Genomic DNA, 72,089 nt, shown 5'->3' on the forward strand with positions numbered 1-72,089 from the left:
CTTTGTCCAGATTGATGGAGGCCACTGAATCTCATGATCAAGCCACATTCTCAGCCCATCTCCTCATTTGAAAATCAGCCCCCTCATTAATCATTCACAAGTTGTTCACCAATTCACCCATCAGGTGCATCTCCTTTTCTAAAAGTATATTAAGTCATTCAGTGTCTCCATCAGGTATCTGGTTACCAAGAGAAACCACTGACCATCAATTATTGATTAGCAGCTAGACTAATAGATTATTAATTACTCAGAAACACTATCCAGCTTTTCATTATGTCACAAAAGATTCCTGGGAGTCAAAGCAATATTTTATTGGGTCTGGGAAAGGGTAAGTAGAATGTGGGCAAGTTGCATGAAGGGTACAAAGCAAAATATTGGGCCCTTAAAACAAAAGTCAGCCACTTGAAGCATTTAACTGAAAAGGTGAATGAATGCCCCTCCCAAAGAGACAGAAAGAATGGCAGCTGCTGCCAGAGAATAGAAGCCAGTCCCAGCATGTGTGTGCTCTGTGAGGGGAGAAGTTAGTGAGGCTGATTCTTAGGAGGTTGGCTCTGCCAGTTCACAGATCTTCATGAAGATACAATCCTTATTGTTCCTGACATTTGCCTTCGAGTCCTCCAGGAGTTGACGCACCTCATCATCGGAATAGTTTGTGACGCGGAATGTCGGGTATGTCTTGTGTCTCTGTTTAATGACCTCTGAGAGAGAGAGAGAGAGAGAGAGAGAGAGAGAGAGAGAGAGAGAGAGAGAGAGAGAGAGGGAGGGAGGGAAGGAAGAGAGAGAGAAAGAGAGAGAGAGAGAGAGAGAGAGAGAGAGAGAGAGAGAGAGAGAGAGAGAGAGAGAGAAACCATGATGTTACCAAGCAGCCCTTTCTGGATTGTGCCCTCCTCATTAGAAGAGAGTTAGCTCTGGAACCCTGTCATCAAAGCAACTCTAAGAACAGGCACCCACAGAATCTCATAGCAGGAAAGACCTCAAAGGGACTTTCCTTTCACATACTTGTACAGAATTCTATCCTCTGACATCCTTGACAAGTCATCATCTAACCTTGAATAAAAAGTCACCAGTGATGAAGAAAAAGTATGCCTTAACATCTCCTTCCCTTCACATACTTCATGACAGTGATGAAGCCTCCCAAAGCCTTCTTACTTACAAATGCTTCACTCCTTCAACCATCCCTCACAGGAAGTGGCTTCCATGTACCTCTCCATCCTGCTTGCCTTCTCACATGGAACTAGGGATATCTTAGGAACCATTACAACTTTTCCAGGCCTTTCTCTCCCTCTCTTTCTCTCCTCCCTTTACTGCTTAGCTCCCTCAAAAGTTACTAATAATCTTTTAATTGCTTAATATAATTTCCTTTTCCCAATTATATTCCTTCTTTATCTCTCTGTAGCCTTTTGCTACCATCAATCATCCTCTTCTCCTGATATTCTCTTCTCTTAAAGTGTTTGTGATACTACTCTCTCCTAGATCTCTTCCTCCTTATCCAACTGCTCATTCTCAGTTTCCTTTGCTGAATCTTCAGACAGGTCATGGCTGCTAATTGTCGGTGTCCTACAGGGCTCTGTCCTGAGCTCACTTATCTTCTCCTTCTGTACTATTTTATTTGGTGATTTCCCATGGATTTAATTGTCTTCTCTCCTAGGTTGTGAGACTGGGTGATTGGGAGAAAGGTGGTTACAATGGACAGTGACCAGAAAGTTAGGAAGAAGAGTTTAGGGGAAAGGATTCAGTTTTGGACATGTTGAGTTACAGATGCCTAATAGACAATTGGGAAGACTGGAAATCCAGAGAGATGTTAGGGCCAAATAAGTAGGTATGGCAAGTCACTTAAACTCTCAGGGTCTTAGTTTCCTCATTTGTAAGATAAGAACTACCTGGCTTCTGAGGTCCCTCCCACTTCTAAGTCTTTGAACTATGAAAAGTGGGATGTTTGGAAACTTGAAATTGTGCTGTTATAAATTTGTCCCATGGAGGTTTGGTTCAATATGATGCAAGTCTGTGGTGTGCCATATAGGAGGGAGAAGGGAGTGGGGCTGGGCAGCTAATAAGAGAAACAGGTAAAAGTTTTGGAGAGACGTAGCAGGAGTTTACTGCATATAGAGGGGAGACAGTCCACAGATGGTAACCGACTGCGTTAACACTACAAAGCCATGGGGCATTCGCTAATATTGTAATTAGTTACCAACTTCAGAATATTTAGACAGAGCCTGTGGAATAGCTCACAATGTTTATAAGTGGTAGAACTCACTATGGAGGGAACAGCCTATTGGGACTGTAGCTATTCTGACTTTTAACTGGTGACACTGTTGGATACTGGATTAGCCACTGAAAGCTTATCAGGTTCACTAAATTAGAAAACAGAACTGATGCTGGCAGTTATTTCGGATTAATCAATAAGCCACCAAGCAAGGGGAGAAGGCTTGCAGGCTGCTGCTGAGGGCATTGAGGGGCACATCAGACTATTAACTCCAACCTGCATAGTTGAGTGGGATCCACAGGCAAACCTGAGAAAACAGCGTGAGACAGAACTTTCCTGACTCAGTGCCCATTTTCTTCCCTCCCCTGAAATGAAGAGCCTCCATCTAGTTGACCACAGGCCTTATTATCGTACCCTCTTGATAAATGCTAGTTGACTTGATTTGACTCATATCTCTCGGATAGTGTGAAATCACAGCATATGATCTAGTTCTTCCCAACCTTACCTAGGATCAAACAGGACTCAAAGAAACTAGGCCAGGCACTGCTGTGCTGCTTCTTAGATACGGACCTAATAAGATGCACTAGCATCTTAAGAGTGCCCCTTACCCCATCTCACACTAAATTCTTCTGGCCCTTAAAGGGGATGGCCAATAGATCTAAGATGGGCATTGATGCAAGTCTGGCTGGCAATGGCAGAAAAGTTTGGAGAGCCTGGCTAGATCAAGAAAAAGGTGGAAGAGCCATGAATGATTCTAAACCATGCCTGCTTCTAAGAATCCAAAGTGTGGGGAGGGGGCACCACCACAAATCTTTGCTCTGCTCAACCTTGTGTTGACAACATGCGGTTGCCATCCTGTGCCTTGATTCTCTATTTCTGTTACCTCTACCTCTGTTTCTCTAAGCACAGAAAGTATGTATATTCCCTATGCTAATCCTGAGAACATACCTAGGACTTGCCACATGTGTGGAAGGTGATGAATACCACCTGGGCCAAACTGAGGTCAACCCAAGTCCCTTCACCAAGCTACTCTGCCTAGAGGATATATATAAGTCACAAATCCCTCCACCACCACCATTCAGATCACAGGTACTTAAGCCCTTAGAACACTGGCTGTTACACTATCCCATTTCAGGCAGGACTAAAGTAGAGGGGACTACAAAAAGTAGGGATCACACCTTAGGGCTACCTGGAGGCTGGTAACAGCTTTCTTTTTCTAGGTGAGCAACCTTCACCAAAGCTCTGCTTGCAACCCTACAGTGAGCATTCCAGGTGACAGAAAGGTCTTTGAACCCAGTACCACAATGCTCTTTAGCCCCACCTCCACCAACACAATGCAAGGTACCTCAGTAGCCATGCAGCCCAAACCCATACCTTCGCTGCCACAATTCACTTTATTGAAAAGTGGGAAGTGCATGACCACTGGCGCCTTCTCCCCTTCAAAGATGTAGAAATCAGAGGGAGCCTTGGCTTCTTGGTCGAGCTTAGCATCATCCACCAGAGGGAAGGGGATATTGCAGGCTTTGCAGTACTTCTCTGTGTCCTTGATCGTCTGTGGAGAGGTGGTACAGACACATTGTAACTACACCTGAGGTCTCCAGAGGCTGAAGGGTCTCTAGAGACTTTCAAGCCTCCTCCCAAAATTACACTTTCGAGAGAGGGAAAGTGAGGCTAAGCTGAGAGAGAAAAGGATGGATGAAGGTCCTACCATGAGTTGGGGATTAGGAACCAGGTCTCATATCCCAAGGGCTCTTTCTTCCTTGATTACTTCTGACTACGGTCTTTGGAAGTTGAAAATGCCCTTCTCATTACCTTAAATGGATCCCCTGCACTGAAGTCAAAGGACAGGATGATATCAGTGTTCCGCACTGGGGGCAGAACCAGAGGATAGGCAGAGTTGATAGTGAAGCCAGCATCCATCAAATACACATTTTTCTTTTCTGTGAGAAGCTTGTCTTCAATGTCTCCTCAGAAAAAAAAAAAAAAAAGAGAAGAGACTCTCTCATAAAATCACAGAATCTCAGAGCTGGAGCTGGCCCAACTCATTCCTGAATCAGGATCACAAGAGCCATTGAATAGAAAGTAACAAAACCTCAGAGATGTGAGTCTACTCATTTTTATGGTTAGCTGTGGCCTCACCCACCATCAACTAGAGACACATTCTCTTCCATTCACTAATCAAAAATCATTCTATGGATGCTCCCTCAAAATCCCCTTCACACTCCCCACCTCTTCTTTCTCTCTCTACTCTCTTACTTCGTTTCTGGTCCCCCACGCCAAAAGAGCTCCATGGATGACCACTGGTGGGGTGAAAAAAGGAGATGGATAGAGAAAGATATGCCGTCTTCATATATCTGAAGGTTGGATATGTTAGAGGCTGATTTAATTATCTGCCTGGTCCCAGAAGGCAGAACTAGGAGCAACGGAAAAGAGGAAATATTATGCCAGCAAATTTCACCCAGATATGAGGAAAACCTTCCCAACATATCACTCCATCTCTTGACTCTAGGCATTTTTATGGTTGTCTCCCATGCTTGTAACACTCTTCCTCCTCACCTCTACCTGCTGGCTTCCTTCATTTCCTTCAAGTCTCAGCTAAGTCTCACTTTCTGAAAGAAGCCTTTCCTGGTCCCCCTTAATATTAGTGATATCCCTCTCTGGATTTCCCTCAATTTCTCCTCTATCTTGTTTGTACATACTTGTTTGCATGTTGTCTTCACAATTAAACTGCAGACTCCCAGAAGGCAAGGAATGGAGCTTTTTGCTTTCTTTGTATCTCCAGTGCTTAGCACAGTGCCCAGCACAAGGCAAGTGCTTACTAAATACATGCTGATATGACACAGCATAACAAAGATACTTGTCCCAACATAGAATGGGCTGTCTTGGGATCTTATCCCTATCACTGAAGGTTTTAGAGCAGAAAGGGGACAACCACTTCTCAGAGATGCTATATGGCTGCCCAGATCTAGATTGGCTAAGAATGATCACTCCAGTCCCTTCCTGCTCAAATACTGTTATCCTAAAAATCCCTTACCATACTTATACAGAAAGTTATGCGTTGTTCCCCACTTCCATCTTAAAAGACAGTTGATGGTCTTCCATAAAAATTTTAGGAAAGATGGCACACTGCCTAGAGGAAGAGAAATTAGAATCAGAATCAAAGAAGTCCAGTGTTGGGAAAAGCAAGGATCAAAAAGCCAGATAAGTTGTATAGAAAAAGCAGAGAAAGTAGAGCCCTTAAATCTGAGTTTGAGACCTGGCTGTGGTGCTTACTGGATATGTGACCTTGCCCGAGCTCTATGGACCTCAGTTTTTTTCACTAGATCAACTCTAAGATCCTTTATAACTCTCAATTTTGTGATCCTGGGATATTTCAGGCTAAAGATTGGAACTTGGGCCAACCTTTGCCCCTCTCTAAGCCTTAGTTTCACTACCATGAAAAAAAAAAGGTGTTTGGAAGAGGCATTCTCAGATGGCCCTTGAGCTATGATATCCTGTAGAATTTTGGCTGATTGCATCCCACTCCCTACTGCCCTCACCTGCCTCCAAGGAACACATTGGATATGTAACATTAGAGAGATGACCGGTATTCCCCTCCTCCCCAGAAGATACAACTGCAGCTGTAGGAAATTTTCAAAGTTCACTCACTCTGTTTCAACAAATCTTCATTCAAGGATTTTGCCAGCAAGCTCTGAATGAGCTGTTCCTGCTGATCTCGAGAGGTCTGGCCCCAGCTCTCAATCATCTGGTTGATCAGTGTCATAGCCTCAGAAAAATATTTGTTCCCTGTGGCCAGAAAGAGGTCGCATCATTCTCTACCTACTTTGAGGGTTCCATATGTACTGACTGAGTAGCTCCGTGTTGTAGCCCTTTGACCAGGAATCCAGCTAGTCCAGAAGAAGGTAGGACAAGAAGTGTGGAAAGCGATGAACACATCCTTCTGGACTTCAGAAGCATCCTGATGTACCCTGACTGGCTATGTCGGCACCTTGGCCAGCTCACTCTAGGCCTCACACAGGATCTTCACCCAGGAAATTTTGTCAAATGTTTTTGGAGGGTATAGCACCTGAGGCTGTTTGGGAAGTCTTCAAGAGTTTTGAGAACAAAACTGAAAAATTATTCTCTATCTCTGCTTCTGTGCCCATACTGTCAGCCTCTTTTATCTGTCCTTAGCCCTGTTGCAATCCTTCTTCCTACTACCCTCTTCCTTAAAACATCTCACTGGCATAGGTATTGTTACAGAGCATTACACTTGAGTGCAGTTATACCCATGTTTCCTATCTCAGCCAGATGCCAAATCTCTTTCCTTAAACTTGGGACCCTCTGAAGGAAGGTCTGCATTATCAAGCCACGACTGTCTCAGTGGCCCAGATATGGCTCTTCCCTCAGACTAAGGGATCTCCCAAGGGCAGGACTGTGTCTAAACCTCACATCAGAGACTCTTAGAGGTGAAAATCATCTTCTCTTTTAAACTAGGAGCTGACCAAAAGTTGATGTCTTGTTTTATTCATCACATCAAAGGCTTCCTGAAGGTAGAGTTAATAAAGGATGAGACCTAAGTAAAGGACACTACACACACACACACACACACACACACACACACACACACACACACACATTTCAAGATTAAGCCCTCATTGTGTAGTAGCAAGAAGCCTAGATTTCAAGTCAGAAGAACATGGTTCACCTCCCAGCTCTGCCCCTAACCCTTTGTGGGATCAAACAAATCCCTCAGGTGCCTTTTCTGAAAAATAAGGCTAAAGGTCATTATAGCTTTGACATGCTATGACATTCTGCTCAAGGGAGGGGCTCTTTCCATGGTATTGAATCCCTTACAGGAACTACCACCATCCCTTCTTACCTGTCATTATAACCTGCAGATTTTTCAGGGTGGGCAGACAGTCTCCCTCTGTTAGGAAAGTGTAAACCAAGTTGAATAGGTGATTCACAGTGATTTTCAAGGTAACTCCTGATAAGAAAAGTCACAATATAAATAATGCCCCTTTATTCTGAATTCCCCAGGCCCCAGGGGCCAAGCAGAGGTGGCTGAGAAGTGGAGAACCCTCTCTTCAGGTAGGAGGCTGAGAAAGGTAAGAAATTATCTGTTCACAGGTAGATGTCTAATGGTCCAAGCTAGAAGGTACTAGGAATTAATAATCTTAGCACTTAAGCCATCTTCAGAAGCTATATCAACACCAAGATCCTTAGAGAGGAGGAATCCAGAACCTCCTTTGTTCACCTAAATTGATCATCTTATAAGCAAACTCTTCTTTAGAATCACCCTAAATCTCCCTTGCTGGATAGCAGCAAATTTAGTAGAAAGAACGCCATGAACTGAAATTGAATTCTACATCTGGCAATTCCTACTTGTGTAACAGTAGTCTGTTGGGGAGAGTGATGTGTAGGCCTTAAAGCACTGTGAATATAGGAGTGATAATTATTATTGTTATTACTGTTTTTAAAATCATAAAGATGGCTGAATGAATTGCTATGTCACAGCTCAATTCTTTTCATTTCCTCAAGTAGAAAGAAATACAATAGAAGAGAAGGATGGTTATGATGTCTGTCTTCAAGTATTTGAAATCAACCATTCAAGCAAGCAAGCACATAGGAAGAGCCTACTGTGTTCTAGTTACTGGCTTTATAAATGAAAAAAATAAAGGAATCCTTACTGTCAAGATGTTTATACTTTCCCAGAGGTGACCACCCATACATATATAATGATATACAAAATAAATATATGGATAAGGACTAAATTTGCAATTTTATTGGTACAGGTAGTTTCCAGGAGAGGAAAATTCCCTTTTACAATGCAGGATCTCATGTCCTCAGCAATTTAAAGCCCAAGAGAGTTGCCTAGAATACCATGCCCAGGGTCGTGGTCAGTATGGTTTTCAGACAGTGCAGATGCAAAGGTGAAGGGGTTGTCCTGTCTAGTGACAACAAAGCGTGTTTGCCTTGGCATTTACTGCCTGTACAGCAAGGGGAAGTGACTGGGTTATCCTAAAACTATTTTACAAATTGATGCATTGAATCTCAAAGGGATGAAATGAGGAACACAGTTAAGAAGAATGGTTCCCACTGATAATAAAATGTCATGCTGTCAGGAATGATTCAAGAGCCATTGAAGCCTGTCCACATAATCCACCTCAAAAAATTTCAGACAAGATGGGCATCTAAACAACAGGGTCACTATGAGTCTCGAGACAATTGGGTAAGACTCATATATTCTAGTGAATCTCTAGTTCTCCAGCATGGTAGTGCTCCAGCACTACTCTAGTTCACTGACTTCATGGCAACTACTCTAAGTGGTGTATGTATAAAGTGTGATCCCTTCACTATGAGACCTTTTTGGTTGCTTGAGGGAGAAGAAAAAGAGGATTCATGTGAAAGATAATGACAAAAAGAACTTGAAACTCAACCCTCCCAAAAATGATTGAGGAGAGATGCAGATGTTCTACAGAGGTGAAAGAAAACTGTTTCTCATGTAAATTTATCCACAGGTCCCGATGGAAGACACATCAACTGAGATAGGGAAGACTGCAGGGCATTGTGTTCTATCCACTCATTTACAGATGATTATGTAAACAATTTGAAGATTTAAGTAGAAATTAGCAATCCAATCCAATACCTGTTAAGAATGCATGAAATAGTTATATAAGGACTATTAGTGTCATTCTTGTCAGAACAGTGGAATTTTTTAATTTACATCATAAGATAGAAACATGTCACTATTTATAAGGAAGCCCTGATTTGAAGCATTATAAATGATATGAAGAAAACCAAAAGATATAGAAAATAAGATAGGAGAGGCTGAGCACAGGAAGAGTCAGAAGCTGAGAAGAGAAGGCATAGAGAGAAGCACCTGACAAAACACAGAATATAGAAGCTGATGGGGATGAAGCAAGGCTGACAGGTAGACTTTACAAGTGAAGTCAGTAGCTGTTTGATTAGAGAAGAGCTTTGTAGGTACCTGAAGGTTGTTGGAGAATGTCAGGAGCCTCCCTCTATGGAAAGAGTTGTTAGGCTTATTGTCAGCTAGTGCGACTTGTGAGACAGGAACCTTTCAGGAGTGCCTGAAAGTTTGTTACTCTTTTACTGCCTTTTGTAGTTTGAGAAGGGAGAACTTCTCATAGCTCATAGAGAACAGATCTGATTACGTTGGATGATTCCAGACTCAATGGAACTGCTTTTCACCACAAGAGCATAATATTATATTTTGCTGAAAGAGCTCAACACTTTATGATTGCCTTGCCACTGGCAGCTATGAAAAGAACTTGACACTGCTTCAGTAGTCCAAGCATAGCAATCAAGTGCCTTTGCTCAACAGGAGAGCAACTAGCTGAAAACTGATTTTGCCCACCAAGTGATGCATAGTGCATACCAAAGAGACCAACAATTCTGAAGACTATTCCAGAGGCATTTGTTGCCCCAGGCATATGGGCTTCTCTATTTGACTTACTGCTTGACTCCAGTAAGTGTGTGTCCAATCCAGACACCTTTTCTCTCCTTTAGGGACACTGTTCATTAGTGGGAGTGTGACCCAGGTTCATGGGAGGACTGTAACTTTTCCATTATGACTGTTCTTGGCTACTACTGAGTAAATGTTATGGTTACTTTTGCTTTTGCCTTATTATTTAGTAAATGCTTCATATTTAAGAGTCAATTATCCCATTTTCTCTCTGGTTCCCTGTAAACCTAAGGGAGTTGACTAGGTTTCCCTAAGATCATTTCACAAGTTGACCTACTGAATTTCAAAGGGATGAAACAATGAATATAGTTAGGGAGCATGGCTCCCACTGAATACAAGGGTAGAGCAGGCAGGTATAATTCAAGAGCCACTGACTCCAGTCCACATAATTCAGCTCATGAAAGCTTCAAGCAAGATAAGTATATTTATGTGGCCACAATCACCCAATATGACCTTCTTAAAACTGATCCTTGGGTCAGCTAGCTAGCACAGTGGATAGAGCACCAACCCTGCAGTCAGGAGGACCTGAGTTGAAATCTGACCTCAGATACTTACTAGCTGTCTGACTCTGGGCAAATAACTTAACCCTGACTGCCTCAAAAAAACCTGCCCCTTGACACCCAGGGCCAAGCCCATCCCAAGGCATGAGAAGATCCAAGTTCAGGCCCTTACCTTCAGGATCAGCAAGGAGCATTTCTTCCTGGATGCTTGAACCATGGATAAATTTCCCAAAGAAATCTACAAGGAGGATGTATATTCTTTCACTGGGGGTTAAGAGAAATGCCCATCTTGGCCCCAAACCCCACCTTGTTCCCCTTCCGTCCTTCTCTGAACCCTGATGAAAACCTGTTTCTCACACTTACCCCAGATGGTTTTGAGAATACTATGCATGTCAGCCAGAGCACTGCCCCATAGTGCTGTAGAGAAGAAGAGGAGGAGAAGATCACAGAAAGTAACTGAAGGCTGGGTTCTCATTTGTCACTTTGTATCTCTGAGTACCAAAAGAACACTGCTCTATCTGTTTGCCATGCTCCTGCCCCTTCAGATTATCAGAGACTACAGATACCCAAGTCACCACTAGGGACATGGAAACTAAGAATATTGCACAGCTGAGTACCAAATTATATAAAGAGCTAACAAGGTTTCATCTTGGGGTTCACATCAGCAAGTAATCTCAGACAGTTCTGCAGAGACTTTTCAAGCTGCCCCCATTCTCTCATGGAATCCCAAAGGTGAGGAACCTCTGGGAACCAAGATTCTAATTGGATGCCAAAGGTGTGAGAGTAACATGTGAAGGGCGGACAACTCCATGGCTCCTGTTGCTATGCCTCTTGTTGGAGGCTAGATTCAGTGCTTACCTCGCAGGTAGGAGAAATCCCTTTCAGGTTGTTGTTGTATGAGCTTCCCTCCCTCAAACTTGCTCCCATACTGAGTGGTAGAGACATAAGCACCAGGGGTTGAGTAGCCAGGTGTGGAGTAGCCAGCCCAGTCAGGAGTGAATTCAAACCAGGCATCTGGGAAGATTACAAAAATGTGGCTTTGATGAGTATTTGCACCAGGGTAGGAATCACAACAGGAAAAGAAAAATTCATACCATTGTCTGGGGTTTTCACAAGGATGGACTCACACCACCCTGGGGCTTTATATCCAACTATATTCACACTAAAACATGTTCCCATTTCATGTTCCCTATCATGTGCTTTTCCCAGAGAGATCTACTCACTATATAAGTCTCTTCCTAGTGACTCCCTGGCACCAACTAGTTGGAAATAATCAGGATAGGAGACTGGACCAAACCCAGTGGGAGAAAACCAGATTGGTCAGTCAGGATTGCCCCGTTATTCATTTAAAAAGGTACTGGAGAAACAATTTGCAAACACCAAAAAGTAATGTTTTAAAAGAGGCTGAGGATCTCCACAAGCATGGAGAACAGGAAAGTTATTATAATGAACTGCAATGAGTATGGGATGTTTATATTTCTGCCACAGTCATGTGACTGCTTTCTATGTGCAAAATACGGGCTGCTCTCCTTCCCAGGAGAGAAGAATAATAGCACAACATACCTTGAGAGTTAGAAGGAACCTCAGTAGCCAAATAATCCAATATCCACTCACACTAACCCTAATTCCCTCACGTACCTGACAACTGGCCATCCAGGGTCTGCTGGGATAGCTCTAAGGAGAAGGAAGGCACCACCTCAGCAGAGAGGCCACCAAGGAAGGTGCCTCCTCTGCAGGGAGGCCACCAAGGAAGGCACCATGGCAGGAGGGAGGCAACTCTGCTTTAAAATACTTCAAATGATGGGGGGGTTTTCATGACATCAAGGCTAAATCAGTCTCCTTGTAAATTCCTCCCATGGCCATCTGAGATGAAGTACAACAAATCTAACCCCTCCTCCACAAGACAACCATCCGTATATCTGAAGGCAGCTGTCATGTACCCCTAAGTCTTTTCTTCAGACTAAACATTCCCAGGTCTTTCAACTAATCCTCAGATGTCGTGAATTTTACACCCTTCACCAACCTGGTTGCCCTCCTCTGGGTACTCACCATCTTATCAATGTCCCTCTTAAATCATGGTACACAGAACAAAACATGATGCAGTGGTAAAGAGGTTCAAATAATTCATCTCTATGTTCCACATTATGATGGGAAATGAAGTTATTCTTTACAAAATGGAAGTGGGGCTTCAATGTGAAAATAAAAAAGTTTAAGAAAAATGTGAAGAAGCAGAGGGAAAACTTGACCTATGTAAGTAAGTTGGAGAATGGAAGAATGTCACAAAGATGAGGAAGGGAAAGGCTGCCATTGTACATTTGAAACCTCAACAACAAAGTTGCAAAGAGGGTGGAGCTAAATGTACGTTTGGTGAAGAAGAAGCTGTATATTCTCTGAGAAATGTTAAGGTAGAGCCACAATATCTATCAGGTGAAATCACTCAGTAATGATTAGGGGGAAATACCAAGGAGCAGAAGCTGTTCAGTGTCTCTCAGCTGAGACCTACTCAATCAGCTGTGTGTTGACCTCATAAAAATAGAGAGGTCAGTTGTCTTCTTCGAGTATGTATCTGATGCATAACAGACAACTGAACCAGATTCGTCAAAATGGATTACCACCACCAACTTCCAGCAATCCAAGCACAAATACTATGGCCAGATGAAATCTAAAAAAGTATAGCCAAATGTTGCAAAGCCTTGTGGGGGATAAAAACTAAAGACCACAGGGGCAAATGGGGAGTTTTTCTTCTTCCTGTCTATTGACTAGAGGTACAAATGAGAAAAACTGAGCAGAGAAATGAACAACTGACAAATTTAATATTTGAGAATGAAATTTGGATTTCTGGACCATGAATTAATAGAGGAATGACTGGCTACTGGCTGGGGATAAAATATACCTTAAAAATGCTGAGAAGGATGTATTTTCCAGTGTCTTGTAAATATAATCAAAAAGGCTCTCCACAGAAAATGATGGGGGAGGGAGAAAACTGGCTATCTATCTATTTACCTATCTACATATACATATATATGTGTATATAATAGATCCTCCAAGCTAGATACCCAAAAGAGTAGCTATAATGAAGAACAGCAATTGAGATACCCTGGGCGTACTCCAACATGCACACCTGATTTGTGGAAAGCAAATCTCTGAGAGTTCTGAGGAAAGATGTGTAGGACCCACAGACTAAAATGCTAAAGAGGAGGTCAGCCCTGGAACCATGGGGATTTCTCAGGGATGTAATTCTGAAGAGAAAAGGAAACAATTTTGATGAGGAGGAATAACACAAACCATCTGAAGAGACCACCATGGATGCACAAGGAACTCACTTATGTACCTAGTTTTGTAAAATATATTTGCAGCAGATAGAAGCAGAGACGTGCAGCAGAAGATGAATATAAAGTCATGGAACAGTCTGTAAGAACTGTATCAGCTGTCAAACCTCAGAATGAACAGAGGCTGGCAAGGGAGCCCAAAGATGAAAAAAGGAAGTTGGGAGCTATGTTGGGGAAAGAGGAAAATCAAAAAATGGTAGGGCTACTGGCTATGGGTGTATGGCACAATGAGAGTTGACAACAGAGAGAAAGCAGGGATGCTCATTTATTTTCCTTCTATTTTCTCTCTCAAAGCAAGATATTTTTGCACTATAAAAGACAAAATGAAAATGTCTAACAGAGTGTTGCTACTCAACATATGTAAAGAGGTAGTAAGTTAACACCTTGCTGAACTTACTGAATTCAAGTCTCCTGGCCCAGATGAGAAACACTGTTGCATTGGATGGCTGAGGTCCTCTCAGTGATCTTATAAAGACTGTAGAGAATACGGGCCACAGGACTAGAGAACTGTAAATGTTCCCTGAAGTTTAGAAAAGGGGAGGGATGCAAGGAATAAGCTGTAAACTATTTATAGGCCAGAGAGTTCAACTTTGATTCTGGGGAAATGCTACAATGTATAAATAAAGAGATGAAGGAGAAGGAGGAAGAGGAGAAGGATAATAATAATAATAATGTTAGCAATAGCTAACAGATCTAAAGAGGGAAGAAGTGATGACAAGGGCATACAACTGTACCAAGAACAGGTCATGCCAAACTAACCTCAATCCCTTTGAACAGGTCATTAAACTAGCAGATCCTGGGAATGTTTTAAATAAGTTTGCCTAGACTTTAGCAAATCACTTGACAAAAATATTCTTGGGGAAAAGATGGAGATATGTGCCCTAGATGATAACATAGTTTAGAAATTCAGTGTTGTTTGTATGGACAGATTCAAAGAGTAATTTATGAAAATAGGTTTATTTTGACATTTCTATTAATTATTTGAAAAAACGCATAGATGACCTTCTCATCAAATTTAGCTATATCATAAACATGGGACGGATGGCCAGTCAGCATAATAGACAACCAAGTCAGGATCCCAGAAACTTTTAGCAGGCTACCTACTAAATTATTGTGCTAAATTTAAGACGAAATTCAATAGAGATGCCAAGCCCTATACTTGAGATTCAAAAGGCAACTTCTCAAATACAAGATGAGTAGGAGCCACACATTGTCAAACAGCAGTTTGTCTAACAAAGATGTGCATGTTTTCGATGGCTAATGTAGCTGGATTGTAGAGTATGTGGAGAAGAGCTAAGTATGGGAAGACTGACAAAGTAGAAAGGTGGCCAGGCGGTGAAAGGCTTTGCATGTCAAGCACGGGAATGTATCCACTGGTCAGGAATGGTGAAGTGGGGATTCTTGTTCTGTTATGAGTTTGACTAGATGGTCACTGAGATCCCCTCCAACTCTGAAATTCTGTGAAGACTCTGCAAACTTTTCCACAAAAGATCTCGGCTCCATGGGCTACGTAGACCTTCCTAGGACAGTGACCCTGGCCATACGCTGCCTGACGTCACTGCCCAAAACAGGTTTTTTGGACAGATATCTTGCCACCCCATCCTAAGTCTCCTCCAGGGGAGATACCAGGACCATGCTCACTCAGATTCTCCTCCTTTCCACTGGAGTTGAGGTCCTTGCTGATGCTGGCGAATATGGGATATGGCACAGTCCCCATCTCAGACTGTTCTCTTGCATGGGACAGACGGCCACCTAGAAGCTGATTGGGTTAAGAGGAAGAGATTTCAGTACAGAGAAATGGAAAAGGATTCAGGGAGTTGCGTCCCCCATGGAGCTAGGAGGTGCCAAGAGGTTACCAATTCACAGGGTTTCCAGCTGAAAAGGATCTCAAAACATGATTGCTACTCCAACCATGTCATTTTTAAGTAAGAAAACTGAGGTCCAGAGAAAGTCATTTGCCCAAGGATCCACAGAGAATCAGCAGCAGGGACAGAATTTGAACCCAAGTCTCCTGACTCTAAAACTAGGGCACTTTTGACACCTTCGGGATGGAAGGGATCCTCCCTGCCTCACCACCAATAAGTTAACATGAGGTTACCCACAGTGCCCTAACGATTAGCACAGTAAGTGGCACATTGTAATACTAGTTGATTGACCAGCAAACAGGAGGCCTGGGCTGGGGTAGTAACCGGCAGGAGTATGGAATGCAAACACCTTCACCCTGAGTTGAAACCTTTCCCTGATCCCAGCTTCCCTGGGTTCCATTGGAGAGCTTACTTCCTTTGTAAGGTAGTAGACAGCAGAATAGGACCAGAAGTCAGTGAGGGAATAGTCATCCCTCTCTGCAGCCACACAGAGCTGATCCAGGGCAACAGAGAATATCCAGGAGTCCTCCTGCAGCCGCCTCCTGAGCTCATTTTCCATCTTCCCCAGGTCTTTCCACCCATCGCTCTGGGTGAAGAGGGAGGACATGCACCTGAGGATGAGTAAAGCATCTGTGAGCCTGGCTGGTGAAAGATCTGGCCACCTACAAAGCCATTAGGCCACTAGGAGACACCCTAGTGCACATAGCACCAGCCCTGGAGTCAAGAAGCAAGTGACTCCACCTCTGCCTGCCTCAGTTTCTTCAACTATAAAATGGGGATAATAGTACCTCCCTCTCAGGGTTGCTGTGAGGATCCAATAATATAGCATTTGTAAAACTGCTTCACCCAGTGCCTGGCACACAATAGTTCCTCAAGAAATGCTTGCTTCCTTCCTCCCTTCTATTATGGCTTTCAAGTTCTTAGCAGTTCACAAAGACCTCGATGGCCCTTCACTCTGAAAACCTATTGACAATTAGCCCAATGCCTTAATTACAGAACTAGTCAGTTTCCAAAGTGCTCTATACTACAGCTCTGCTTTGTAATCCACAAAGCCCATTCTTCCTCTCAAACTCTATAATTTCACCAAGTTCTTTGTCATTCATTGTGTCCTCACAGAAGCCCCTTCAATATCAGCTGGGTGGTAGGCTCAACATTATGCATGGAGCAAGTGTGGTCAGGAGACAGCAGGGAATTTGTGGAGTGGGATTTTGTGGAGCATAGAGCCTGGGTGTGAACCCAATTTCTTTCCTCCAGGTGGTGTCGTGGATTCCCTCCCCAGAGACAGCACACACACTGAGAGGTTCTTACCAGGTGGAGCCAGAGACTCCTGCAAGATATGTGACCATGTCCAGAAGCCCCACATGGCTCAGTTCACTAAGGACACCTTGGCAGGCTATGGCAGCCCTCAGGCCCCCACCAGAGACCAGCACAGAAACCACAGGGCCCTAGGCACAGTAGAGAGAGGGGTGAAAGTGGCTTATCAGGGCTCATACCTGGGAAGGGAGGTGAGAAAAGGAAGTATTACATCAGGGGAGTTAACAGAAGGTGTTGGGTAATGAATAGTTGGGTAAGGTTTAGAGGAAGTTACATTCCAAGAGGTAGGAGGAGGTGGGGATTCACACCCTGAGGAAAAAGGGGAGAAAGGATGATTGAATTCCCATTGAAAGGAGGAGAAAAGGTAAATGATTAACTCCTGGGAGCAGGAGGGCCTATAAAGGTACCAGAAGGGTCCACACCCTGGAAAGGCAGTGTTTCAGAGGTCAATAAAGCAGGAAATGGGAGGGGAAAGGCTGGAATTGAGTCCAGTAAAGAGTCAGGCAAATCCCAGGTACCCAGTTCAGGGACACTTCTGCAGAGCACCCAGATGGTCCCAGGTTCTGCCTAGACCATGGCCACCATGGCCTCCATGGCACCATACCTTTTTGACATCAAGGCCCAACCTCTTCAAGGCTTTCAAGACATGCTCCCCCCGATTTTTCACAGCTGTCTTCTCTTCTTCTGAGATTCCAAAATGGACACTGATATCAGAACTGCCCAGAATATTAAGAGGCTTGTTATGGCCAGCTCCTTGGGCTCAACCCCTTGTCCCTGAGTTGACTGGCCAATCTTCAGTTCTGCCCTGGAAGTTCTTCCCACCATCAGGCTAAACCCCTCATCTTCTCTATTTCTAACCCTGGCTGTCAATCTGCCGCCAATGGACCCACCTGACACTAAACCTTCTCTGCTTTTTATGAAACCACCCCCATATCAAGTTGGGTATCACATCTGCCTGGGGCCCCTCCTCACCTTTCATCACATTTCCCAGGGTGACTCTTTGAAATGCAGGCAACTTGCTGCAAAAGACAAAGGCTAGTAGAGGCCCTTTATAGAGACCGATTAGTAAGACTGCCTCCCCCTCCACATCCCCATCATTCTCACCAATAGCCACACAGGACCCCCTTCTCCTTACAGGCCTACCCCCTGACAGTTCCCTTTAACATTTAAGGCTCTATTTGGCATCTCCAACCACTTCATCTCCATCCTTACTCCTCTACCCCAAGGTGCCCATTTCAATTCCACATGTGAAGTTACCTGAAAGGTACCAATTAGACTGAGAAATCAGGACAGTACCTGGGGTATAGCCATGCCTGCCATCTTCACAGCCTCCACTGATCACAGAAAGATCTGAGCCAGATAAAAACAGAAGAGTGAGAGGAAAACAGAAGCTGCCTGCAAGGGTCTGTCTCTTTCTCTGTGTCTGTGTTTGTGCATTTCTCTATCTCTGCTTCTCTCTTACCACCTCCTTCTATGTCTCAAACTTTTAAAAATAGAAATTATTTGCCAAAAATAAAGCAGTTTCCTCTGTTTCCATAGCCTAGGACACCCAGAATTAAAAAGAAGATAAATTTAGGGTCATTTTCTCTATTAATCTGGCCTCTCAAAGTTTGAAAGGGTTTATTTCCCCACATATTACACAAATACAGATATTGAAAATATGAAAGAGGCAAACACTTCCATTCTGAACATCTGTTTCCTTCTCAGTCACATTCTGAAGGTTGTTTTTTTATATGGAAATTTCACCCATGAACACTGAACCAGGCAATGTGTGAAAGAAATGTATATGCATATGTGTGTGTATATATATATATATATACACACACACACACACATATATAAACAGAATATATATATACATATATATATATATGTATATATATATATATATATATGTATGTATATATATTCCTTCCTTCATAAGGTAGTAGATTACAGAATAGGACCAGAAGTCAGTGAGAGAATAGTCATCCCTCTCTGCAGCCACACAGAGCCCATCCAGGGCAAGACGTATGCATCAAACAAGAGGGTTGGATACGATAGCCTCTAAGCCACCTTCTTAATTCTCAGTCTATCATCCTAGCATCCTGAGGTTCTGCAAAGGTAAACCAATTCACTTTATAATCTGGAAACTTCTTTGGAAAATCAGAAAATCAGGCATGATTGACAGGTTTGTTCCTTTTTTGATCTTATGACAACTTGTACAGGAGAGATTTTCTCAGAAATCCTTCAAGGCCTTAGAGTCATGTCTTTTCTTAAGAAGGACACACTTTAAATCAGTCACAGAATGGGTCAGACTCTTTTCCCATCTATCCTTCTCCCTTCTTTGTCCCAGCAAGTGATTAATGTGCTCAAAAATCATAAGATGTACATCTGGAAGGAAGGGTAAAAGATAATATTTTCTTCCCCACCACCACCCTAGAAGCCTCCAAAGTTGACAGAGTATCCCCAACAAAAGTCAGATGTGAGACATTTCATATACAAAAGTGAGAAGTTGGGCAGGCATCTTTAGGGGTCCCATTTATTCCACCCTGATCTGGATGCAAACTTGTAGGATCCTATCACCCCCACCTCATGTCTCTAGTCCTGCTGAGACCTTGGTAACCTATGTAAAAAATCACTTAATAAATCTCAATTTGACACGAGTCTTATTTGTGGGTTTTCTCTTTTTCCCTTCCCTAGTGAGCATGCTGGTCTGCAGTATAACCATTCTTTGCATGGGCCTACTCTGCTAAAGGCAGCTAGGTGACACAGCAGATAGAGTGCTGTTATTGGAGTTAGGAAGACTCATCTTATTTGGTTCAAATCTGTCCTCAGACACTTATTGGTTTTTTGACCCTGGGTAAGTCACTTAACCTTGTTTGCTTCAGTTCCTCACCTGTAAAATGAGCTGGAGAAGGAAATGGCCCAGTCCTCCAATAACTTTGCCAAGAAAACTCCAAATTGGGTCACAGAGAGTTGGACATGACTGAAAAATGACTGAACTACAACAATTCTGCCAAATGTAAGAATTGGAAGGCATAAGATAAGTGGATTCAGTGACCTCATTTTAAAGCTCCTAGAAATCAGAGAGGATTCATTCATACTTTTTTTTGGAGAATTATCTGGATCCAAAAGTTTAATTTCTGTAAATCATGAACTTTAAGAAGACAGTTGGAAGGCAAGTATGAACATCACAGAAAAAACATTGCATTGACATTCTCACAGATAAGAAAAAAAACGGATGATAACAAAAGACAAAAATAATATCTATTAAGATGGGGGGGAGGGGAAGCGATGGATTAATCATGCAATCCCCCTGATCCCTTATTACCTTAACCAGGTAAGAATATTGAATCAAAGTCTTTATGCTAGGTGCAAAAAGTCTGCACCAGAAATATATCACAGATTAGTTGAAGAGACATTTGTTGACTCCTTGTGGGCTTATATATAACCAGCAAGGTAGTTTGGTATTAGGCATTTAAGTCCAGCCAAGCCTTGACAGTGGAATTCATTGCTTGATCTATGATTGATTTAGTAGATTCCCTATACTTACAAACCCAGTTAGAATAAAGGACAAAGATAAGAAGACACTGCCTTCCCAAGAGATCCAATAAAATGAAGTTGTTGACTCTGAAAAAAACAAGAAATAGGCAAAAGTCAAGATGTGGCTGTGATGATCACTTTTTCTTAGGGAAGTGATGTGGAAGAATTGTCAGAAAAAAAGAGACCAAAGGGTCCAGACACGACCTCAGTAAGCTGAGATGTGTATAATTTGTGAAATGTCTATAAGTTACAAGTGCCTTTTGGCACAGCTCCCCTGCTCACCACTCATGTTACTCTAATGGGAGAATGAGATACCGGTGAGATAATAAGAGAAAATCACTCAGTACAATGCCTGGCATACCATAGGTGCTATATACATGCTTATCCCTGCCCCTATTCCTGTCCCTTCCCCTAATGGATCAAATGCTAGTCAAACTTTTTAAAAGAAATTATAAAACTTCCACTGTCCTCAAATTGTATTAAAGAATGCTTGAAATAAGTTGGGTATCAGTTATCATTTAGAAATAATACTTGGTATGTGGTTATCTCCAATATTGAAATGAGTTCTGTTCCCTAAAGCTGACTTCTGAGCCATTTTCCTTCCCATAGATCCAATTTCCTCCATTGAAATAACACCAGAAGTGTGGGTAAAGCTCCCATATCTGATTACCCAGCACCACCACCAAACAAAAATTAAATTAAAGCATCTTTAATTCAAAACTTTGCTACAAGGAACTTAATGCAAAAAGGAAGATTTTGGTTCACTTTAAAGAAAACTTCTTAACAAATAGTTACCTTAAAGTGAAATAGGGTGCTCTGGAAGGTATAAGCTTTCCAAGTCTTGGTCAAGAGTGAGTTTAACTAAGTGCCTCTGAAGTCCCTCATCCTAGCACAGATCTCAGAGTCTGTGATTCTGAGATGGTTTTTTTAATGAATGAAAGGAACTAACCAGCAGGAAGAATCTACTCCAAACTGTTGAAAACCCAAAAAAGTAACCAAAGATTCACTTTTTCGTTACATCTACAGTACTTAGCACATAATAAATGTTTAGTAAATGTTTATTAATTGATTTGAAAAGTTGGGTGTTGATGGGGTAGGCTTCAGTGAATCAATCAATCAAATCACACCTCACAAACTTAAAATAAGAGATAATATGCTTTAATCAGGTGAGAACATATCTCCATTAAATCAAATCATAGGCCTCAAACTAAATGTTAAAAAAAATCCTTAATTAATGTAGATTAGAACCTGGTGAGCCACTGAATGAACTGAATGATCTTGTACAAGAAGTAGGTTCAGATTATAAATGAAACTGAATAAGCACTTTACAATCCTGTAAACTGCTTGATCACATCCTGAGGGTGATGTATAATTAGTAAGCCAGTCTAGAACCCAGGTGATTCAAGGCTCTAGTAATTTAGAGTAGAAGCTTTCCAGCTCAAGGTCAAATGAGATAGCTTTTGTAAAGTGCCAGCCCAGTGCCTGGTACATAGTAGGAGTTAATAAATGCTTATTTTCTTCTGTTCCCCAGGCCTCAGCAGAAATTACTGAGAAGAATGGAAGAGGAAAGAGCACCTTGGTCTCCTGATGCCCACCTTGACCAGAGAAGGCCCTTCAGAGGTACAGAAAAATTGAACTTTTTCATTGATGTCCTAGCAGTGTCTCCAAAATACTGGCAACTGGTTGTGATGTCTGTATTTGGGAGTCAAGGACCTATTGGATAGTGAAGACTGACTAGACATGATAAGAAAAGGTAGGTTCAAGATTCTGCAAGGAGCCCAACAGAAAAACTGCATTGAATTACAGGGAACAACTTGAAGACCCCAGCAATAGAACTTCCTAGATCAGGAGTTGTGAATTTACTCATTTGCCACAGTCATTCCCTAAGCTTGAGCCCACTTTCCCCCTGGACTCTGTAGGTATTAGCAGAAAAGTGTGTCAGAGACTTCTAGAAGGAAATTTTTGCATCAACTATTCTTACCAAACCACTTAAGTAAAAAGCCCTTTCTAAAAGCTAATTAGATCTAACTAACTCATTGATTTTCACTGATCATCAACAGAGGAAGCATAGTGATAGACCCCTGAACAATAGTACTAGAAAAGATACCTCTCGGGACTAGTCCAAGAGCTTTGAGGGTAGAAGTAGCAGCTGAGCCCTGGGGACCCACCTTGTTTGTTCCAATAGGTGTTGGGAGAGAAAGGCCCTAAGGAACACACTATAGATTGCTTAATTTGGCTAACACTAAAAAGGGGGTAGAGAGGTTGTCCACAATGCAAAGCAGCTGGAAATGCAGGCTCAAAAAAAATCACTGGATTATGGAGACCCACAGATCCTCGTGCCATACCTAGAGGATGGATTATATCACAGCACACTTAGGATTTAGCACACCCAGAGAATTTACAGGCAGCTGGTGGTACCATAGAGAGAGCACTGGGCCCAAAGGCAGGCAGGCCTGAGATCAAATTTGACCTGAGATACTTATTAACTGTGGCCCTGGTCAAGACATTGAACCTCTGTCTGCCTCAGTTTTCTCAATTGGAAAATTGGGATGATTATAGCACCTACATCCCATCGTTGTTAGGTGGTTCAAATGAGATTACACTGAGGGATTAGCACAGAGCCTGGCACACATCCTAGGCACTTAATAAATGTTTATTCCCTTATTCCCCACTTTACATCAAGAAGCAGTTACAGAAAATTTGTGTTGGTCTAAAACGTGGGCAAAATACAATAAAGAAAAAATCCACAGGATTCCCACAGAGTCAAAATTGAGGATACTACAATAAGGAGAAAATATTACAAACTGCCTCAATAAGTGAAGAAACTATTTACCAAAAAAAACCAAGAATCACAGGTAATAGTTGAAGAAAGAAAAGAGAGGATCACAGAAATTAGGAATACAATATTGTAGAAAGAAGCAAGCTGGGCTGTTGGTATCTCCTCAGGGAGATTCAAGATGCTTTCTGAAGTCAGAAGATAGATATTTGAAAAGCAAATGAGCTGCAAAAAGTTTACAGAACATGTGCCCCATCCCTCCCTCCTGCCCTCAATCAAAAATTCCCAATGATTCCCCATGGAAGGCAACCTTTTCAGTCTGGCATTAAAAATTCACGATCTGGCTCCCATCCCAGTGGCACTTCATAATACTACCGTAATTTACTCTCTCTTCTAGTCAAAATGGCCTCCAAACTGTTGCTCATAAGCAACATCTCATATCCTCCCTCCATATCTCTGTCCAAGTGGACCCCACATAAGACATACATTTCTTCTTACCTTTGCTGCATAGGAACCCAGCTTCCTTCAAATTTAATTTCAGGTGTCACCTCCTACTTACCCTCTCACTGTAGAATAAGGCCAGGCAGCACACATAAGGCTCAGGGACCTCCAAGAGGCTTAAAACCAGAACTCGTATTAGAGCCACAGTAGAGGAAAGGGCCAACTCCCGGAGGGTAATTATCCAGGAAGGAAGGCAATGCAGTGCCTACGCAGCCTGTGCAATAGGGCCCTCCAAGAGTCATGAAACCAAGGCAATCTCCGATATCCAGTCAAGACCTGTCAGGGCCATATCCTGAAACAGTGCCAATTCCTGGGTGGTGATTGCTCAAGGAGAATGAAGCAGATTCAGGACCAGGAAAGCAGCTTAAAGAGAGATAATTTAATAATCATCAATCTATTGAAAAATTATAACAAAACAAAAAAGCTGACTCCAATATTCCAAGAAATCATAAAAAAAATCATCCCAGATCTATAAGAATCAGAAGGCAATGTGAAAATAGGGCAAACCCACCAGTCATCTCTGGAATCACTAAATTGAAAATACCCAGGAATGGCATAGTCAAAATCCAAAGCTTACAGGTTAAATGAAAAAAAAAAAAACACTGCAAGCAACCAGAAAGAAAGAGTTCAAGTACAAAGGAATCACAGTCAGATTCACATAAGATTTCATTACAATTACTAAAAAGAAGGGGAAGTACTGGCATACAATATTCTAAAAGGCAAAAAGAAAATTAACTTAAAACCAAAAGTAACATGGCCTTTAAAAAACTGAATATAATGCCATAGGAAGGACAAGTAACTCTAGTGGTCAGCCTGTAGACAAAATTAGCTCAAAGCAAAAAACATTTGCTGAGATAGCACTATAGGAAAAATAGCTACAAAAGATTCTCTTATAAACCGGAGGCACACTTTCTTTCTTTCTTTTTTTTTACTTTTATTAATTTAATTTGATTTATCAACCAATCACTTCCATATGCTTTTGAGTTGAAAATTTTTCTCCCCCTTCCTCCCACCCACCCTCCCCAAGACCGCACAAAATCTGAAATAGGCTTTACATTTACATTCCTATTAAACATATTTGCACATTAGTGAAGTTGTAAGTAAAAATTAAAACCAATACGAGGAACCATCAGAAAGAGGAAACAAAACTCAACAGAAGGTAAAAATAAGTGAGAGCGATTCGACTTCCATAGTTCTTTCTTTGGATGTGGACAGCATTTTCCATCCCGAGGCCTCTGGAGATGTCTTAGATCCTTGTAAGGCTGAGAAGGGTTCAGCATAACAATATTAGTCATCGCATAATGTGCCTGTTATTGTCTACAAAGTCCTCTTGGTTCTGCTCACTTCACTCAGCATCAGACCATGTAAGTCTTTCCAGGTTTTTCTGAAGTCAGCCTGTTCATCATTTCTTATAACACAATAGTATTCCATTACATTCATATACCACAACTCGCTCAGCCATTCCCCAATGGATGGGCATCCTCTCCATTTCCAATTCTTTGCCACCACAAAAAGAGCTGCTATGAATAGTTTTGTACATGTGGGTCCTTTTCCCATTTGTTTGATCTCTTTGGGATATAGCCCTAGAAGTGCTATTGCTGGATCAAGGGTATGCACATTTTTGTAACCCTTTGGGCATAGTTCCAAATTGTTCCCGGAGGCACACTTTCCCAGAAATATATGCAAAATCAATGGGAAGAGTGGACTGAAACATAAAATAAACTGGTGGTGAGGAGTACAGGTAGTTAACACTCATGACTAAAGGAACTAGAGCCCCCAGCATTACAAGTCCCTGATATCCTTTTTTTTTTTCCTTGTGCTGTCATCATACTGCTGTCCTAGATGTGGTATCTCTACTAGCAGAGCTAGCCAAAGCCCTCCACTGGTATTATACCTTAAATGCCTGGGCCTGCTCCCTATTAGATGCAGTGTCTCCTAATGGAAGATTTGCTTCACTGCAAGATGCAATAGCCAATTATGGGAAGATGAGAGAGAAATACTCTCCCATCCCCTGAAGGGATGAAGAACAGTTCCTTCTCAAAGGCAGATTTCTTCTTCTACAACTGGCTCTCTTCTCTGCTCTCAGAGATGATACTCCTCAGAGGTAGCTCCTGTCTCAGCTGACTCCATATACAAAGTGTCTTGCTTTTTAAAGACCTCCCTAGGTGTGGCAAATTCTGTGGCCATCCAATGGCTCACTGCCCTCTAATTGTATCAAGCTTGACTGGAGAAATTACTCATATCATGGAAAAGGGTAACAAAGCAGACCTACTTCTTTGTACTTTACTTTAAGATCATAACACCTTGTTTACTCTCTAGCTTCTTACCTTTTGTCATTTCATCCATTTTGATGGAGAGAAACAAAAGGTTATGGGACTCCTGATCAACTCCTTGGCCACTGCACTACTGTCCTAGGAGAACTGTCAAAGCATGGTGCCAACTAAATCACTCAAGGTTTCAGGTGTATCTTTCAATAAACTAGAGAAAATCTAAGGAGAAAAGAGGAGGGAGAAGGGCAAGACTGAAAGGAAATCCTTGTCTTTGATAAAAGGAAACTGCAATGTGGAGTAGCAAAATCGCTATTAATATTAGGCAGAGAAACTTTTATTTGAATGGTTATGTTACATTTAGATTGATAGAAATGATTTTAAAAATAGTAAGAAAGTACATACTCCCTTCTGAGAAGATGACCAAAGGAAAAAACAATCCTAACAATTATATCACTCAATGCAAATGGGCTAAATTCCCCTAATAAAATGGAAGAAAATGATAAATAGATTTGAAAACGGAATACAAGATAAACCTACTTAATAGAAGCCCATTTAACTCGGAAAGCTCTAAATAGAATCAATAGAAAAGAGTGGGGGTCCAAGACTTCTGGAAAACAATTTGGAACTATAAAAAAAAAGTCAATAAAATATGTCTCTGATCCAGAGCTTCCACTGCTAGGATATACCTCAAGCAAGTTGGAAAATATGCCAAAATATTCATAGCAGCATCCTTTTTTGTTTTTTGTTAGCAAAGAACTGGAAACAAAGTAGATATCCATTGATTGGGGAGCAGATAAGCAAGTTGATGTGCATGAACAAAGGGAACATTTCTGCTTAATAAGACATAAATATTAAGCATTCAGAGAAGCATAGGAAGATATTTTGAACTGACACAAAGGGAAGTATTTAGAATACAGAAAGTAATACGCAAGATGACTGCAATGTAAATGGAAGGAATGATGGCCAAAAAAAAAACCTTGAATTCTATGTAGTTATCATTACCAAGCTTGTTTCAGAAAAAAAGAGGAGAAAATGTACCTCCTCCCTTTAATTGGAGGGGTTCATAACTATGGGTATGGAAGTTTTCACATACTGTTAAACTAAGTTGATGTATTGGTTGGTTTTTATCAAACTTCGGTTTTTCTTCTCTTTTGAAGAAATTGTTACAAGGCATGGTTTAATGATTAGGGCTAGGATAAGATACATTTGGAAACTAAGTTGATCCAGAGACAAAGGGGGAAGGGGGGGTAAATAAAAAGTTAAATAAAAAGTAGACATCCACAATTAAAAATTAGATATTTTAACTGTGGCAAATGCAACAGTGAAATGGAATAAGATTGCATCATTAAAATGACAAAGTGAGGAGCTCAGAAAAACATCAGAAGACTTCTATGAACTAATTCAGAGTGGAGTAGGACCAAGAGGACAATGTCCACGATCATTACAATAATGCAAATGAAAAGAATACCAAAATAATGACCAAACTGGCTACTTAAAATGATTGCCCTTGGCCCTGGAAAGGAATGGAAAAAAAATAATTCTCACCTTTCATTTGAGAGGAGAGAGACAGTGGCTGCTGATTTTTACACACATTGCCAGTTCCAGTCCCTGCACAATTGATTTTGCTTAATACATTTTCTTTGTTACAAGGGAGGGCTCATTTTTGGGAAGTGGAAAGGCGGAACATTTCTGGAAATAACTGATGTAAAAGGATCATTTTTTTAAATGGAAGACTGATCAAAAATGTAAAAGGCTACAGGCAAATTCTAGAATTTTAGAGTCAGAAAAGGCCTGAGCCACCACCTACTATATCACATAACTGAACTAGAATCTTGTTTTCAACACAACTAACACACGGTCATTCTTTCATCATTTTCTCAATCTTGGCCTCTTTGCAGCCCTTGACACTGTTGATCACCCTCTCCTCCTTGATATTTTCTTTACTCTAGGTTTTTGGGACACTACTCTCTCCTAGTTCTCCTCCTTCTGTCACACTGCTCCTTCTTGGTCTCCTTTGCTGGATCCTTTTGCCAGATCATGACCTTTAACTACGTGTCCCTCAGGGTTCTGTCCTGGGCCCTCTTCTCTTCTCCCTTTATTGCAATGGTGAGCTCATCAGCCCCAGTGGATTTAATTACCATAGCACATATTCCCAAATCTACCTTTTCTGCCCCAGTCTCTCTGACCTCCAATCTCACATCTCCAAATACCTTTAAGGTATCTTAAACTGAGTAGGTGTCTTAAACTCAACATGTCCAAAGTGGAACTCATTATCTTCCCCTCTAAACTATCCACTCCCCTACTTTCTCCGTTGCTGCCAAGGTCAACACCTCCCTCCCAGTCCCCCAGGCTTGCAATGTAGGAGTCATCCTCAACTGTTCACTATCTCCCACCTTCCATATCCAATCTGCTGCCAAGGCCTATCATTTTCACCTTTGCGACATCTCTCAAATATGCCTCCCTTGTCTCCTCTGACACTGCCACCACTTTGGTGTAGGCCCTCAACACCTCACACATGGACTACTGCAATAGTCTGCTGCTGGGTCTGCCTGCCTCCAGTCTGTCCTCTCTCCAAGTTATCCTCCATTCAGCCACTACAGTGATTTTCCTAATACATGGGTCCAGTCATATTACCCCCATACTCAATAAACTCTACTGGCTCCTCATTGCTTCAATCAAATACAAAATCCTCTGTTTGATATTCAAATACCTTCCACTTTTCCAGTCTTCCTATACCTTACACCCTTCCCCATACCCTTGGATCCAGTGATACTTACCTGGCTGTTCCAAGAACAAAACATTCCATTTCTTTGCTCTGGATGTTTTCTTTAGCTGTCCCCCATTCTGAGAAAGTGTTATTTCATCTTTTTTGCCTTTTGGCCGCCCTGGCTTCTCTCGAATCCCAAATAAAATCCCATCTTTTACAGGGAGCCTTTTGAAGCCCCTCTTAATGCCAATGCTTTTCCTGTGTTAATTAATTTCTATTTACCCACTGTATAACTTGTTTGACATAGTGATTGGCTTGTTTTCTCCCCCATTAAGCTGTGCTGTGAGCTCCTATAGGGCAGTAACTATCTTTTGCCTCTTTTTGTATACTCAGCACTTAGCATACATAGAACATAGTAGGTACCTAATAAATGTTTATGGATTGACTGATTGGTCATTAAATCTTTAAATAAAGACCCCAAGTGAGAAGACATACATTATTTTCTGAGAAAATGGGGTCCACTTTGGGGCAGCTCTAATTGCCAGAAAGTTTTTCCTTATTTCAAACCTGAATTTAGCTCTTCACATCTTCCACTCACTGTTCCATTGTTCACAAGAAAAACAGATCTAACCACTCTTCCATGACAATCCTTCAAATACTCTAAGACAGATATCCTAGCCCTCTTTAGTCTTCTTTTTTTCCAGGCAAAATATGTTCAGATCTTTCACATGATCCTCATATGCCATGGACTTGAGACGCTTCCCCATCCTGGCTTCCCTCCTCAGGACACTCTCTAGCTAACTAATATCCTTTTTATACATGGTGCCACCAGATGTGATCTGACAACAGGACTATCACCTCCCTAGTCAGTTGAGCAATCAACATGCATTTATGAGGCACTTACTGTATGCTAACTACTGTACTAGGCTCTAAGGATATAAAGATAAATATAAGACAGTGCCTGTCCTTAAAGGGTTTTATCATATCAGGAAAATAGTATGTGCATACGTAAGTATGTTCCAAATAAACACTAGTGGAACTCATCTTTGATTCGGCCCAAAGGGAGCAGTGACTTAAGAGACCTGGGGTAGTGACATAGACCTACTGGCTTTGCAATTAACTCAACATTCCAGATTCTAAGGACCAGCCACTGACATTGAACTGGAATGGGTGTGTGAGGAAATGAGAAGGCATTGGACTAAAGAAGACCCATGCTGTTCGACCTCAGCAAGTTGCTACTTCCCTCCCTCCAAAACGACCTTGAATTTAATTGCCTATTTGCATTTGCTCCATGTTGAGGCTGCATATATTTTGACATGTGCTTCTTGTCTCCCCCATTAGAATGGAAGCTCCATGTCAGCAGGGATTGCTTCATTCTTTGCCCCTGCATCTCCACAAGTACCACAATCTAGTTACTAGACTGTGTACTAGACTCTAGTACATAGTAGATGCTGAATAAGTCCTTACTAATTGGAGAACTTTCAAATGTTATTGGCATGGCCAATCCCATCTGCCAGTTCCTGTAGCTCTCTGAAGTCAGAGTTCTTCTGAGCCAGGTGAGCTGAGCTCCTCTGTGGCTGCTAAGCCCTCCTTATCTCCTTACTTACACTGAGTTGCAGATCTCTGTGAACCATTTTTGTTCTAGCCTCACCAGTGCAAAGGTCACACTTCTTGGCAGAGAGCACAAGAACAAAAGAACTGAGCATCTCTGCCTTCTGTGTATTGCTAGTTATCATCCTATCCATCCAAAGCTGTGGTCTAATCATCTCCTTGATTTTCTTTTCCATAAGCCAGCCTTGAAAATCCATTTCTGTTGTCCTGAAGTTGCCTCATCAATCCTAGCTCTCAATTGACTTTAGCATACCTCACACTCTTCTTACAAGTTATTCCATACTTTTACATTGATTCTCTGTTATCTGTCCTTGTCCTTGCTCCCATCATCTGGATATAGCTTTTCAAAAGCCTAAGTTGTTCCCTGTGCATCCACATTGATCTCTTTAGGCAACTCCCTTTCTCTTTCCTCATTGGAATGGTCTGGAATGGTCTCTTTTGAGAGTTTCCCCTCTATTGTGCATCAAATGCAGGTTAGGAGTATTTAGAGCTTCCTCAAGCCCAAATATATCACCCTAGCCTTGGAAATATGACCAATATTTGAGGGTGGAAGCATACTCTATGGACTATACTCAGAACCAAGATAGTTGTTGAAAAAAGTGGAATATTCTATTTGTCTCCCTTGTGGTTCTTTAAAGGCTTAGCAGGTAACAAAGAAAGAATAAGTCACAGCAGTGAAGGCCCTCTTGTCCTGATACTTTAGAGTATGAGGCATCATGGGGCACTTAGTGAAGGGGAATGAGGTGAACTCATGGTAGTTAGAAAAGGAAACTAATAAAAAGAGGATCAGGATGGCATCATGGCTGGAAGCCACCAAACCCTATCACTTGGTCAAATTGTCCTTGTACTATAGAATTGAAAGGTTGTCCCACCTCCAGGAGAACATTGCACATAGTAACAGCAACACTGTGCTATGATCTATTATGATAGGCCTAGCTCTTCTCAGCAATTCAGCAAGCCAAAACTCTCCAAAGACTCATGGTGGGAAATGCTATCTATGTCCAGAGAAAGAACTATGGAGTCTGAATGCAGGTCGAAGCAGACTAGTTTCACTTTTTTGTTTGTTTTTTTTTTCTTTCTTGTGTTTTTCCCCTTTTGTTCTGAGTCTTCTTTTACACCATGACTAATGTGGAAATATGTTTAACATAGTTGTATATGTATAACCTATATCAGATTGCTTGCTGTGTTTGGGAGTAAGGAGGGAAAGGAGGGAGGGAGAAAAATCTTACAAAAATGAATGTTGAAAACTATCTTTACTTGTAATTGGGGAAAAATGAAATACCATTAAGTGCAAAAATATATAAATAGACTAAATAAAGAGAAAGAGACAGAGAGAATGCCCCACCTCCTATTCCATTGAATAACTGAGAGCAAACTCATCCAACTTGAACAGGAGAACATCTGGGTACTTGAGGCAGCAACCGGACTTCTACTTTGAGGTTGAGAAAAATGTGAAAGTCTGAGTGGGGGGGGGAATAATCACATCAGTGACATATTGAGGAAAGTAAACCTTAACCTTATGCTGATCATTGGCTAGGCCAATGGGTATGGAAAAGACAGATCCTGGGTAAGGGACACTATGCACCCAAATTCTTTTCATGTTCTGTCTCCCCAGCAGATGGGAGGAAAAACAGAGAAAGTTAGAGACCTGGCATCATTTAAAGAGAGTTAGCTCATAGTGGTCCAATGTGCTCCTTCCTTTATATGAACAAAAGGCATGGCGTGTGTAAGTTTCTTTGCCCATCTTTGATGGTCATGTGAAAAGTGATATATGAGATCAAAGAAAAGAGATAAGATGCTTGGAATACATCAAATAAGCACGTTTGGGCTCAAATTGTGAGTACTCCTACATTTGAGTGTTGCTTGTAAGTGTCACTGAGAAGGGGAAATAGAGTTTTACTATAATTGAGGTCAGAACAAAAAAAGAGAAGGAAAAGTTTCAGTGAGAAACTTGGTAAAAAAGCCTGATTAGCCTTCAAGTTGGATTTGGTCTGAGTCATTATTTTTCAAAAATCCTGGCCAGTCAAGAAAACAAAAAAAAAAATTGGGGGGGGTGGAGGAAGAAGTGAATTCTTGGTCCAAGATTTGTGGCTTTGAAAGACAGATTAAATTTTTAAACCAGGATATACACATGGAATTAAGAAGTAAGGTATGATGCTTTTGATTATGGATTTGTTAGGCTTGGGGAAATTGATAATGTGAGAAAATTTGACTTTGACCAAAAGTTTGTCTTTGGTGGCTGTTTTTTGGATGCTGTCACAACACATTGTTAATGTGGGCTGGAGATTCTAATCCCTGAAATATCTGAAATCCTGAGAAAGCTTCCTCTTTTCTCTCACTGGTGTTGTCCTGTTTTCCTGCTCTGCCCCATCTCAGCACAGGCTGACCTGGAAAGCTGAAGTTAGAACTTTGAAATAAAAATTGAAGACATCTTGAAATTTGCAGATAGTAAAGTTTGGCTGTAGGAGAAAGCCCTGCCTCTTTGAGCAGAGTCTTTAGAAATGGAAGAAATTACAGGAATTTCAGTAAAATATTTTGGTCTTGAGAGTTTAGCCAAGTAGCCTTCCCCAATTTTCCAACAAAGTGGTCTTGGATTCCTAAGTGGCTTGATGTTCTGTATTGAAATAAAATATCGAAGCGGTGTCAGGGGAGGAGGGAAGGTTAAAGGGAAATCTAATGAGGGAATGCAGTTAAAAAGAAAGAAGGATTTATCAGATTTGCAACAAAGAGGGATGGGGGGGGGAAGGTACAGGCCCTGCCTGTGATGCCTATTAGCTATATAACTCCAGACAGATGACTTGGCTCCTGGGGGCCTCAGCTTTAGCTTATAATATCTTCCTCAGGCAGATCACTTTGCCTTCTGGACCTCAGTTGCCTCACCTGTAGATTGCATTGACCAGCCCATAGGATTATTGTAGAAACTGGATGAGATAATAGCAATGTCCATTATTGCCTGCTTGATTTTCTGCTTGCCTTTCCTCTAGGGTGATTTCTGTAATTCTGATTATAGCAGGAGCTGTGTCTTTAAGCCTGATTCAACCTCCTACAGAAGTGAGCCCATTTAGCAACAGCTGATGGTCAATAGATAATGCTTGCCACATGAGACCAAGCTTAATTTCATAGATACTGGCCACCTGTTGTGTATTTAGAAAAGGCTGCGGGAATCTCCCTACTGGGCAAGAGACTCTGGGCAGTTAAGAAGCACAACTGGTCTCTGTCTCTAAATCTGAATGCTGCTGAGATAGTACCAGGACACATGAGAAATCTATTTTTGCTCTTGTTAATTTGTCCCACTGAAGTTAGAATTGGAATGCACCATAATGGCCGTGTGGAGAGTGATATATGAGATTGAAGAAGAAGATAGGGTGCTTGGAATACATTAAATAAGCATGTGTTGGGTACAATTGTGATTGCTCCTCCATTTCAGTGCTACATGATATACTTTGGCTCTAAACTAACTAGGCACTTGAGAGAACCAGAATTAAAACAGATACCCACTGAATGGGGAGGAGCCAAGCTAATTGCGCCCTTCAAATGTGAGGAAATTTTAATGCCACAAGAAACAATGTACACGAAAAATTCAGAGGAACATGGAAAGGCTTATGTGAATTGATGAAAAATGAAGTGAGCACAATAATCATAATAACTAGCAGTTTGCTAAGCACTTCACAAATATTTCATTTGATCTTCACAAGGACTCTAGGAGGTAGATGCAATTATTTTCTTGTTCTGTCATTTTTCAGTCATGTCCAGTTCTTTGTGACCCCATTTGGGGTTTTCTTGGCAGAGATACTAAAGTGGTTTGCCATTTCCTTCTCCAGCTCTTTTTACAGATAAATAAACTGGGGCAAACAAGGCTAAGTGACTTGTCCAGGGTCACAAAACTAACAAGGGTCTGAGGATGAATTTGAATTCAGGTCTTCCTGACTCCAGGTTAGGCTCTCTATCCACTGTACCACTTACCTATCAAAGATGTAATTATTATTCCCATTTGAATAGTTGAAGAAACTGAGGCAAATGGAGGGTAAGTGACTTGCCCAGGACACAGAGCTAGGAAGTGTCTAAGGTCACATTTCAACTCAAATCTTCCTGACTCTCAGTCCAATGCTCTATCCACCTATCTTCCTAGGAGAGCAATATACAAATTACTACAACAATTAAATTGAAAGAACAAAAGAAAAATGAGGTCTCTGTAGTTAGAATGACCAAGCTTACTCTCTGAAAAGCAATGAGAACATCCATCTCTCTCCTTTTCTTGGAGAGGCGAAGGACTGTGGCTGTGGAATATTGCAGAGATTATCAGACTCAATTGATGTGTTGGTGGAGAAACAGTGGTGATGGATAGGGCACTAGACTTGAAAATAGGAAGACCTGGATCATCATAGAGATCCTATTGGATCCTGGATTAGGCACTAAAATGTCATCAGGCCGCCTAAAACAGGAAACAGAGTTGAGAATGGCGGTTATTTCTAATGAATCAGCAGCTCACCGAGCAAGGGGAGCAGGCCTGAAGACTTGTGGCAAGAGGGCACTGAGGAGAAAGTCAGAATGTTAGGCCAGTCCAGCGTGGCAAAAAAGCAACCATGGAAAAGCCTGGTAAAACAATCACAGTGATGAAATTGGTGAAAAGATCTTCCTGGCAGAGTCTCCATTTTCTTCCCTCTCTTGAAAAGAGCAACCCCTACCTGACTAACCACAGTACTAGCTATATTATATCTTGACCCTTGGATAACGTGAAGTTAGATTGCAACTATTGGCTAGTTGGGACTTCTGGGATCCAAGATGGCAGAATGAGTCAGGAAATACATAAACTCTCCCAAATTCACCTCCAAATGACTATAAAATAATGTCTTAAAATGAATACTGAAATAGCAGAACCAACAAAGATGTGGAGTGAAACAATTTTCTAGCCCAAGGAAATTTAGAAGGTTGGCAGGAAATAGCTATCTCACTCAGGTAAAGGGAGAGTATAGTCCAGAACAGCAGTGTCCATGCAAGCCTGTAGCAGGCTGCATCACAACAAGCCTGATAAAATATATTATATGAAATAAATCCATGAAAATCAGCAACATTTCTATATATAAACAACAAATCCCAGCAGCAAGAGATAGAAAGAGAAATTCTATTTAAAATTAGTGTAGAAAATACAAAATATTTGGGAGTGTACCTGCCAGGACAAACCCAGGAACCACATGAACACAATCACAAAACACCCTTCACACAAATAAAGTCAGATGTAAGCAATGGAAAATTATTAATTACTCATGGGTAGGCTGAGCCAATGTAATAAAAATGACAATTCTACCAAAAACTAATTTACTTATTCATTACCATACCAATAAAACTACTCAAAAAAGTCTTTTCCAGAACTAGAAAAAATTATAACAAAATTCAGCAGGAAGGACAAGAGGTCAAGAATATCAAAGGAATCAATGAATAAAGATGTGAAGGAAGGTGGCCTAGCCATACCATATCTCACACTAAATAGAGGGGTAAGTAGGCATTTGCTGCCTGGCTGGTAAGGAGGGTGGAAAAGGAGAAGGAGGAGGGCTATGAGCCTATGACTTCACAACCAGGCAGCCCTAGAGTGGGTGGTGCCAAGGCTGCCAGTACTTCACTCTGCAAGGAGATGCAACAGTGACAGGGGAGGCAGTGCGTCCTCCGCAGAAGCTGCCAAATTGGGAACTCACTGGAGAGCCCAGCAGCATGAGCTGCTGGAGACTGGGGTCCTGGGAAACCACAGCATGGTTCAGGAAACATCCATACTTCCTGATGGCTATTGTCATTCAATACTGGTGATGCCTCTAGTGTGACCTGAAGGATAGAAGCTATGTGATAAAATTGAATCAGCTTCTATGAAAGGCAGCCTGTCTTTCCTCTCCTGAAGAAAAACAACTTTCTGACTGCTGCCATGCCAGGTGAATAGGGCTCAGTGACAGGCCATTCCTGGAAATAGTCGTGGTGAGACCCAGCAGGGAGAAGCACACCATGGCCCATCACACCATGACAGCAAGAGAACGCAGCCCACATCATGGCTCCAAGTCCCATTCGGTGCAGCAGGCCTCAACTATCGATGTAACCTATGGCATGCTGTGACTGTCCCTGGCAGGAAACATCCAGTGTCTGATATCAGAATTCAGCTTGGCTTACAGTGGGCTGTGTACTCCATTGCTAGATGGAAAACCAAATACTTCCATAGCAGTGAGCATAATGACACCTTCTCAGGCATTCTGGGCAAAGCAGGCACAGACAGAGATTATAGAGGGTACTAACAATCCTATATTTCTAAGCAGTACCACCTAAGACTCCCTTATCAATCAATGACACAAATCAAACTATTTGTGATGTCAAAGATAGATATCAGGGGATAATGTATTTACTGGATTCTGAGACATTCATAGTCAAAGATCTGCTCCAGGAGAAATACCATAGGTTGCCTGTAACACTAAGGTCTGCTGAAAATGATCCTGTAGCTAACATTACTGTAATAGGAGGCAAATGGAAGAGAAATCAGACCAGCTGCCTGTTGTAATGAGGCCACCTGATACAGTTAATGGGAAGACTGTTCTGCCAGCAGATGAAAGCTTGACAAAGTCATTAGGAATCTGATCCAAATAAGCTTCCTTGTGGAAAGATTCATTACTTGTATCAATCTTTGGTAGTGTCATCTGTAGAACATACCATTTCCCTACAATCAAGGGGAATCACCTAAGGATCTTGAAGCAGATGGCTGAAAGGGTCCTCTCCCTACTTGTTCCTACACAGTTTGTAAAACTTCTAGAAGAAGCTGCAGCTAGGGTTTGTCAATTGGAAGAATTGGGAGAACTATCTCCTTGCTGGGAAAGTCTCTGTCAACAAATAGCTACTCAGTACTAAACCATAATACTAACTTACCAGGAAAACTTAACTTACATCAGCACCAAAGCCCCCTCATTTGAGGCAAGCAATTTGAAAACAGATGAAAATTTGGAATTTATATCCACAAATTTGCACATACATAGAATGCAAGTCCAAGATGAGAAAATACAATGAAGAATGTGGGATGTCACAAGTATGCATTTCATTCTCTGCAGCTGAAGGTTTTCCCAAGGCATTACAGGCCTCTAGAAGGAACTTACAGAACAGTTGAAATGTAAGCATAATGTGTCCTCTAATTAGCTGTTACACGATACATATGAGTCCACTCTAGTTGAATTCTTCATGAAGACCAGAACTTTTTTTAAATTTTATTGATTTATTTTGATTTATCAATAATCACTTCCATATGCTTTTGAGTTTAAAATTTTTTCTCCCCCTTCCTCCCCCCCACCCTCCCCAAGATGTCACACAATATGATATAGGCTATACATTTACATTCCTATTAAACATATTTTCGCATTTGTGGTGTTGTAAGTAAAAATTAAAACAATAGGAGGAACCATCACAAAGAGGAAACAAAACTCAACAGAAGAGAAAAAAATAGCAATTCAACTTCCCTAGTTCTTTCTTTGGACGTGGATAGTGTTTTCCATCCCGAGGCCTCTGGAGATGCCTTGTATTGCTGGGAAGGATTAAGTTTATCGATGTGAGTCATCACACCACGTGGCTGTTATTGTGTACAACATTCTCTTGGTTCTGCTCACTTCACTCAGCATGAGACCATACCCACCTTTCCAGGTTTTTCTGAAGTCAACCTGTTCATCATTTCTTACAGCACAATAGTATTCCATGACATTCATATACCACAACTTGCTCAGCCATTCCCCAATGGATGGGCATCCTCTCAATTTCCAATTCTTTGCCACCACAAAAAGAGCTGCTATGAATATTTTTGTACATGTGGGTCCTTTTCCCATTTGTATGATCTCTTTGGGATATAACCCCAGAAGTGCTATTGCTGGGTCAAAGTGTATGCACATTTTTATAGCCCTTTGGGCATAGTTCCAAATTGTTCTCCAAAATGATTGAATCATTTCACAACTCTGCCAACAATGCATTAGTGTTCTAACTTTCCCACATCTTCTCCAACATTTATCATTTTCCTGTTTTGTCATGTTGGCCAATATGATAGGTTGTCTCGTGGTACCTCAGAGCTGTTTTGATTTGCATTTCTCTAATCAATAATGATTTAGAGCATTTTTTCATATGACTATAGATGGCTTTAATTTCTTCATCTGAGAACTCTCTGTTCATACCCTTTGACCATTTATCAATTGGGGAATGGCTTGTATTCTTACAAATTTGACTTAATTCTCTATATATTTTAGAAATGAGGCCCTTATCAGAGAGACTGGTTGTAAAAATTCTTTCCCAATTTTCTACCTTCCTTCTAATTTAAGTTGCATTGGTTTTGTTTGTGCAAAAACTTTTCACTTTAATGTAATCAAAATTATCTATTTTTGCTTTTCATAATGTTCTCTATCTCTTGTTTAGTCATGAATTCTTCTGTTCTCCATAGATCTCATAGGTAAACTATTCCTTGCTCTCCCAGTTTGCTTATAGCATCAGCCTTTATATCTAAATCATGAACCTATTTTGACTTTATTTTGGTATATGGTGTGAGATTTTGAAGACCAGAATATTTTTAACATTTCACCCTCCATTCTATTCAGCATGTTATCTTACTGCATTGGAATGAGTAGGAAAGAATGTTTTGGCACAGTAGTTTATGTGGTGATATCTGCCCCTTTAAATAGCCTTCAGTCCTGTGTGAGCTATACAAATGCCACGAAGTTGTTGCCTGTATTCAACAACTAGGTACATGCAGGATGCTAAAGGACTTTTTCTAAATGGCCACTTAGGTAGCTGTTTCACATAACAATCTTTTCTATTGAGTCGATTTAAGGTTCATGTTTTCATAATACTGTACTTCAAAAAATTAGAAACTCAATGAATAATGAAGTAATTGCAACTGAGGCAACCCTATACACATTGACAGAATCAGACAAAATCAACTTGTAACTTCAGGAAAATAAATTAGCCCTAACACCAACCCATCTAGCAAAAAGAAATGGCCAGGATGATTTGGCCTTTGCATGATGCTACCTATAAAACATGAAGTCAGTTGTGTCGTTATGAGAGCTTCGTTAGGTTTCAAAAATGCTGAAGATTTTTCCAGGTGTTTCTTATGTGCTTGCACTTTATTAGAAGATAATAACTGCCAATCATACCACATAACTGAAATTCCATAGTCTATTTCAACAGCTGTGTGTCTTGTTGAGTCATTTTGTAATCAGCCTTGCAGGTTAAAAACCAGCAGTAAGAAAATATATGAAATAGTTCTTCTCTTTTCCTGTCATCCTTGTACTCATTGCTTTTAAACAGCTTGTTAACAAGTTAAGATTCCATCTTCTAAAGCATACACAAAGCTCCCCTTGGACTCAACTGAAATTCTGTATGTCCACTGCCAAAAAGAGGCCTTTTTACATGACTGCCAAATCAACATTCTGAAGTGCATGCTTACAATTTCATGAAGCAAATGTTATCAATATTTGAATGAAGAAATTTTAATATTCCTAGAGCTAACCTTCAGGGATTTGTTTGTTCTTGCACCTCTTTACTTAATTTATCCTTCTTTGGAGGCATGAACAATGATCATATTTCAGTGTCTTTGAAATGCCTCGTTATCCAATTCGTGGGAATATCCAATTTATTTTCCACTTCTGCCTGTTCTGTTGTGTGAGGTAACCAGTAACTGTTGAGTCGGTTGGGTCTATCTCCTTCCAATATTCAAACTGATTTTTGTTCCCTCAAAGACTTGGGAATTGCAATATATCCTCTAATCATAGCAAAACATTTCAGGACTTCTTAAAAGCATAAGACTTTGCTTTTCCTCCTCCATATTTCAAGGCAAGTTGAAAATAAGAAGCTAAAGACCTGATCATTTACTTTCTATAAGGAAATAATGAATATGATATGAGTTTCACAGATTTTTGTTTTTGTTTTTTACTTTGAGAGAATGCTTGTTGATTGTGTTTCATCCATTCTGTTAATCTTGGTTGTCTTAGAGATGTTCTTTGGGTAAATTGTTCTTAAAATTATATTGAAACTTTTAGTCCATTCTTATATCACCTAAACTTGATGTGTATATCTTATTTCATTTAGCTTAAAAGGATACTAAAATGCACATGTATATTTTACTTGAGTCTTTAAATATAGCTAAAGAATAAAAACCATGAAAAGGTCATTGATTTGAAATTATCTGTGTCTAAAATCTTAGGAAATATTCATTTCTGCCTTTCTTTTCTCCACAAATTTCTCTTTAAAATACATGACTGTGTTTTGTGTGTTTTGTATGCTTATTTACATGAATAAAGGCAGTAGAGTTATTCAAATACATGTATGTGTGTGTATGTGTGTGAACACTTGTGAACACACATATATACATCTACAGAATTGAAAGCTGGCAGAGCTATTTGGCTCCTACTAGCAATGGGTAATTTCAAGATAGCTACTCATATTTAAGAAAGGGGCCTTTGAGTACCAGCTGTACTTTAGAAATACTTCTTCTTAGGACTGTTGGTTTCAGCAGTGGTAAAGAGAAACTACTCCCATTTGTATGTCTTTTCTGTGATATCATGCCCACTGCAAAGCATGCAGTTGCATTAAAATCTTTGTTCCCATTTACATATTTAGCTACATTCAAATACAAATGAGATTTCAGTTAGGCTATTTTACCTTTGGACCCTACAGCACTCCATGACATTTTTTTAATGTATCATCCATATTGTGTAGTTTCAGCCTTTTCTCCTCATTCTTATATTCCCTTGCCAGGTTTTTGTATGTACTTCAGTCATGTATCTGGGATTAAGAAATCTTGTATGTATTATTTCATAAAGTTTTTGTGTTTGAAGATGTTTAATAGTAGAGCCTCTCAGAGTGCTGTTTCACACAAATAAATTGCAATCTATGACAGATTTTGTACTTACTTCCCTTTTTGGAACAGTTTTCTTGAATTCTTCAGACATGCTCAGAGTTCAGCTGTTGAAATGGTGAGACCTCAGGCTCCAAAGTTTGGTCTTTGGAAATATTCAGGTTTCATTATTCTGTATGAAGAACATCCTTGCTCAACTGGGGGGTTTTTTTACACATATAACAGCATTACATGCACATTTACAGGTTTGTTTAGTAATCATACCGAACAACAAAACTCAAGAATGTCATCAAAATTTTTTTAACTCCAGAGGAATCATCCCATGAAATACTATTGAGTTGCACAAGGAAGGCTGTTTTATAGCATCTTGTAAAATGGGAACCCTGTTTAATGTTCTTTTCAAGTACATTTTCTTTAAATGTCATGAAACATACTGAGGAATAAATTGTTGCTGGGTATGTTATGTGTGTGTTCTGTGAAAGCACCCACAGCACAGTTGCCTTTTGTTTCACTGATAAATGTTAATATATATATATATATATGTGTGTGTGTATGTGTGTGTATATATATATGTAGTATAGCAGTTTGTCCCTACACAATTATATTTTCCAAGCTTTGTGCATTGAAATATTTTTATTTATTTATTTTGGGCAGTATTAATATATCATAAACCTATGGTTACTGTTTTATATATTCTTAGATCAGTCAAGCTATATATGCTAAAAATGTGCTAGTCTTTAGAACAAAAACTATTAACAAAGAACTGACAGTAAAAAATAAAATAAAATAAAATCATCTAAACAACCTGGTACTGGCTAAGAAACAGGGTGGTGGATTAGTGAAATAGATTAGGTATGCAAGACACAGTTTGTAAATGACCGTGACAATCTAATGTTTGATAAACCCAAAGACCTCAGTTTCAGGGACAAGAACTCACTATTTGACAAAGACTGCTGGGAAAACTGGAAAACCATATGGCAGAAACTAGGTATGGACCAACATCTTACATCATATAACAAGATAAGGTCAAAATGAGTACATGAGGTAGACATAAAGGCAAATTAGGAGGGTGAGGAACAGTTCACCTGTCAGATCTATAGAGAAAGGAAGATTTTGTGACCAAACAAGAGATAGAGAGCCTTACAAGATGTAAAATGGATAATTTTGATTGTATTAAATTTAAAAAGTTTTGCACAAACAAAATCAACATGACCAAGATTAGAAGGAAAGCAAAAAACTGGGAAACGATTTTTACGGCAAGTGTCTCTGATAAAGGCCTCATTTCTCAAATATGTAGAGAACTGAGTCAAATTTGCAAGAAATACAAATCATTTCATGATTGATAAATGGTTAAAGGATATGAATAGGCAATTTTCAAATGAAAAAATCAAAGCTATCTATCATCATATAAAAAAATACTTTAAATCACTACTGATTAGAGAAATACAAATTAAAACAACTCAGATACAAGCTCACACCAATAAGATGGGCAAATATGACAGAAAAAATGATAAATGTTGGAGGGAATGTGGGAAAATTGGGACAGCAATGCATTGTTGGTCTAATTGTGAATTTATCCAATCATTCTGGAGAGCAATTTGGAACTATCCCCAAAGAGCATCAAATTGTGCATGCCCTTTAACCCAGTAATGTCACTATTAGGTTTATATCCCAAAGAGATAAAAAAAAAGGGGGGGTCAGAGGAAAGGACCTATTTGTACAAAAATATTTATAGCAGCTCTTTTTGCAGTGGCAAAAAATGGAAATTGAGGGGGCACCCATCAATTGGGCAATGGCTGAACAAGTTATAGTACATGAATGTAATGGAATACTACTGTGCTATAAGAAATGAGGAGGAGGTGGATTTCAGAAGAAAAAACACTTGGAAAGACTTACATGAACTGATGCAAAGTGAAGTGAGCAGAACCAGGAGAACATTATGCACAGTAAGAACAATATTGTACAATGATCAACTATGAATGACTTAGCTATTCTCAGCAATACAATGATCTTAGACAATCTCAAAGAATTTATGATGAAAAATACTACCCATGTTCAGGCAGAGCTGATGGAGTCTGAATACAGATCAAAGCACACTGTTTCTCACTTTCTTTATTTTGTCCATTTTTTGTATATTTCTTTTTCATAAAATGACTAATACGGAAATATGTTTTACATGATTGCACATATATAACCTATTTCAAATTGCTTACTGTCTTAGGAATGAGGATAGGAAGGGGGAAAATTTGGAACTCAAAAAAAAATTTAAGAAATGTTAAAATTTTTCTTTACATTTTTGGGAAAAATAAAATACCATATAAAAGATAAAAAACAAAATTTTAATTTCATTTAATTTTTTTTAAATATCCAAGTGTGCCTCTCCTCCAGGGAGAAGGTGTGGAAGATGAAGCAAGAGGATCTCAGGTCAAACCTTGGCTCTGCTGTGTCCTATCTGCCTCACTTTGGGCAAGTCTTTTCACCTCATCAGTCCTTCCTTTCTAAAATTATGGGGTTGTGCCAAATCATCTCTGAGTTCCTTTTTGGCTCAGCATCTCAGATATTCTTTTGATCCCCTTAAAAAAGATACCCAACAGTTGCAAGATGACACTTTTGTGCCACTCATTAACTGACCACCACAGCAAATTCACTATGGTATCAGACTATAAGGATCTTATAAAAACAAGGGCCAAGGCACCATCTCCCCTACAGGAGCTCACTGTACCTGTAGTGTTAAAGTTGAGGGGATTTTACCTACCCTTCCTCAGGTCTCCCCAAGCATTTTCATTTTAACTTTCTCTTAACCTTGCCAGCTTATTCAACAATGGGCTCATCTCTTTTCTTCACTGTGAAGTGTTTTGAAAGAAAACAGTCCATGTTGAATGTCTCCACTTCTGCAACACCAATTCCCTAAAACCCCTATCAACAGAAGTCTTTGATTCTACCACTCTTCAGAGGCAATGTGCCATAGGAAAGAGAGTACTAGACATGGAGCGAAGGCACCTGAGTGATATCTCATCTCAGATACCCATTAGCTATGCAACTCTGGGAAAAGCATTCAATGTCTCTGGATCTCACTTTCTTAACCTTTATAATGGAAATAATGATAGCACCTACACTACAGAGTTGTTTTGAAAATAAAATGAGATGACATGTAAAGCATTTTTGCAAACCTTCAAGCACTACATAAGTGTAAGGTGTTTTTATCATACGTTAAGTGCCAACTATGTGTCTGGTATCATTGTGGCCATTGGAGATACAAAGACAAAAGTCTCTGCAGCTCTTTTTGTGGCGGCTAAAAATTGAAGTGATGTCCAACAGTTGGGAAATTGCTAAACAAGCTGTAGTATATGATTGTGATGGAATATTATTATGCTGTAAGAAATGAAAAACAGCTGATTTCAGAAAAACTGAAAAAGACTTACATGACGCAAACTGAAGTCTACTGAACAGGAGAATATCATACGCAGTGACAGCGATATTGTTTGGCGAAAAACTGTGGATGACTCTAAGGTCACAGATCCAGGATTGACAAGAACAGGTGTGATCATTAGCTCAAGCTATGTACTGAGCAAGGAACAAGTTCTGGAAAGCAAATGGTAGAAGTACGGTTCGCAGTGTCCCAGTTCCAGAGCACACAGTTCAGGTCATTTCCTATAATCCTACAAAGTCTTCCAAATGGCCAATAGTGGCTGAATCAAGTAGCACTTTACCGAAACAATCAAAACCAAGCAGAATTCACACCAGGGGCACAGGGAACAGACCTCTTTCAGAATCATACCATTTGGGGAGTACTGAAACCTTACAGACCCCCAGGCAGAGCTGTAAAGGCAGCAGCAGATAGATGTAAGATGACAGAAGCTCATGTTAGACATTTCTCCCGGAAGTGTGCAGAATGTAGCACCAACATAAAGTAAAGAATTAGGTCAAAAGAATGAGCAAAACAAACAAAAAAGAATCCCATCATACAGAACTGTTATGGCAAAAAGGGAGTTCAAACAAAGAAACAGAGAAAAAGATAATGATTTCAAAACATCTACAAACAAAGCTTCAAGAAAAATACAGTTGAGACACAAGTCAAAAAATGGAGTTAAATCAATAATCTTTAAAAAATCTAAATGATTTTAAAAACTAATTCTAGACTTGTAAAGAAAAGATATGATGATATACTTGGAAAATCTCAAAGACTTAACTAAAAAGTTAGTTGAAACCATTAATAATTTTAACAAAATAGCAGGGTATAAAATAAATTCACATAAATCATCAGCATGCCTATATATCACAAACAAAGCCTTGCACAAAGACATAGTAAGAGATACCCCATTTAAAATAACTCTAGACAGTACAAAATACTTGAGAGTACACCTGCCAAAACAATCCATTTAAAATTTCACATAAATAAAATCAGATTTAAATCATTGGGGAAATATTAATTGTTCTCGGGTAAGCAGGACCTATATAATAAAAATGACAATTTTACCTAAGCTAGTTTATATATTCAACACCATCCCAATTAAATTACTAAAAAAAATTTACTGAAATAGAAAACATAATAACAAAATTCATTTGGAAGAAGAAAAAGTCAAGAATACCAAAGGAACTAGTTTTTAAAATGGAAAGGAAGGAGGTTTAGCAGTACCAGATCTTAAACTATATTATAAGGTAGTAATTATCAAAACTATCTGTTGCTGGCTCAGAAATATAAAGGTAGATCAGTGGAACAGAGTAGATATACAACTTATAGCAGCACATAAATACAATAACCTTATATTTGACAAGTGTAAAGACTTAAAATTTTGGGATAAGAATTCATTATTTAGTAAAAATTATTTATTGGGAAAACTGAAAAGCAGTATGGCCTAAACTGGTCATAGACCAATATCTTACACCATTTAGCAAGATAAGGTCAAATGGATACATGACCTAGATATAGAGATGTTACAAGAAAATTAGAAGAACATGGAAGGTACTACTTATCAGACACAAAATCTAGTAGACCTGAAAGATGAACAGCTGTTGTTGTTACGAGAGAACTCAGCAGGTATCACATTCAAATAGCATCCATAAGTGTAATAAGGCTGGGAAATGAAGGCCAGCTTACTGCAGCTGGAGGTGCATGCACATTTTTCTGGAGTGGCTACAGTGAAGTGGAGTGCAATCAAGCTGGTGCAGGTTTTGCAACCAAAACTAATCTAGTCAACAAGCTTGTATGTCTCCCAAAAAGAGTGGACAGCAGGCTCATGAGAATGCAATTGCCACTTGCCAGAAAATGTCATGCCACTGTCATCAGTGCCTATGCTCCCACCATGATGAACCCTGATGAGGTCAAAGAAAAGTTTTATGAAGACACCTGGACACCCTAATGCTCCGGTGATTTTAACGTTAGAGTAGGGTCAGACTAGAGACTTGGCAGGGCGTCCTAGGGAGGAATGGAGTTGGAAACAGCAAAAGCAATGGTCACTTGCTACTGAAGACTTGTGCATCTCATGACCTTCCCATCACCAACATTGTCTTCCATTTACCTAAATGCAATAAAACTTCATGGATGCACCCTCAAAGGAAACATTGGCATTTAATATACTATGTCACTGTAAGGAGAAGAGACAGACAGGATGTGAGAGTGATGAAGGCAATGTGTGGCACAGAGTGCTGGACTGATCATAGACTTTTCCTCTCCAAGCTAAATATTCACATTCCACAAAAGTGGAGGCCCCAAGGCAAAACGACTGCCAGAAGAATCAATGTCAACAGATTACAGCTCTTCTCTGAGCAGGAGCAGTTTGTCGCTAACTTGGAGGGAAAGTTGAGCCAACACGCAGTTGGTAACAGTGGAGCAGAACCTTTTCTGGTGGGCAGCTTCCAGAGATTTGGTGTACAGCACTGCATTTGCCCATCTGGGTCAGAACACTCACAAACATCAAGATTAGTTCGACAAAAATGATGGGGAAACCCAGAAGCTGCTAAATGAAAAATGAGAACTCCACAGGGCTTACCAGGTGGATAGTTGATCCATCTCTAAGAAGGCAGCATTTAATTCCAACAAAAGTAAAGTACCAGCGAAGCTTAGAGAGATGCAGGATTCTTGGCTGCTTGTGCTAATGTCGGTCTAACAATTAACATCAAGACAACAAGGTGCTCTATCAGTCACCACCACACCATCCATACGTGGAACCATTGGCTGCAGCAAATGAAGAAGTTCTGAATGTTGCGGACAAGTTCACTTACCTTGGGAGTGTATACAATGTCTACACTGGATGTACACATTGATAATGAGGTTGCTGCACACATTGCCAGAGCTAGCTCAATATTTGGGAGTCTCCAAAGGAAAGTACGGGAGACAAGAGATATTAGACTGACTACCAGACTGAAGGTCTACAGAGTCACTGTGTTGGCCTCATTGTTGTATGCCTGTGAAACCTGAACAAGATACCAGCACCATGCTGGGAAACTGAATGACTTCTATCTGAACTGTCTTAGGAAGAGTCTGAAGATCATCTGCCAGGGTAAGACACCAGACACTGAAGTCCTTTCTCAAGCTGAACTACCAAGCATTCAAACTCTACTGCAGGGAACACAACTCTGATAGGCCAACCACACTGTTCGAATACAAAATGTATGCTTGCCCAAAAGACTATTTTATGGAGAACTCACATGGGGCAAGTGCTCACAGGGTAGTCAAAAGAAGTAATACAAGGACACTCTCAAAGTCTCTCTTAAGAACTTTGGTATTGATTGTGTGACATGAGAGACACTGGCACAGGACCCCTCAGCACAGCACGCCCACATCAGAGAAGGTGCTGTGCTCTATGAGTGAAGTGCAATTGAAGCAGCTTAAAAGAAATGTGAGATGTGCACATTTAGAGAATCCACCCCAAATGTTAACACAGACTATTTGTGCCCAACCTGTGGTAGAGCATTCTGAGCTCAAACTGTTCTGCTCAGCCACAGCTGGCCACACTGCAACTTGATTCTAGCATAGTAAAGTCATTTTGAGCCTCTTCGAGAATGAAGGACAGCAATAAACCATCAGACTTATGGATAGGCAAACAATTTATGAATAAAGAAGAGACTGAAAGCAAAGTTAGGTATAAAATGGATAATTTCAATTACTAAATCTCTTCTAAATTCCCTGCAGTTGGGCTTCTGATCTCATCATTCAACTGAAACTATTCTCTTCAAAGTTACCAATGATTTATTAAATCTCAAATTTGTTAAATGTGATGCCTTGTATTGATACTCATACCTCTTGACACCTCTACAACTTTTGACATTGTCGATCACAATCTTCTCCTGGAAACTTTTTCTCTCTGGGTTTTTGTGATACTGTTCTCTCTCAGTTCTCCTATTTGTCTGCCACTTTTTCCCAGTCTCCTTTGCTAGATCTGCATCCATGTCACACCCTCTAAATGTGATATACACAAAGGCTCTGATGTGGGCCCTCTTCTTTCTCATTAGCTCCCATAGATTCAGTTATCATTTCTTTACCGATGTTATCATCTCTATTCTGAAGCTATTAGGCTGTCCTGCTTTTGACAGAAAGAGAGAGCTCTAGCAAATGTCTATGTAGCACCCTTCTGTGACTTTTTCAACAACTTTCACTGGTATCTGAAAGCTGGTCTAGAAAGTGGCTAGATATAATTCTTTTGAAGGTTCTAGGGGTAACAGTGAGGGTCTGTGTTTTTATTACTGCTGCTTGTGATTTCCCACCAGCATGTTTTCCACAATCAGACAATAGTGTCAATTAGACTTTAGCAAAAGTATTTACTTTTTTAAAAACTCAATTTTGTTTTATTTTCAGTTTTGAATCCTCTTCCTTTTCCCAGCCATTGAGAAAACAAGAAAACCAAAACCCATTACAAGTAAGTATAGTCATACAAAACAAATTCTTGCATTAACCATGTTCACAGAAAGTTTCATCTCTCTTTTTTAAAAAATTGAATTTAATTTGGTTTTCCATTCCAATTTTCTCACTCACCCACTGAGAAGGCAAAAAGAAAGAAAGAAAACCTGTTATAAATAAGAAATCATGTGAAACAAATTTTTGCATTAGCCAAGTCCCTTCCCACCCCACTCCACACCACCCCCCAATAAAAAGGAAAAGAAAGAGAAAATATATACTTCAGTCTTCTCTCTAAGTCCCCCAGTTCTCTTTTTGGAGGTGGATAGCATGTTCCATTATAAGCCTTCTAGAATTGTGGGGGTTCCTTGTGGTAATCAGAGTTACTCTCTTTTTACTGTTAGCCAAATCAAGCAATCTATGGTGTATTCTCTAGGGCCTTTCTCTCCCAACCCTATTGTAACTAACAAGATGGGTCCCTGGGGCTCAGCTGCTACTTCTATCCTCAAGGCTTTTGGACTAGTCCTGAGAGGTATCTTTTCTAGTACTGTTGTTCATGGGATCCCATCAGGATGCTTCTCCTGTTGTTGATCAGTGAAAATAAATGACTTAGCCAGATCTAATTAGCTTTTAGAAAGGGCTCTTTACTAAGGTGGTTTAGTAAAAACAATTGGTACAAAAATTTCCTTCCAGTAGTCTCTGACACACTTTTCCACCAATACCTACATAATCCAGGGGGAAAGTGGACTCAAGCTCAGGGAATGATTGTGGCAAACGGGTAAATTCACAACTCCTGATCTAGGAAGTTCGATTGCTGGAGTCTTCAAGCTGTTCCCTTTGGTTATAGTGCAGATTTTCTGTTGGCTTCCTTGCAGAATCTTGAGTCTGTCTTTCCTCATCTTCTCTTGTCTATCTCCACTATCCAGTAATTCCTTGACTCTCAATACAGACATCATAACCAGCTGCCACTGTTCTGGGGACACTGGTAGAACATCAGTGAAAAAGTTTAACTTATCTGTCTTTCTGAAGGGCTTGCTCTCATCAAGGTGGGGGGGTGGGGAGACCACGGGCTTTCCTCTTCCCGTCTTCTCAGCGATTTCTTCCTAGAGGCCTGGGGAACGGAAGAAAGCAAGCACTTATTGAGCTACCATGTGCCAGGTACTATGCTGGCACTTCACAAACGTTAGCACATTTGACCTTGAGCTGGAAAGCTTCTACCCTAAGTTACCAGACCCTGGAATCAACTGTGTTCTAGGCTGGCTTACTAATTATAAATCACCCGCAAGATGTGACCAAGCAGTTTAGAGGATTGTAAAGTGCTTATTCAGTTTCCTCAATAATCTGAACGTACATTCTGTATAAGGTCATTTCACTTCATTCAGTGTGAATGACTGACTGACCAATCAGATTTTTGCTCACTGAGATTGATCCAGTCTCATTTCCTGATTAGGCTCAACTAGTTAGTGCCAGCTAGTCACTGGGAAGAGACATATAGTGAGTAGATCTCTCTGGGGAAAGTCAGTGACAGGGATCATGAAGTGGGAATGTCTTAGTGTGAATATAGTTGGATATAGAGCTCCAGGGTGGTGTGAGTTTATTCTTGTGGAAACCCCAGACCCTGGTGTGAATTTTTCTGGGTATGAATATTGTCCTGTTGTGATTCCTCCCCTGATGTAAAACCTGCCCACCAAAGCCACAGTTTTGTTATCTTTCCAGATGCCTGGTTTGAATTCACTCCTGTTTGGGCTGGCTACTCAACACCTGATGTTTATGTCTCCACCACTCATTGTGGGAGCAAGTTTGAGGGAGGGAAGCTCATTCAGTGCGAACCTGAAAGGGATTTCTCCTACCTGCATGATAAGCACTGAATCTATCCTCCAACAAGAGGCAGAACAACAGGAGCCAAGGGGTTGTCCCTCCTTCACGTGTTACTCTCACACCTTTGGCATCCAAGTAGAATCCTGGTTCCCAGAGGTTCCTCAACTGGGTTTCCATGAGAGAATGGGAACAGCTTGAAAAACCTCTGTAGAACTGTGTGAGAATATTTCTTGATGTGAACCCCAGGATGAAACCTTGTTAACTCTTCACGTAATTTGGTACCCAGATGGGAAATTCTCTTTACTCCCATGTACCTACTGTTGACTTGGGTATCTGTACTTTCTACTAATCTGAAGGGGCAGAGGCAGGGCAAATGGACAGAGGAGTGTTGCTTTGGTACTTAGAGATACAAAGTGCCAAATGAGAATCCAGTTTTTAATTCCTTTCTATGATATTCTCCTCCTCTTCTTCTCTACAATGGTATGTGGCAGCGCTTTGGCTGACAGAAACACTATTCTCAAAACCGTCTGAGGTAGGTGTGAGAAACAGATTTTCATCAGGGTTCAGAGAAGGAGGGAAAGGGAACAAGGTGGAGTTTGGGGCCAGGATGGGCCTTTCTCTTAAGCCCTAGTGAAAGAATTTCCATTCCGCTTCTAGATTTTTTTTAGGAAATTTATCCATGGTTCAAGCATCCAGGAAAAAATTCTTCTTACTGATACTGAAAGTAAGGATCTGAACTTGAATCCTCTCCTGCCTTGAGATAGGCTTGGCCCTGGGTATCAAGGATCATGGCTTTTTTTAGGCAATCAGGACCAAGTAACTTGCCCAGGGTCATACAGCTAGCAAGTGTCTGAGGCCAAATTTGAACTCGGGTCGTCCTGAGTGTAAGACTAGTACTGTACCCACTGTACCACCTACCCCAAGGATCAGTTTTTAAAAAGTCATATGGAGTAATTATGGCCACATATGCTTGAAACTTTCATAAACTGGATTATGTGGACTGGAATCAGTGGCTCTTGGGTTGTGCCTGTCCAGATGGTCTCCATCCTTGGATCCTGAAAATAACAACTATCAGATGTGGCTGCTAAGCCACAGTCTGATTGACATTTGAAACCTCAGACACATACAAAGATGGTCATACTCTTCATCTTGCCGTCACCCACATATGTACCATCTGCATGTTCAAGAAATCTAAAATCCCCTTATCTGACCATAAACTGTTGACATTTCACCTCTTTCTCCCTCTCTTCCTTTACAAAACCCTACTCTCAGTCCACACCATGGCCTTCAATCCCTTCGCCCTCCAAGTGCTTTCCAGGCCATCTCTCCTGCACTAGCCACTCTAATTTCCTACCCATTTTGACCCCTTGGCGAACCAGTTCCACTCCACACCACCCACCTTTCTTGAAACCATAGCCCTCTTACTCTATTTCTGATTATACTCAGTTAAGCCTCAACCTTGGATCATTCCCCTTATTTGCCATCTTTGCTCCTGTACATCTGCTGCTGAATGAAAATGGAGAAAATCATGCAACTGTTCTGACTGGGTCCACTGCACATTTATGTTACCCAACCTCAACTAAGCCCTCATTGCTATTAAGCAATCCTACTATACCTCCCTTACCAACTATCTCACACTCTGCAACAGCTCTTCCAAATCTTTTCATCCCTCCTCAAACCTTCCATGGTTTCCCTCCTTCTACCCTCTCAGCTGAGAAGATTGCCTCATATTTTTAAATTTTTCAAAAATTTATTCATATATTTTAGCATTATTTTCTTTTTAAATTTTGAGTTCCAAATTCTCTCCCTTTCTCCCACCACCTTCCCCACCCACTGAAAAAGCAAACAATATGTTATCAATTATATATGTGAAATCATGCAAAACACATTTCCATATTAGCCATATCGCAAAAAAAAAAAAAGAAAAGGAAGAAAAATAAAGTGAAAAAAATGATGCCTTCAGTTTGCACTCAGAGTTCCTCATTTCTCTCTCTGGAGATAGGGAGCATTTCTTCCTCATGAGTTTTTTGTAATTGTTTTGGATAATTATATTGATCAGAGTTGCCAACTTTTCACAGCTGGTCACCATTACAACATTGTGGTTACTGTGCATAATGATCTCTCAGTTCTTCTCACTACACTCTGCATCATTTCACATCAGTCTTGCCATGTTTTTTAATCCACCCTTCCCTTGTCATTTCTTATAGCATAATGGTACTATATCACAATCATATGTCACAACTTGTTCAAACGTTCCCCAATTGATGAGCTTCCACTCAAATTCCAAGTTTTTGACACCAAAAAAAAAAAAAAGAGCTGCTGTATTTTTCTACATATAGGTCCTTTTCTTTTTCCTTTGTTCTCTTTGGGATGTAGACCTACTAGTGGTTTTGCTGAGTCAAGGGCATGCACAATTTTATAGCACTTTGGAAATAGTTCCAAACTGTTCTGCAGAATGGCTAGACCAGTTCATGACTCCACCAATAGTTCATTAGTGTATCTATTTTCTCTCATTCCCCCCAGCATGTGACATTTCTCATAGGTGTGAGTTGGTACCACAGAGTTATTTTAATTTGCATTTCTCTATTCAATAGGGGGCAAAAAAAAGTAGTACAGTTGATAGAGTGCTGGGCCCGGAGTCAGGAAGACCTGAGTTCAAATCTAGACTCAGACACTAACTAGCTGTGTCCCCATATGCCTCAGTTTCCTCATGAGTACCCTGGAGAAGGAAATGGAAAAACATTCCAGTATCTTTGCCAAGAAAACCTCAAATGTGTCCTGATGAGTTGGACATCACTGAAACGACTGAGCAACAACAATCAGTAGTGATTTAGAGCATTTTTATGTAACTATTGAGAGCTGTGATTTCTTCTTCTGAAAACTCCCTGTTCATATCCACTGATCATTTATTAATTGGGGAATGGCTCTTATCTTTCCACAATTTGATTCAGTTCTCTGTATATTTGAGAAATGAGGCCTTTATCAAAGAAACTTGCATAAAAAAATTCCGCGTTCATTGTCAAAGGTACCTGTTAGCAAAATGTAGTTTCCCTGATTATCTCTTTTAATTAGTCTTTTTTTTTTTACTTTTGCTTTGTCTGAGTTCATGATTGCTACCCCTGGTCTTTTTTCTTCAGCTGCAGTGTATTAGAATCTGCTCCAGCCCTTTATTTTAATTCTCTGTGTTTCTTTCTGTTTCAAATGTGTTTCTTTTAACAACATATTGTTGGATTCTTGTTTCTAATCCATTCTGGTATCTGCTTCTGTTTTATGGGTGAGCTCATTCCTTTCACATTCATGATAGCTGTGTATTTCCCTCCATCCCATTTTCTCTTTTTTCTTCCTCTCTCTTTTTATCCCATCCCTCCTCAAAAGTTTACTTTGCTTCCAACCACAGCCTCCCTTAATCTGTCTTCTCTCTCTCTCTCTCTCTTCTCTCTCTCTCTCTCTCTCTCTCTCTCTCTCTCTCTCTCTCTCTCTCCCTCTCTCTCTCCCTCTCTCTCTCTCTCTCTCTCACACACACACACACACACACACACATGCATACATGTACACACACCCTTTTTTTCTTTTATCCCCTTCCCCTCCTATTTCCCTTTTGGATGAGATTTGTTTCTATAAACAACTTACTGTGTATATTTATTCTTCTCTCTTTGAATTATTTCTGATGAGAGTAAAGTTCAAGCACTGTCTTCTACCTCCCATTTCTCACTCCACTGTAACAACTCTTCCTTAAATTCCTCAGTTATGTGAGAAAATTTTCCCCATTCTACCTCTCCCTTCCCCCTTCTCCCGGTGCATCTCTCTTTCTCAACCATTAATTTTTTGGAGACTATCACAACATAATCAACTCACCCCCATGTCCTCTGTCCGTGCAACTTTTAACTACTGATGGTAACGTTCTTAAGAGTGATATGAATCATCTTCCCATATAGCAATGTAAACAGCTTAACTTTTTGGGTCCCTTATGATACTCTTTCATGTTCACCTTTTTATGCTTCTCTTGAGTCTTGTGTTTGAATGTCAGATTTTCTATTCAGCTCTGATCTTTTAAACAGGAGTGCTTGAAAGTCTTCTATTTCATTAACTATCCATTTTTTCTCCTGAAAAATTCTAGTCAGTTTTACTGGGTAGATTTTCCTTGGTTCATAATACTAGCTCCTTTGCCTTCAGGAACAACATATTCCAAGTACTCTGCTCCTTGAATGAGGAAGACACTAAATTTTGTGTTATCCTAATGGTGGCTCCACAATATTTGAATAGTTTCTCTCTACTTGCTTGAAATACTTTCTTCCTGAGCTAGGATCTCTGGAATTTGATATTTCTGATAGTTTTCATTTTGGGATCACCTCCAGGAGAGGTTGGTGAATTCTTTCAATTTCTATTTTACCTTCTGGATCTAAGACATCAGGGCAGTTTTCCTTGATAGTTTTTGAAAGATGATGTGTAGGGTCTTTCTTTGATCATAGCTTTCAGGGAGTCCAATAATTCTTTTTTTTTGCCAGGGTCACACAGCTATTAAGTGTCAAGTGTCTGGTCTGAGACTGGATTTGAACTCAGGTCCTCCTGAGCTCTCTATCCACTGCACTGTCTAGCTGCCCCAGAGTCCAATAATTCTTAAAAGATCTCTCCCTAATCTATTTTCAGGTAAGTTGTTTTTCTGATGAGATAATTCACATTTTCTTTATTTTTTTTTTCACTTTGGGGCTTTGTTTTATTGTTTCTTGATGTCTCATAAGGTCATTAGCTTTCACTTGCCCAATTCCAATTTTTAAGGAATTGTTTTCTTCAGTGAACTTTTGTACCTCTTTTTCCATTTGGCCAATTCCACCTTTCAAAGACAGTGAGGTGGCAGAGTGGCTAGAGTGCCAGGGCTAGAACCAAAAAGACCTGAGTTCAAATCCAGATGCTGACACCTACTAGATGTGTGACCCTGGGCAAGTCACTTAACCCTGTTTGCCTCCGTCTCCTCATTTGTAAACTGAGCACCCTGAAAAAGGAAATGTCAAACCACTCTAGTTTCTTTGTCAAGAAAACCCCAAATGAGGTCACAAAGAATTGTACACAACTCAACTCATCAACTTTTTTCATAGACTATGGTAGAGAGACCTGAATGTAATAGTCCAGATGAGGTCTGATGACAGCAGTCTAATCTTTAAGACATATAGTTGTATCCTCTTTTCTAGAATTTTATTCAAAAAATTTGCATCAGTATCCATTAGAGATAGTGGTCTATAGTTTCCTTTCTCTACTTTTTCTCTCCCTAGTTTAAGTATTGTAAGGTACAGAATTACCCTGGTTGGTAACCCAATACCTCCCCCACAACTGCCGAGTGAGTTTGATCCCAAAGGAAAAGGCCAAGGGGCTCCAGGTTGGTTACAGGAGTTTTATCAATCATTATAATTACTTACAAAGAGGGGCAATTGGGGGCAGCTGCCGAACAATAGAGTGTATCCCCACAAAACCTCCCAAAAATCTTCATAGTAATTATAGAAATTAAACAAAGGGAGGAGGAGCCATAGAGTACATCACTACTGATTGGTGAATATTTGGGGTTTCTGCTTAGTAATTAGTAATTTTTGAAAACCTCATTTCTGAACTTGGGCATTAAGCCAATGTTATTGGATAAAAGGATTAAACATGGGTTTGTGTATTGATCATGTACAGGCCACTGTGTCCATGTTCTTTCTATTGCCTGTTCACACACTGGTCATGGTACTCCTGTTATGACTTTCATCAATCATAGCACCTAAGTTATGACTCAGTGTCTGAGTTGTGATTCAGTATCTAATTTATGATTTTTTTTTAGAAGGTCACCATGTCCAGGCTTTCACCTTTCACAGAGTTTAAGTTAATGGCTTTTCATTGCTTACGGTGTACTATGGCTTTACTCCAATCAGGACCCCATAATTCACCACTGAAAAGCCACCCATACATTCTTTTTTCTTTTGATAGAGAAGTAATGAATTTAATATGCAGGGATACATTTTTTGACATTGCTAATGTGGAGATTTGTTTTGCCAGGTTATGTAGATGTGTATTTTTTTTACATTCTTACCTATGTTTTTATGCACATTCTATCTCTAGGTTATCATTCATATATCATATATATATCATTCTGGACATGGTCCAGAAATTCAGATCTTCTAACCATCTTCTTAACCAGTTGTTCACTTCCCAAGTCTTTCTCTTTTTTTTTTTTGCTCATTAATCTATTTATTTTTAGTTTTCAACATTCACTTCTACAAGATTTTGAGTTACACATTTTCTCCCCAACTCCTCCTTCCCACAACCCCAGGACAGCATGCATTCTGAATACCCTTTCCCCTAATCTGCCCTCCCTTCTGTCTCCCTTCCCCCTTCTCTTATCCCCTTCTTCTTCTATTTTCCTGTAAGGCAGGACAGATTTCTATACTGCATTGCCTGTATATCTTATTTCACAGTTGCATGTGAAAACAATTTTTAACATTTGTTTTCAAAACTTTGGGTTCCAAATTTTCTCCCTTCCTCCCTCCCCACCCACCCTCATTGAGAAGGTAAGCAACTTGATACAGGTTATACTTGTGTAGTCATGCAAAACACTTCCATAGTAGTCATGCTGTGGAAAATTAACTGTATTCCCCTTCATCTTATCTTGCCCCCCATTTGTTCTATTCTCTCTTTTGACCCTGTCCTTTCTTAAAAGTGTTTGCTTCTAATTACCCCCTCCTTCAATCTGCCCCCCCTCTATCATCTCCCCACTCTCTTATCCCCTTCCCCCCCCCATTTTCCAGTAGAGTAAGAGAGATTTCCATACCCAATTGAGTGTGTATAGTATTCCCTCCTTAAGCCAAATCCAATAAAAATAAGGTTCACTCATTCCCTCTCACCTTCCCCCACTTACCCTCCACTGTAAAAGCCTTTTCTTGTCTGTTTTGTGAGAGATAATTTACCCCATTCTGCCTCTCCCTTTCTTCTTTTTCCAGTATAATCTTCTCTCATCTCTTAATTTTATTGTCTAGATATCACCCATTTATCTTCAACTCACCCTGGGCCCTCTATCTATCAATCTATCTATACATATAATTTTTCCCTCTAATTACCCTAATACTGACAAAGGTCTCATGAGTTACAAATATCATCTTTCCATGCAGGAATGTAAACAGTTCAATCTTAATAAGTCTCTTATGATTTCTCTTTCCTGATTACCTCTTCATGCTTCTCGAGTCTTGTATTTGAAAGTCAAATTTTCTATTCAGCTCTGGTCTTTTCATCAAGAATGCTTGAAAGTCCTCTATTTCACTGAATGTTTATTTTTTCCCCCTGAAGTATTATACTCAGTTTTGCTGGGTAGGTGATTCTTGGCTGTAATCCTCTCCTTTGCCCTCCAGAATATCATATTCCAAGCCCTTTGGTCCCTTAATGTAGAAGCTGCTAAATCCTGTGTTATCCTGATTGCGTTTCCATAGTACTTGAATTGTTTCTTTCTGGCTGCTTGCAATATTTTCTCCTTGACCTGGGAAATCTGGAATTTGGCTACAATGCTCCTAGGAGTTTTCATTTGGGGATCTCTTTCAGGAGGTGATTCGTGGATTCTTTCCATTTCTATTTTACCCTCAGGTTCTGGAATATCAGGGCAGTTTTCCTTGATAATTTCTTGAAAGATGGTGTCTAGACCCTTTTTTTTATCATGGCTTTCAGATAGTCCAATAATTTTTAAATTATTTCTCCTGGATCTATTTTCCAGATCGGTTGTTTTTTCAATGAGATACTTCACATTGTCTTCTAATTTTTTTCATTCTTTGGGTTTTGTTTTATGATGTCTTGATTTCTCATAAAGTCACTAGCTTCCAGTTTCTCCATTCTAATTTTTTAAAGAAGTATTTTCTTCAGTGAGCTTTTGGACTTCCTTTTCCATTTGGGCAACTCTGCTTTTCAAGACATTCTTCTCCTCATTGGCTTTTTGGACCTCTTTTGCCATTTGGGTTAGTCTATTTTTTTTAAACCAATTTTTAACATTCTTTTTTTTAATTTTTTTTTTTGATGAAGCAATTGGGGTTAAGTGACTTGCCCAGGGTCACACAGCTGGTAAGTGTCATGTGTCTGAGACTGGATTTGAACTCATGTCCTCCTGACTTCAAGGCCAGAGCTCTATCCACTGCACCACCTAGCTGCCCCTAGTCTATTTTTTAAGGTGTTATTTTCTTCAGTATTTTTTGGGTCTCCTTTAGCAAGCTGTTCAGTAGTTTTTCATGCTTTTCTTGCATCACTCTCATTTCTCTTCCCAGTTTTCCCTCTACTTCTCTTACTTGCTTCTCACAATCCTTTTTGAGCTCTTCCACGGCCTGGGACCAATTCATATTTTTCTTGGAGGCTTTGGATGTAGGAGCTTTGCCTTTGTTGTCTTCTTCTGGTTATATGTTTGATGTTCTTTGTTACCAAAGAAAGATTCTATGATCTGACTTTATTTTTTTACACAATTTGCTTGGGATCCCAGCCAATTACTTGACTTTTAAACTCTTTGTTAAGGTATGGGTCTGCTTCCAGTGTGTATAATGTACTGTCCCAAGCTTTGGGGGTTTTGTGCAGCTGTTTTCAGAGATACTTCTAGGGACCTGTAAGTTTTCAGTTCTTCCAAGGTGGCATGATCAAGGGCGAGGTGTTTACTCCTTTTCTGACCTGTGGTCTGGTCTATGAGTGGCCACAAGCACTGTTTTCTGCCTTGGAACTGTGGGGAGGATTCCTTCTACACCAAGGCACAAGCTCCACCATGCCAGCACTCCTCTTCACCCCAGGACTGCCACCCAGAATTGGGATCCAGACCCAAGCACAAGCAAAGCCAAAAAATCCTGTCTTGCCACCAGCAGAGAAATCCCTGCAATCCCCCTCGGATCAGCTAATTTACCTTTTGACCCTATAGCACTCAGTGACATTGTTTGAGTATACATCCATATGGCATAGTTTCAGGCTTTTCTCTCTTCTCATTCTTTGTATTCTCTTGCCAGGTTTTTGTTATATGCTTCAATCGTATGTTTGTGATTAAGAAACTTGTATGTGTTATTTCAAAACTTTTTTTTGTCTGAAGATATTTAACCTTTGAATTTCTAATAGTGCTGTTTCACACAAATAAATTACAACTCAAACAGATTTTGTACCTAGCTCCCTTTTTGGAATGGTTTCAGGTGTGCTCCAAGTTCACCAGTGGAAATGGTGGCACCTTAGGCTCCAAAGTTTGGTCATTGGAAATATTCAGGTTTCATTGTTCTTTATGAAGAACATCCTTGCTCAGCTAGGTTTTTTACACATATCACAGCACTACATGGATGTTAACAGGCTTGGTTAGTGATCATACTGAACAATAAAAATCAAGAGTTTGTCGTACAAACACTGGTAGGCGCACAGCAGCTCAACTGACTTGAGGCAGGCAGCTGCAATTTCTGGACGTGAAAGAAAGGATTTTAAAACTTTTTAAATGAGCTTCAAATACAATGAATCAAGTAAAAGAATTACTCAGGAACATCGAACAGACTTACAAACTTTTCCAGCAATAGCAATTCACTTGTATTGCTGCCTTGGAGCACTGCTGGGAGAATGCTCACAACCAGATTAGACCCATCTCGAGCATCGGTCAGGTAGAGAACCACATGGACCACTATTGTGACAACAGTTCTGAGAATCAGATCCTTCACATATTCCTGAAACTCTGCACTGAGTTGAGCAAGCTCTGCTAACAATTTGAGTCCCTGCATCCTGGCACCCCAGCCAGCAACAATGTCTTAGAGAAATGCAAAATCCTTGTCAGCCAAAGCAATGATCTAAGCTGCCTGTGGGCAAGATACCCAAATGATGTGGTCAAACACCTGAGCTGTGATGAGGCAAGGAATCACTACAGAGGAATTGTGAGTCTTATTCCTATAACACTGGCCTTAATAAAAGAATAGATAGCCCACTCCAAAAAATTACCACAAAAAGCAATTCAGCATGGAGGGGACTTAGCTTCTGTACTTTTGCTTCCTCAGTGGAGACATTCAAGAATTAAAGTGCTTCACCAGCTTTAAAAAAAAAAAAAAGTTTGTCATTGATTTTTTTTTAACTCTCTAGAGGAAACGCCCTATGAAGTGCTGTTGAGTTGCACAAGGAAGGCTGTTTTATAGCATCTTGTAAAATGGGAGTCTTCTCTAATGTTCTTTTCAAGTACATTTTTTTTCAAATTTCAAGGAACATTGAGGGCTAAAATTGTTGTCACACATGTTATGTGTGTGTTCTCTGAAAGCACTCACAGTACAGCTGCCTTTTCTTACAATTATAAATGTAAAAATATGTAAAAGTATGCCCGACAGTTGCAAGATAACACCTGTGTGCCACTCATTAACTGTCCAGCACAGCAAATTCACCTTTGCATCAGACCGTAAGAATCCTGTGAACCCAAGGACAAGACATCATCTCCCCTACAGGGGCTGACTACATCTGTAGAACGGAAGTTCAAAGTTAAGAAATAAGCTGGAAAATGAGCAAACAACAACCACTACAAAGAATTACGCCATAAAAAGCTACTATGATGGCAGGGAAGACCAAGACACAAACTCAAAAGAATGCAATAATATGAAAACAGCTACAGGCAAAGCCTCAAGGGAAAATGCCAATTGGGCCAAAGCCCAACAAGAATTCCCAAAAGAGCTAAAGAAGAAATGAATGGCAGAGGAAAGGATGGGGAAAGGAATGAGAATGATAGAAGAAGATTATTAAAAGATAATTAATAGCTGGGTCAAGAGAAGCACAAAAATGACTGAAGAAAATACCTTTAAAAACAGAATTGGCTTAATGGTAGAAAAGGCACAAAAATTCTCTAATGAAAAGAACTCCTTAAAAGTAAGAATAAGTCAAATGGAAAAAAAGATACAAAAATCCACTGAAGAACTCTTTAAAAAAAAGAATAGGCTAAATGGTCAAAGAGACACAAAATTCCACTGCAGAGAACTCCTGAAAAAGGAGAACTGGCCAAATAGAAAAAGATACAGAAATTCACTGAAGAAAAGAACTCCTTAAAAAGTTGTGGGTTTTTTGGTGGTGGTGGTGGTGGTGGTGGTGGTGGTGGTGGTGGAGGTATTCAGTTATTTCATTCATGTCTAACTCTTTGTGATGCCACTTGGGGGTTTCTTAAAAAAGATACTGGGGAGGTTTGACATTTCCTTCTCCAGGGTGCTCATTTTACAGATGAGGAAACTGAGATAAACCGAGTTAAGTGGCTTGCGTGGGGTCACATAGCTAGTAAGTGTCAGTATCCAGATTTGAGTTCAGTTCTCCCTGACTCTAGGCCTGGCACTGTAGCCCCTGTGTCTCCTAGCTGTCCTTAAAAAGTAGAATTGGCCGAATGGAAAAGGAAGTACAAAAGTTCACTGAAGAAAATAATTCCTTAAAAATTAGAATTGGACAAATGAAAGCAAATGACCTCGTGAGATATGAAGAAACAATAAAACAAAGCCCAAAGAATGAAAAAAAAATAGAATAAAATGTGAAATATCTCATCAGAAAAAAAAAAAAACTTATCTGAAAAATAGATTGAGGAGAGCTCTTTTAAGAATTATTGGCCTAGGGGCAGCTAGATGACACAGTGGATAAAGCTATTTCCTTTCGGAAAAAGAAATTTCCCCAGTTGGTTAATCTTGAGCCTTGCTTTTAACACTCTATGACTACATGATAGGCCATCAGACATGATTCATACCTGGAATCAAACAGAGCTAAGGGAGATTTCCCCCTGTTATGATACCCATGTCCCTATTTTTCATTTCATAGCAAATTTCTGTAATCAAGAAGTTTTGTAAGTAAAATCCTAAATCTATTAAATAATAGATTGATACTGGAACATCTCTGAGTTACTATAGTAGGATGCAAGTATAAACATCTTACAATTTTAACCTGTATTTGTGGTCAAATTATAATATAAGGATGATATACCTCCTAAGGTAGAAATGATTAGACAAAATAATAAGACAAAGATGTAATGTAAAAAGTTTTCTAATCGAATGGAATAGAGAATTTTGAGAAAGCAAGAGGATTAGACTATTTTCTCTAAGAACTATATACATGTGTGTGTGATTGGCTTCCAAATTTATCTGTGATAGAAATTCAGGCTTGGAATATGTTTTAGTAATAAGTTCTCAAAATTGGAATAAGGATTTTGCCTATAAATTGTATTGATAATGGTAAAGAAATGAAATTATTTGAAAGTATCTGTCTGATAATCTTAAAAGACAGAAAAGTTCATTGTACAATTAGATCCTCATAAATTTTCTTTTGGTGAGGCAGTTTGGGTTAAGTGACTTTCCCGGGGTCACACAACTAGTAAGTATCAATTATCTGAGGCCAGGTTCAAACTCAGGTCCTCCTGACTCCAAGGCTAGTGATCTATCCACTGTGCCGCATAGATGCCCCGATGCTCATAAGTTTTTTGTTGGTTTGTTTGTTTGTTTTGGCTCTGTTGAACTGTTTTTCTTTTTTTCTTTTTTTCTTTTTTTAATTGATTTATTTATTTTTAGTTTTCAACATTCACTTCCACAGGATTTTGAGTTCCAAATTTTCTCCCCATCTTGTTCCCCCCCCAAAGATGGCATGCATTCTGAGTACACCTTCTCCTAATCTGCCCTCCCTTCTATCTCTCACCCTTTCTCTTATCTCCTTCCCCTTATTTTTTCCTGTAGGGCAGGATAGATTTCTATGCCCCATTTCCTGTATATCTTATTCCTCAGTTGCATGTGAAAACAATTTTTTTTAATTTTTGTTTTTAAAATTTTGGGTTCCAAATTTTCTCCTTTCCACCCTCCCCACCTATCCTGATCGAGAAGGCAAGCAATTCGATACAAATTATACGTGTGTAGTCACACAAAACACTTCCATAGTAGTCACATTGTGAAAAACTAAGTATATTTCCTTTCATCCTATCCTGCCCCCCATTTATTCCATTCTCTCTGTCCCTCCTTAGAAGTTTTTGTTTCTGATCACCCCTCCCCCAATCTGCCCTCCCCTCTCTTCTCCTGCTCTCTTGTCCCCTTCCCCCTATATTTTCCCGTACAGTAAGATAGATTTCCATACCCAATTGAGTGTATATGGTATTCTCTCCTTAAGCCAAATCCTATGAGAATAAGATACACTCATTCCCTCTCATCTTCCCGTTTCCTCTCCACTGCAAAAGTCTTTTCTTGTCTGTTTTATGTGAGATAATTTACCCCATTCTACCTCTCCCTTTCTTCTTCTCTTAGTATAATCTTCTCTCACCCCTTAATTTTATTCTCCAGATATCCCACCTTCATCTTCAACTCACCTTGTGTCCTCTATTTATCTACATAGATCGATAAATACATAGATAGATACACATATATACATACGTATAATTTTTTCTCTCCAACTACTCTAATACTGACAAAGGTCTCATGAGTTACAAATATCATCTTTCCATGCAGAATGTAAACAGTTCATCCTTAATAAGTCTCTTATGATTTCTCTTTCTTGTTTACCACTTCATGTTTCTCTTGAGTCTTGTATTGGAAAGTCAAATTTTCTATTCAACTCTGGTCTTTTCATCAAGAATGCTTGAAAACCCCCTATTTCACTGAATGACCATTTTTTCCCCTGAAGCATTATACTCAGTTTTGCTGGGTAGGTGATTCTTGGTTGTAATCCTATATCCTTTGCCCTCCGGAGTGTCAAATTCTATGCCCTCTGGTCCTTTAATGTAGAAGCTGCTGGATCTTGGATTATCCTGATTGTGTTTCCACAACACTTGATTTGGAAACCACCACAGCTGCCCATGACTCAGTCCTCTGAGGTTTGCTTCAGGTTCACTGAGGCCTATGTACACACTGCATTCCTCTCCCAGCCCAGTGCAATATACCTTTCTGATCAACCATCCAGGTTGTCTTGAGCTGGAAATTTGTTTCATTCTGTCTTTGTGTAGGTTCTGCTGCTTTAGAATTTGTTTAGAGCCATTTTTACAGGTATTTGGAGGGGTTTGGGGGAGAACTCAAGCAAGTCACTGCTTTTATGCCCCCTCATAAGTTTTTAGAAGATTGCTGTGTTGGGTATAGGATTTAGGCAAGGAGAGAGAGCAAATGGCCTATAAACTGAAATTCACTGAAGTTTTACGACTGGAGAAACAAGTTTACTAGATTTCATTAAGTCTTGTTACTAGCAGAACTAAGAGCCTCTAGATTTGGAACCAGAGAATCAGAGCCTCTTCAGGGCTGTCCTGAGAATAAAACTTATTGTCCAAGAAAAGATGTCTAGGGAGCACATAAGTACCTAAGACATCTGGGACTCAAAATGTGTTGGTCGAGTGGATATCAAGGATGAATAACTAGGATACAAGGAGCCTTGATGTGATTGATATCGGTGACAACTATTGTATTGCTTTGGTATTTTGCTTTAAGATGGTCACGTTTTCTTAGTTACCTTGGTGACATTTTGATCTCCCTTCTCAGAGCTAGTCCATTGTGAGCCCTCTAGGCTGTTTGTTCTGTGCCTGACTTAATGTCATCATGCAATTATGGGAATTGGGAGAAAACTTTGTTGCATTGCTTGAGCCTAGCCCTGCTTGGCTGGGAAACTGGACCATCTCTATGTGCTGTTTAAGGATTTTTAACCAAGGACCTATGTCATGCTAACCAGAAACTCAGATCCAAATATTGATGCAAGGAGTTTTCTCACAATTGTACATCTCAAGCAACCTATATGTGTTATCTGAAAATTGGCAATCACTGTTTCTAAAAGCCCCTATGGGGCAGCTAGGTGGTGCAAGGATAGAGCACCGGCCCTGAAGTCAGGAGAACCTGAGTTCAAATCCAGCCTCAGACCAAACACTTGACACTTACTAGCTGTGTGACCCTGGGCAAGTCACTTAAACCCAATTGCCTAAAAAATAAAAATAAAATAAAATAAAAGCCCCTACCAGGTCCTTCTGACTACTCCCACAGCTGTCAAACTTGTGGGTGTGTACTCCTGGATCACCTAAAGAAAGGCCCTGCTCCTGAGTGGATGAAAGGACTCTCCAGGGACCTCAAGGTCCATCTAGTATGGACCCAGAAGAAGCTGGCATCCAGATGAGACAGTTTTTCCAAGATTAAAGACAAGTATTGAGTATACCATCCTAGATTTTCTCCTTTTCCCTTTCATTATGTGCCCAACCAGGGCAAGTGTGTGGTGGCATTTTCTCCTTCTACCTTCTTGGCCCCCCTCTCTTCTCTGCTTGTGAGCAAACAATGGCTAGCAATGATACCTGGGACACACTTACCTGATAGGTCCCCTCAGGGAAATAACACCCTGGGCAATATGTTATGCTGGCCCAACTGGTCTGTCATGGTATCTTGGGTCATACCTGCCTCTCCTTTATTGGCCAGAAATCCCCTCCCGTGGCCAAAAGGGGAAAATGCCAAGATATTAGAAGACACCCTGCTTTCCAGAGCTAGGACCAACAAGTGCCCTGACCTTGGCATAACAACAATCCTTTTAGCTCACCCTCTGGATGCTCTCATCTTCTGGCAAAATCTTATCATTACTGTATTGCTTTGACCAGCACCAGGTGCTGTCTGAGCTCACTCAAGCGCTAGCCAAGTTCAGACATATGCTGGTCATGAAGCCCTGCTATGAAACCAATTTGTCTCATTGTAACTGCTGTCCCTTAATATCAGGGCTACAGCTCACTCTTTAGCCATTGGTGTAAGTATCAAGGTTTAGCCACACTAAAGCTTTTCCTCTCCCCTCTAGGGGCAGGACTCTGCCACATGTGTTCTTGCTTGCAAGCTATTTCCCTCACTTTGAAATTGAACTTCTGTTTGATTCCCATCTCTCCTGTCTCTAGCCCGCTCTGTTCAGCTCTGGCCATCCACAGGTTAGAGGCCAGTTCAGTCCAGTAGACAATGAAGAAGGTGGTGAGAGGAAGGGAGAGAATTTGAAATTCAAAATTTTAAAAGAAAAAAATGACAGAAATACATAAATTTTTTGAAAAAATTAAAGTATGGGGCAAGGTTCTCAGCTGAGAGGCTGGAAGGAAGGGAACCATGGGAGGTTTGTGGAAGGATGAAAAGGTTTGGAAGAGCTGTTGTGAAGAGTGAGATAGGCAGTTGGTAAGGTAGGTATAGTAGGACTCCTTAATGGCAGTGAGAGCTTAGTTGAAGTTGGGTAACATAAATTTATGGTGGAACCAGTCAGAAGAGTTGCATGGTTTTCTCCATCTCCATTCAACAGCATGTGTGTAGAAGCAAATGCAGCAAATAACTGGAATCATCCAAGATTGAGGCTTACCTAGGAGTAATCATAAATATGGTAAGAAGGCTATGGATTAAAGAAAGGAGGGCAGTGTTGACGTGAATTGGTTCACTAAGGAATCAAAATGAGGAGAAAACTAGAGTGGCTAGTGCAGGGGAGATGGCCTGGAAAGTAGTTGAAGGGCCGTGGGTTTGAAGGCCATGGTGTGTACTGAGAGTTGGGTTTTGTAAGGGAAGGGAGAGAGAAAGAAACAAAATGCCAACAGTCTCTGCTCAGATAAGGGGATTTTAAAATTCTTAACATGCAGGTGGTACATACATGGGCAATGGCAAGATCAAGTGTAGGCCCTTCTTTGTGTGTGACTGAGGTTTCAAATGTCAGTCAGACAGTGGTTTAGCAACCACATCTGCTAGTTGTTTTGTTCAGAGCCCAAGGATGGAGGTCACCTGGACCAGGTTACTGGAATTCACCAGGGGTAGCTAAATGGTCTCTTTCTAGCTCCTTAATTATCTTGGCCATGAACTACCTCCCTGTGAGCCATTTTTGTTCAGTCATTCCTAATGAATGTCATTCTGCTTTGCAGAGGAAACAGAAATCATAGTAGAATTAGGTATCTTTGCTTTGTCTATTATCAGCTGCCATTGCCCCATCCACCCAAGCCAAAGGTCCTGTCCCTTCATGGATGCTTCTTTCAATATAACTTTTATATATATGTAAAAAAAAAAAAACACTTTCTGTTGCCTTTAACTGCTTTTGAAAGTCTTTGCTCATTCTTGTTTGGTAATCTTATCAACTCCCATGGATCAAATTATTACCTCTACGTGGCTGACTCCAAGATCTTTATATCCAGTCATAATCTGGCTCCTGAGCTTGAGTCCTGTATCACCAAATGACTTATCTCCAACTGGACATTGCCTAGATATCTCAAACTCAACAGGTCTAAAACAGAACTCATTACCATTCTCCCCAAACCCTCCTATCTTCTGTACTCTCCTATTACTGTCAAATCCACCATCATCCTTCCAGTCATTCAGCCTTAACTGCCATCCTCATTTCCTCATTCCCATTCACCTCACCTATCCAATATGCTACCATTTCTTTTCATTTCTACTTTCACAGCATCAATAGCATGAATCCCCTTCTCTCCACTGACAAAGCCACCATCCTAACTCAGGCTTTTGTTACCTTTCATAGTGACTACAGTAAGGTCCTCCTAATGATGCCCCCAGTGGTGGAAACAATACAAAAATAATTAGATATATACAGAGGAGATGGAACGTGATCTCAGAGGGAAAGGTACTGTCTTTGTTGGAGTAAGGAGGGCTGAGAAAGATCTCCATTAAAATGTGGGGATTGAGCTGAACGAAGGAAATCAGAGAAACTAGGCTATGGAGATGAAGAGGGAGAGTGTTCCAAGCACAAAGGACAGCTAGCAGCAAGGAGTAGAAAGATGGAACATCTTATTCAAGGAAGAGCAAATACGCTAGTGTTGCTAGATTATGGAGTATGTGGAGAAGAGTTAAGCATGGAAAGACTGGCAAAGTAGGAAGGGGCCAGGCGGTAAAGGGCTTTGTATGTCAAACAGGGGAATGTATCCACTGGTCAGGAATGGTGAAGTGGGGATTCTTGTTCTTGTATGGGTTAGACTAGACAGTCACTGAGATCCCCTCCAACTCTGAAATGCTGTGAAGATTCTGCAAATTTTTCCTCAAAAAGATTTCAGCTCCGCGTGCTATATAGATCTTCCCAGGGTTGTGACCCTGGCCAGGCACTGCTTGACATCACTGCCCAAAATAGGTCTTCTGCACAGATATCTTGCCACCCCACCTTAAGTCTCCTCCAGGGGAGATACCAAGACAATGCTCACTTGGAGTCTTCTTTCCACCCGACCTGAGGTCATCGTTGATGGTGGCGAATATGGGATGTGGCGTAGTCCCCATCTCAGACTGCTCTCTCACATGGGACAGACAAGTACCTAGAAACTAATAGGGTAAAAAGGAAGAAATTTCAATATAAAGAAATGGAAAAAGATTAGAGTTGTGTCCCTTACAGACTAGGAGGTGCCAAGAGGTTACCAATTCACAGGGTTTGCAGCTGGAAAGGACCCTAGACCATTATTTGCTATGCTACTCCAACCTTGTCATTTTTCAAGTAACGAAACTGAGGTGAAGATAGGGGAAGGTAGTTGCCAAGGGTCACACAGAGAATCAGCAGCAAAGACGGGATTTGAATCTAGGTATCCTGACTCTAAATCTAGGCCTCTTTTGACTATGTTCATGATGAAAGGGATCCTCCCACCCTCACCACCAATAAGTTAACATTAGGTCACCCAAGGGTGCCCTCGCACTTAGCACAGTATCTGGCACATGATAGGTATTTAATAAATGCCAGTCGGCTGAACAGCAAGCAGGAGGCCTGGGCTGAGGCAACCACCTAAATAAGAAGATAGAATAGGAACAATTTCACCCCGGGTTGAAACCTCTCCCTGATCCCAGCTCCCCTGGGTGCCAATGGAGAGCTTACTTCCTTTGTAAGGTAGCAGACAAAGTAATAGTACCAGAAGTCAGTGAGGGAATTGTCATCCCTCTCTGCAGCCTCACAGAGCCCATCCAGGACAATAGAGAACTTCCAGGAGTCTTGCAGCCGCCTCCGGAGCTCATTTTCTGCCTTCACCAAGTTCTGCCACCCATCACTCTGGGTATAGAGGGAGGACATGCACCTAAGAATGAGAAAACCATCTCACTGCCCTGCCTAGTGAAAAAGGCTGACCAGTTAGAAAGCCATCAGGCCACGAGGGGGCACCCTAATGCACAGAGCACCAACCCTGGATTCAAGAAGACCCCAATTTAAATATAATCTCAGATACTTACTGCCCATGGGTAAGTGACTTCACCTCTGCCTGCCTTAATTTTCTCACCTATGAAATGGGGATAATAGCACCTACCTCCCAGGGTTGCTGTGAGGATCCAACAAGATAGCATTTGTAAAATTGCTTAGCCATACAATAGTTCTTCCAGAAATGCTTGCTTCTTCCCCTCTTCTATTATGGTTTCCAAGTGCTTAGCAGTCCACGAAGGCCAGGATGGCCCTTCACTCCGAAAACCCACTGACTATCAGCCCAATGCATTAATTACACAGCTGGTTAGTTTCCAAAGTGCTTTATGCTACCACTCTGCTTTATCATCTACAAAGCCCATTCTTCCTCTCATGTTCTTTAGTTTCACCAAGTCCTTTGTCATTCATTACGCCTTCACAGAAACCCTTTCAATGTCAGCTGGGTGGTAGGCTCAACATCATGCATGGAGCAAGTGTGGTCAGGAGACAGCAGGGGATTTGTGGAGCATAGAGCCTGGGTATGAATCTAGGTTCCCTTCCTCCCAGTGGAGTTGTGGATTCCCTCCCAGAGACAGCACACACACTGAGAGGTTCTTACCAGGTGGAGTCAGAGACCCCTGCAATGTATGTGACCATGTCCAGGAGTCCCACATGGCTCAGCTCACTAAGAATACCTTGGCAGGCTACGGCAGCCCTCAGGCCCCCACCAGAGACCAGCACAGACACCATAGGGGCCTAGGCACAGTAGAGAAAGAGATGAAAGTAGCTTACCTGGTTCATACCTGGCAAGGGAAGTGAGAGAGGGAAATGTTACCCTGGGGGGAGGAATGGTAGGTAGGCTTCACATTTGGGCGAGGGATTGAGAAGGTTACACTCTAGAAGGTAGGAAGAAGCTGCGGACTCACACCCCAGGTAGGGACTCGGAGACAGAAGAGAAGGGTGATAGAAATCCCATTGAAAGGAGGAAAGGAAAAGGTTAATGATTTGTTCCTGGGAAAGAGAAAGACCTATAAAGGTACCAGGAGGGAAGATACCAGGGTCCACATCCTGGTAAGGCAGTGAGTCGGAGATCAATAAAGCAGGATATTGAAGGAGGGAAAGGGTGGAATTGAGTCCAGTAAAGAGTCAGGCAAATCCAATGTATCCACTTCAGGGAAACTTCTGCGGAGCATCCAGATGGTCCTGGGTTCTGCTCAGATCATGACTCCCATGACCCCATACCTTTTTGACATTGAGGCCCAAAATCATCAGGGCTTTCAAAACATGCTTCCCCCAATTTCTCACTGCTGCCTTCTCTTCCTCGGAGATTCCATAACAAATACTGATGTCAGAACTGTCCAGAATATTAAGAGGTTTGTTATAAACAGCTCCTTGGGCTCAACCCCTTGTCCCTGAGTTGACTGGCCAGTGTCGAATTCTACCCTGGAAGTTCTTCCTACCATTAGGCTGCAACCCCTCATATTTTCAGTTTCCAGTCCTGGCTCACAATCTGCCATCCATGGACCCACCTGCCTCTAAACCTTCTCTGCTTTTTACCAAACCACCCCCGTATCAAGTCAGGTTTGACATCTGGTACCCCCTTCTCACCTTTCACCACATTTGCCAGGGTGACTCTTGGCACTGCAGGCAACTTGCTGCAAAAGATAAAGGCTAGTAGAGGCCCTTTATAGAGGTCTATTAGTAAGACTGCCTCCCAGTCCCCACCTCCCTCACCAATATCTACATAGATGGAGCCATGAACCCCCTCCTCCTAACAGGCAAGCCCAATGACAGTTCCCCTTAGCATTTAAGACTCTATTTGACATCTCCAACCACTTCATCTCCATTCTCTCTCTGCCTCAAAGTGTATATTTAATCCTACATGTGAAGTTACCTGGAAGATACAAAGTACACTCAGAAATTAGGACAGTACCTGGGGTATAGCCATGCCTGCCGTTCTCACAACCTCCACTGGTCACAGAATGAGCTAGAAAAAAAAAAAAAGCAGGAAGCTGTGGTGAGGAAAACAGAAGCTGCCTACAAGGGTCTATCTCTGTCTTTCTCTGTGCCTGTGTTTGTGCATTTCCCTCTGTCTCTGCTTCTCTCTTCCCACCCTCCTCTTACATCTCAAACTTTTAAAAGCAGAAATTTTTGTCAAAGATAAAGCAACTTCAGCTTCAACTTCCCACATCTATAAGAACCAGAAAGCAATGTGAAAATAGGAGAAACCCACCAGTCATCTCTGGAATCAAACCAAAAATAACATGGCCTGAAAAAAACTGAATATAATGCCATAGGAAGGACAAGTCACTTTAGTGGTCAGCCTGTGGACAAAATTAGCTCAAAGCAAAGACATTTGCTGAGAAAACATTATAGGAAAAGTAGCTACAAAAGATTCTCTTATAAACCGGGGGAACACTCTCCCAAAAATATATACAAAATCAATGGGAAGAGTCAATTCAA

General features: G+C 40.6%; 1 protein-coding gene, 1 long non-coding RNA gene and 1 pseudogene across 2 annotated transcripts; 1 reads left to right on the forward strand and 2 right to left on the reverse strand.

The window, feature by feature from the left end:
• Nucleotides 1-295: 295 nt before the first annotated feature.
• PLA2G4C (phospholipase A2 group IVC) lies at nucleotides 296-18,002 on the reverse strand. The gene is made up of 15 exons (XM_078146712.1): nucleotides 17,979-18,002; nucleotides 17,655-17,701; nucleotides 17,287-17,398; nucleotides 16,677-16,813; nucleotides 15,781-15,979; nucleotides 15,145-15,262; nucleotides 11,033-11,188; nucleotides 10,538-10,591; nucleotides 10,347-10,412; nucleotides 7,065-7,172; nucleotides 5,852-5,989; nucleotides 5,238-5,333; nucleotides 4,016-4,170; nucleotides 3,578-3,755; nucleotides 296-698 (listed from the first exon to the last, which is right to left on the reverse strand). Exons 1-15 carry the CDS (start codon nucleotides 18,000-18,002, stop codon nucleotides 538-540), a joined length of 1,749 nt encoding a protein of 582 aa, XP_078002838.1. The 3' UTR covers nucleotides 296-537.
• Nucleotides 18,003-59,985: 41,983 nt separating this feature from the next.
• Nucleotides 59,986-60,613, forward strand: LOC110219865 (sperm acrosome-associated protein 9 pseudogene; annotated as a pseudogene).
• Nucleotides 60,614-66,035: 5,422 nt separating this feature from the next.
• LOC110220254 (uncharacterized) lies at nucleotides 66,036-71,604 on the reverse strand. Its single transcript, XR_013482650.1, has 3 exons — nucleotides 69,370-71,604; nucleotides 68,680-68,794; nucleotides 66,036-66,848 (listed from the first exon to the last, which is right to left on the reverse strand). It is a non-coding gene; the product is annotated as an uncharacterized LOC110220254 (long non-coding RNA).
• Nucleotides 71,605-72,089: the final 485 nt, after the last annotated feature.

The sequence above is a fragment of the Phascolarctos cinereus genome, unplaced genomic scaffold (assembly GCF_003287225.1).
Source record: "Phascolarctos cinereus isolate Bilbo 61053 unplaced genomic scaffold, phaCin_HiC Scaffold_726;HRSCAF=1367, whole genome shotgun sequence".
In the NCBI taxonomy this organism is placed as follows: Eukaryota; Metazoa; Chordata; class Mammalia; order Diprotodontia; family Phascolarctidae; genus Phascolarctos; species Phascolarctos cinereus.

Excerpts from the sequence above, each read along its gene's own strand:
- PLA2G4C (XM_078146712.1), bottom strand. The coding sequence starts at position 18,002 with ATGGCAGGCATGGCTATACCCCAG. Across the intron at positions 10,413-10,537 it reads TATTCTCAAAACCATCTGGG|ATTTCTTTGGGAAATTTATC; the intron begins GTAAGTGTGAGA and ends TCCTCCTTGTAG. Across the intron at positions 4,171-5,237 it reads TAACTTTCTGTATAAGTATG|GAGACATTGAAGACAAGCTT; the intron begins GTAAGGGATTTT and ends TTTTTTTCTGAG.